At 39.2% G+C, this 72,089-nt stretch overlaps 1 protein-coding gene and 1 long non-coding RNA gene across 3 annotated transcripts; one reads left to right on the top strand and one right to left on the bottom strand.

Moving 5' to 3' along the window:
* Positions 1-28,568: 28,568 nt before the first annotated feature.
* LOC132644094 (uncharacterized) lies at positions 28,569-29,793 on the bottom strand. The gene is made up of 3 exons (XM_060360648.1): positions 29,248-29,793; positions 28,926-28,992; positions 28,569-28,696 (listed from the first exon to the last, which is right to left on the bottom strand). Exons 1-3 carry the CDS (start codon positions 29,791-29,793, stop codon positions 28,569-28,571), a joined length of 741 nt encoding a protein of 246 aa, XP_060216631.1.
* Positions 29,794-46,904: 17,111 nt separating this feature from the next.
* LOC132644233 (uncharacterized) lies at positions 46,905-52,057 on the top strand. 2 transcript variants are annotated; one of them, XR_009583830.1, is made up of 3 exons: positions 46,905-51,056; positions 51,664-51,725; positions 51,814-52,057. It is a non-coding gene; the product is annotated as an uncharacterized LOC132644233 (long non-coding RNA). The 2 variants fall into 2 exon arrangements; XR_009583831.1 differs by having other exon boundaries at positions 46,905-51,148.
* Positions 52,058-72,089: the final 20,032 nt, after the last annotated feature.

Here is a 72,089-nt window from a genome sequence, read left to right as displayed (position 1 = left end):
TGAGGTATCCACTCCTGTTGGTGACCCGGTAATAGCTAAACAAGTATATAGAAATTGTGTGATTGTTGTATGTGATCGGCAGACTAAAGCTGATTTTATTGAGATGGAAATGTAAGATTTCGATGTTATTATGGGCAAGGATTGGTTAGCTTCTTGTTATGCTAATGTGGACTATAGAACAAAGATGGTTCGATTCTAATTCCCAGGAGGACCAGTGCTTGAATGGAAAGTAACATAGCGTCTCTAAGATGTAGGTTTGTTTCCTATCTCAAGGCAGGAAAGATGATTGCTAAGGGCTACATTTATTATCTAGTCCGAGTTCATGACATTGAAGAAAAACTGTCGACTGTTCAATCCGTCCGGTAGTGAACGAGTTTTCGGATGTATCTACAAATGAACTTACAGGTCTTCCACCGGAACGAGAAATTTATTTCACCATCGATGTGTTGCCATACACCAAACCCATATCTATTCCTCCTTACAGAATGGCTCCTGCATAATTAAAAGAGCTAAAGGCACAACTGAAAGATTTGCTCGAGAAGGGATTCATTAGACCCAGTTCGTCGCCATAGAGAGAACCTATCTTATTTGTACGAAAGAAAGATGGTTCTATACGAATGTACATTGACTATAGGCAGCTGAACAAGGTGACGATAAAGAATAAATATCCGCTTCCAAGAATTGACGATTTGTTTGATCAATTGTAGAGTGCTAAGTGGTTTTCCAAGATTGAACTGAGATCGGGGTATCATCAAATGAGAGTTAGAGAAGAAGATATTCCGAAAACAGCTTGCAGAACTAGATATGGTCATTATGAATTTCGGGTTATGTTGTTTGGCTTGACTAGCGCTCCGACAGTATTCATGAATTTGATGAACAATGTGTTTAGGCCTTTCCTAGATCTATTTGTAATCATGTTCATCGATGACATTTTGGTATATTCTCGACCAGAAGCAGAACATGCAGATCATTTGTGTATTGTCCTTGGGATTCTTCGGACTCGTGAATTGTATGCTAAGTTTTAAAAAATACGAGTTCTGGTTGAACTCTGTGACTATTCTGGGCTATATAATCTCAGCTGACGGCATTCCGAATGTTATATCCCGTATTTTATACATTCGGATATTTCAAGGTGGTCGTGGTAGGTTAAGGGCAAGTTAGATTCTCGGGGATGGTGTATTTACAGGGGAGATGCTGCCGAAATTTCGGCAGATTATAAATGAATTCATTTGAAGGATTAAGACAAGTATATGATGATGAATCTAATGATTGCGTCAATCGTCTTGAATGTAGACTAGCGATAGCGGGCTTAGATGATTAAGCGTAGCTAATAGGACGCGGAACAGGTATGTTAAGGCTCGTCCCTTTCTTTCAAAGGCATGATTCCTACGTTACGAAATTTATAAATGTTTCCATATCTTCCTTGTCTTCAAAAGTTTGAAGTCTATGGTCCTAAGGCAATGATTTTGTTCCCGATAACCCGTCAATGTTTTCCAAAATGTCCGTATCTTTTCAAAACAAAGGTTTATGGCATTGTAAGCTTTTACGACAAAAACGATGGATATGTTTTACAATGACACTGATGATGTCGAGCATGAGAATATTTCTATGATGACTATGATAAGAATGATTTCATGTTCGAAAGGTACTTGATGCGATTATTGTTTTGATTTTCCAAATATCGCTTCCGAAACGTTCGTAGAAAGTTCTATACTTCAAATGCTCATAACTTTCTTATACTAAATCGGATTGACCCGAAACTTGTTTCTGAGCCTTCAGGTGTCGGTAAGTATACTTGACCATCGAGTTTTAACACTGCTATTCGTTGCTAGTCTCACCTTATAATAATCGTTCCTTCAAGGTGAGACAAAGCCATGACGATTAATCCATAATGTATTTGGAGGTTACCGACCTTACGTCTCTCCGACAGAGTTGTAGCTTTCACTTAGGCTCTCATGCATGCTTTATAATTATGTATGTATTTTAATAACACGGTGACTACATGGCCGGGCAGTATAACAACGCGCCGTCCAATAGGCGGCCGGGCAGACACACCACTGCAGTGGGCAGTTTATGATTACCCCGGACGCGGGCTAATGATGATCACACCGTGCCTAAATGGCCGGGTAGCATTACACCGTACCTATATGGTCGGGCAATTTTTTTGCAAATATTTATATGTTTTTTTTAAAAGAAAGCTAACATGCATGGCATCCGCCCTAAGAGGAACTCAGATCTACAGGTTACTCTCTTACCTCGTGATATGCGCTATATTTCCATTCTGTTATTATTCATATTTATATTCCTCACTATGTTACTATTCATGCCTTACATACCCAGTACATTGCTCGTACTGACCCCCTTTCTTCGAGGGCTGCGTTTCATGCCGCGCAGGTACACCCAGATGAGTAGAAGTCAATATAGAAGATGTTCCAGCGGCGTTGGCAAGCTCCACTTGCTCCTGGAGTGCTGCCGAGTCAGAGTATATGTGTTATGATTTCTGATAAATGTTAGAGACTTTGCAGACAGAGTCGTGGGTATTGGAAGTCAGTCTGTAAGCGGCTCCATCAGCCGGTGTGTCATTTTGTGTTATGTTATAAAGTCCATGTGGTTACAGATTTTATTTTATTAAAGAAAGATGAAAAGAATATTCTGAAAGCATTTACTATGAATTTCATTTGTATTTGATTTAAAACTCCAAAGAGATCATGTGTGTAATAAGAGTTTGCGGGTTCGCTCGGCCCTAACTAACGGTCGGGTGCCCATCGCACCCTGGTAAGGTTAGGGTGTGACAAAGTGGTATCAGAGCAGGTCGTCCTAGGGGTTGGCTGCAAAGTCGTGTCCTGTAGAGTCCTGTTTATGGGTGTGAAGCCGGCCACATTTATAAACAGGAGGCTGCGGGGCATCTAGGGATTGCTGACCTTCTTTCTGTCTTAGATCGTGCGATAGAGCCAAGTCATAGGAAAATGGAATTCCTAATACAAGCCTTACCTATAACGGAAGAAGGTGAGAAGCGATATGGAAAGTCACAGGGGTAAGTATTGATATTCTGTTCTGTTACCTGAAACCGGAGGCTCTGGATGGCTGAGATGTGTCGTATACATATGTAAGCCCTGTGAGGTATTGTAGATATTTGCTACGCATAGATCTTGAATAGTAGGAATGGTAAAGGAGATTCTGCCAGAATGAATACGCCTAACAGGAAGAAGCGTGGAAAGGAAATACTGTAAATAGGCAATAAGTGAGATGCGTTGTTTCAGAAGGTTATGGATTTTGCATGGCGATGAAGGTGCGGTCACTACCATCGGGAATCTGGAAGCCCATGACAGGAAGTAGTCATACACACAGGTGGGAGGTGAACATTGAGAATTGTAAAGGGTAAAATAGTAATTGTAAAGGGAAGGACGTGTTATGGGAATGTCTCGGAATCTATAAGACCTCGACATGCTCCAGATTATATGATGAAGGTCATGCGAAGAAGTGGACGCGATTATATCAGCAATAATGCATCGGATTCCATCAAAGTTTCGAGATTAAGCGTGCTAAGGTGGGAGAAATTTTAGGATGGGTGACCCCCTGGGAAGTATGCAAGAAATTCTATATATCCAGACATAAGAGACAAATGAGAAATTAGAGTAACCTAAGGAAAACTAGAGTATACGGAATGGCTGGAGGCCATGAGAGGTCGCGTAGGACGAGACAGACTAGATCGGTAAAGAGAAAGAAAGTGCAATACTAATTTGGAATCAGGATAGACTTGAATAGCGTTTGGAAGTATTTTGTGGGCTAGTTGATAGTAATTATATATCTATATATGAATGTGTATGATATCTCATAAGTGATGGTATAGACGAGCATGTGGTGTATGTCCCAGTAGCCGGTGCTACGACAAAGAAGGCATTGATCAAGTAAGGGTACCGAAGTTCGAGTGACAGCAAGAATAAATGGTATAGATGTTGCAGGGTAAGCTGCTATTATTTTTACTACAGGATAAGATTGGAAATTCTAGTATAACGATATTTGGAAAAGAAAGAGATTGAGTAGATGGAAAACAAAGAGATCAAAGTGTCGGAAGGAGGTGAAAGGTAAGAAACCTCAGTAAGTGAAGCTCCCGAGAGAAACTACCGGCAAAGCGCGAGACTATTTGGGTAAGAACTCAACGTAAGCATGTGAAAAGGGATAGAGTGTGATAAAAGGAAACAAGAGAGGAGTGTATGAGGTTGGAGAACCGATTTCGATAAGTGGGGCTAAAGGAATAATGACTAGGATAGGGAGAGTGAAAGTTGTAAGGATTCTGTGCTTAGAACAAAAGTAGCGGGACGCTTGAGAAATATGGACGCACAGCTACAACACAAACACGTAGTTAAAGAAGAATCACGAATAAGTGAGCTAAGCAAGTGAAAGGACGAATAGTGGATGGAAGGGTGTGGAAATGTGGACAAAATGATGACACAGACAGAAAGTAAAAGAAAAACTTAGGATAAGAAGTTTTTGATATGTTAGGCACAGAGTTGGAAGGATGATGAGGAATAAGGTATGAACGAAGACTTCATAAAAGGACTGTTGGCATATAAGGAGCCCCTAAAAGGGGGGGAGACCATATTATATTAGGACAAAAAGGGATCACAACATTTTCAAGTACCAGAGAAGGAAACAAAAGAGTTCATAGGACACTAGAAAATAGTTCATGGACCATTAATTGTACGGAGCATGAGAATGTACACTATGAAATTGTATGAATCATCGACATGAAGCAGTATTCAATCATGTTTGTAGGGGATCCACATTGAAGAGCCAGCAAGAAATAACGATGGACGAAACAAGCGCCAATACAAAGAAATCAAAGACAAGTATACTTGTGTCAAGAAATGACCTGGGAAGGACAAGGATAATGAGATGGCGCAGTGGATTAAGAAACCCATGACGTGGGATGAGGACTCGTGTAAGGACCCAGGAGCTCGAGTATAAGGAGAATAGGGTAAGGGATAAGGAATGGACATAAAGAGAAGAACGACTATAAAAGGGACCCTCCCGATGTATTATGACACCCCATAAGATCAGTTGAACATTCGAGGACGAATGTTCTAAAGGGGGGAGGATGTTGTATCCCGTATTTTATACATTCGGATATTTCAAGGTGGTCGTGGTAGGTTAAGGGCAAGACTATGTTCCAACATTATTTTAATGTACAAGTTGTTATGGATATTATTTATGAACATTGGTAGTATGGAAATATTGAGAAAGGCTAAGGGCAAAAAGGGAAATTCGCAAAGTGGCTTATGGTAATATAGTGGAAGGCTAGGGGAAAAATGGAAATTTCACAAAATGTTCAAGAAAAATTCTTGAAGAAGGCCACTTGGCCGTGTGGCATGTATGTATACATATACATATAATTGTGGAAAAGAGATGACAAAAATACAATAATTAGTCATCTTTTATTTTAATTTTTAAGAAACTTCAAGAAAAATAGAGAAGGGACATGTGTCCACTCTTCTATTTGTTGGGAGTAATTATATATATGGACAAGTCTTGCATAGCAAGACACAATTCTCTCCCACAAGCATTCAAGAAACTTCAAGAAAAATAAAATAGGGCACCATTCGGCCATGGCTAGCCAAGCCTAGGGCCATGAAGAATTGTTCAAGAAAAATATTCTTCTTCTAGTATTCCAACCAACTTGAAGGCCCTTATTAACATGGAGTAGTTGTTGGAACAAGCAAAGCATCCCTTTGGGCAACTCACAAGCCTAGCCGAATGAAGGAGTCCAACTATAAAGGTGAGGTTGACCTTCTCTTTCATGTGTTATGGATGATTTGTGCATGTTGTAATATGAAGAAATGGATGAAACTCATGAATTATGTGTGTCTTGGTTGTAGCCGAATAGAGGTGGTGTGGTGTAAGATGTGATGAATTGATTTTAGTTAGTAATTTGATTGTTGTAGAATGTGGAATTGGATGAAATTGATGAAATATGTGGGTGTGTGGTGGTGGCCGTATAGGGACAGCCCTAGTTGGGTATGTTGAGATGATTTTACGTAGTATTTTAGTTGTTGTTGTTATGGATTATGTGATGTAAAATGAAAGTTTAATGGCTTGAAATGAAGTTGTAATCATTGTGGTGTCGTTGTGGAAGCTAATGTGACACTAGCAGGAATTCTTATGTTTGTATAAATGAAGTTGTTAATGTAAAATGTTGGTGGAATTCATGAAATTGGAAGTGAGACATTTGTTTGGAAGATTGTAAGTTGGGTTGTTATTGTCCTTGTTGGAATTGGAAGGTTTCGGGTGAAGTAGTATGCTGATTGAGTCGTTTTGAATGTTAAGTGAATTGAATTGAATATAAATGAGTTGTCGTTAAATTGTATGACAAAGGTTGTTAATGTTAGAATGCGTCTTGAATTGATTATTGATGTTGTTGGTATGATTGATGGTATTGTTATTGATAGTTTGGCCGAGTTGAATTCTCGGATTATTGATTGATGATTTGGGCCGAGTTAGATTCTCGGGGATGGTGTATTTACAGGGGAGATGCTGCCGAAATTTCGGCAGATTATAAATGAATTCATTTGAAGGATTAAGACAAGTATACGGTGATGAATCTAATGATTGCGTCAATCTTCTTGAATGTAGACTAGCGATAGCGGGCTTGGATGATTAAGCGTAGCTAATAGGACGCGGAATAGGTATGTTAAGGCTCGTCCCTTTCTTTCAAAGGCATGATTCCTACGTTACGAAATTTATAAATGTTTCCATATCTTCCTTGTCTTCGAAAGTTTGAAGTCTATGGTCCTAAGGCAATGATTGTGTTCCCGATAACCCGTCAATGTTTTCCAAAACGTCCGTATCTTTTCAAAACAAAGGTTTATGGCATTGTAAGCTTTTATGACAAAAACGATGGATATGTTTTACAATGACACTGATGATGTCGAGCATGAGAATATTTCTATGATGACTATGATAAGAATGATTTCATGTTCGAAAGGTACTTGATGCGATTATTGTTTTGATTTTCCAAAAATAGCTTCCGAAACGTTCGTAGAAAGTTTTGTACTGCAAACGCTCATAACTTTCTTATACTAAATCGGATTGACATGAAACTTGTTTCTGAGCCTTCAGGTGTCGGTAAGTATACTTGACCATCGAGTTTTAACGCTGCTATTCGTTGCTAGTCTCACCTTATAATAATCGTTCCTTCAAGGTGAGACAAATCCATGATGATTAATCCATAATGTATTAGGAGGTTACCGACCTTACGTCACTCCGACAGAGTTGTAGCTTTCACTTGGGCTCTCATGCATGCTTTATAATTATGTATGTATTTTAATAACACGGTGAATACATGGCCGGGCAGTATAACAACGCACCATCCAATAGGCGGTCGGGCAGACACACCACTGCAGTGGGCAGTTTATGATTATCCCGGACGCGGGCTAATGATGATCACACCGTGCCTAAATGGCCGGGCAGCATTACACCGTACCTATATGGTCGGGCAGTTTATTTGCAAATATTTATATGTTTTTTTTTAAAAGAAAGCTAGCATGCATGGCATCCGCCCTAAGAGGCACTCAGATGTACAGGTTACTCTCTTACCTCGTGATATGCGCTATATTTCCATTCTGTTATTATTCGTATTTATATTCCTCACTATGTTACTATTCATGCCTTACATACCCAGTACATTGCTCGTACTGACCCCCTTTCTTCGGGGGCTGCGTTTCATGCCGCGCAGGTACACCCAAATGAGTAGAAGTCAATATAGAAGATGTTCCAGCGGCGTTGGCAAGCTCCACTTGCTCCCGGAGTGCTGCCGATCAGAGTATATGTGTTATGATTTCTGATAAATGTTAGAGACTTTGCAGACAGAGTCGTGGGTATTGGAAGTCAGTCTGTAAGCGGCTCCATCAGCCGGTGTGTCATTTTGTGTTATGTTATAAAGTCGACGTTGTTACAGATTTTATTTGATTAAAGAAAGATGAAAAGAATATTCTGAAAGAATTTACTATGAATTTCATTTGTATTTGATTTAAAAGTCCAAAGAGATCATGTGTGTAATAAGAGTCTGCGGGTTCGCTCGGCCCTAACTAAGGGTCGGGTGCCTATCGCACCCTGGTAAGGTTAGGGTGTGACACCGAAATACTCAGAAAATTGAGGCTGTGAAGACTTGGCCGAGGCCTACATCGCCTATAGAAGTTCGTAGCTTTCTAGGATTGGCAGGTTACTATAGAAGATTTGTGGAAGGGTTTTCTTCTATTTCAGCACCATTGAAGTAGTTAACTCATAAATTAGCAAAATTTTAATGGACCGATGCTTGTGAGCGCAGTCTCCAGGTATTGAAAGATAGATTGACTTCAGCCCCAGTCCTGATGCTTCCAGAAGGGACAGAAGGTTATGTTGTCTATTCTGATGCCTCCGGTTTCAGATTGGGCTGCGTGTTGATGCAGCACAGGAAAGTTATAGCCTATACCTCCAGACAGTTAAGGAAACATGAGAAGAACTACTCGACCCACGATCTTGAATTAGCTACGGTTATTCATGCTTTAAAGATATGGAGACATTATTTGTATGGTATTCATGTTGATATTTATACAGATCATAAGAGTCTCTAGTATATTTTCAAGCAAAAGAAGTTGAATTTATGACAGAGGCGGTGGTTAGAGCTATAGAAAGACTATGATGTGAGTATATTGTATCATCCGGGAAAAGCAAATGTGGTTGCTGATGCTCTTAGACGCAAATTCATGGGCATTTTATGTGACGTTCAACTGGAGAAGAAAGAATTAGTCCGTGAGCTCCATCAGTTAGCTAGCCTAGGAGATTGTCTAATCAACTCGGGCAGTGCAAGAGTTGTTGTTCAAAACTCAACTGTTTCATGCTTAGATACAGAAGTGAAAGGGCGCCAATATGAAGACCCCCAGTTGAGTCACTATAGAGATATACTTCCTCAGAAAGTGAAGTCGCCATTTTTTGGTTTCTGCAGATGGAGTTCTCAGGTACCGAGGTAGGCTATGCTTTCCAGATGTTGCAGGACTACGTTGTAAGATTCTGGAAGAAGCTCATTACTCCCATTATTCTATCCACCTAGGAGCGACAAAAATGTATTGGTGGGATGGAATGAAGAAAGATATAGCAGAATTTGTAGCTCAATACCCAAATTGCCAACAAGTAAAAATTGAGCATCAAAAGCCAGGAGGCTTGTTGCAAGCCATAGAAATTCCAACCTGGAAATGGGAAATGATCAATATGAATTTTATTGTAGGCTTACCTCGTTTTCGGCGTAAGTATGACTCCATATGGGTAATTGTTGATAGGCTCACGAAATCAGCCCATTTTCTTCCGATCAAAACCACATATTCAGTAAAAGATTATGCGAGGCTGTATCTTAAAGAAATATTGCGACTTCATGGTATCCCAGCATCTATTATAACAGATAGAGGATCACAATTTACTACTAAATTCTGGAAATCCTTTCAAGACGGTTTGGGAAGTCAAGTGAGACTTAGCACTGCATTTCATCCACAGACTGATGGACAAGATGAACGCACTATTCAGACCTTGGAAGATATGTTGCGAGCATGTGTACTGGACTTCGAAGGCGATTGGGATGATCATTTTCCACTCATTGAATATCCCTATAACAACAGTTATCATTCTAGCATCTAGATGGCTCTGTGTGAAGCTCTGTATGGGAGGAAATGTAGATCGCCAATTGGATGGTTTGAAGTCGGAGAGACCCAACTGATAGGTCCAGAATTAATCAGCAAGCGATGGAAAAGATTAAGCTTATCAGAGACCGATTGTTGACAGCCCAAAGTCACCAAAAGTCTTATGCAGACAACCGCCGATGAGACTTGGAATTCCAAATCACTGATTGAGTGTTCTTAAGAGTATCACCGATGAAAGGCGTAATGAGGTTCGGAAAAAAGGGCAAGCTCAGTCCCCGGTATATTGGGCCTTATAAGATTGTACACAAGGTGGGCCAGGTGGCTTATGAACTAGATTTACCTCCAGAGCGTGAATCAGTTCACCCAGTTTTTCATGTGTCGATGATCCGTAAATGTGTTGGAGACCCTTCTAGAATCGTGCCAGTGGATGATGTTCAAGCTACTGAAAAGTTGGCTTATGAAGAGGTACCCATTGCCATACTCGATAGGCAAGTGCGGAGACTTAGAAACAAAGAGGTAGCCTCAGTTCAGGTCTTGTGGAGGAAAAATAACCAAGAGGAAATGACTTGGGAAGCGGAAGAAGATATAAAGTCAAAATATCCGCATTTCTTTCCACCCCCAGAAGAGATTCAAGACGAGACGCAATTGACATAAGATATGTAATGTTTTTTTTAATGCTTTTGGTTGTGTGTGGCCATATTTTCTTGTTGTTATTGTTGTGGCCCTGTAAGGCGATGTTATGTTGGGTTGTTGTGACAGGATGGTAGTACCTTATTACAGGGAAAACTCTGGTGAAATTTCTGTAGAATCCCCGAGACTTTAACATTCATAGACGAATGTTCTTAAGGGGGGGGGGGGGGGGGGGGGGGGGGGGGGGGGAGAATGTTACACCTCGGACATTCCGTGTTGTCGTGCGGTGAATAGGCTAAAGCAATTCCAGGTGTACGTGATGTCCCTACAACTAAGAAGGGATACTTAATTATTGTAATTAATATTCCAAAGACATTTGGGGCAAGAGGAGAAAGTTCGTCGAAGAAAGTGAAGTATAAGCTGTGTCCGGTAGGGTTTTGTAACGATCAAGCTAATGTTGAGTTTGTAATGTCTTGAGGATAATCTATCAGGCTCCTTAGATGGTTAATCAAGTATTATACAAGTGCCAAGAAGGTTCCACGAGGATTAGAGATCAAACGAATCAACGAGCAAAATTCTGAAAAAAGTGAGTTATATGGCCACTTATACGGTCCGTATAAGGGACCGTATAACCAGTCCAGAGAAGTGTCCTCCACTGGAAGTATTATACGGTCACTTATACATACCATATAAGTTATACGGACCATATAAGTGTCTGTATAACACCTGACGGGCAGCTTTTAAATTTTATATAAGGAGGACCCAAAATTCATTTTTCTTATTTCTCACCTTCTCCACACTTCATGAGGCCTCTAGAAAATTACATGCACCATATTAGCTTATATCCTAGAGAAAGCAAAGATTAAACACCAAAAATTAGTAGAACCAAGTGTGTGGATGCTCACTGGGGTTTGTGGGAGTCAAAAATCTCTTTTGTGTTGAAGTTGGGCTTCTTCTCAAGTGGATTATCTTCATCCAAAGATCATTCCTACATAATCAAAGGTTAGTTTTACATTTATCTCATGTTATTAGAGGTATTGAGTGGTTGAAAGACTTGGATTAGAGAAGAATGTAGAATATGATCTCACATATGGAAATAATGGTATTTTGAGTAGTAAGTTCATTTGAGTCATGATTCTTAGAATGAAATGAGTATTATCTTGTTATGAATGATGCTAATGTTGTTGAGGGAGTATTATATGAAAAACAAATATGTTGTTGTATTGTAGTGATGGTTGTGGATGATTTGAAAGAGAATTGTGAGAATTGAATATCTAACTTGAAGAAGTTATTGATTATGATATTATGGGTGTTGCTATTGATGTTTGGGAGTTGTTATATTATATGGAGAAAGTTGTAGAAACAAAGGAAATGCTGCCCAATTTTCGTTAGATCTTAGTCGCCTTAGCTTAGCCTTAGGCATGTTTCTAATGATCTAACCTTGGTACGAATTCCCTTGAATGTAGAGTTGTGAGTTTGAAAGGAGAACACTTAGTCATTAAGGAGACGTAAAGGTATGTAAGTGTTACACCTCGGAAAATTTTTCATTGATGCACAAGCGAACTGATTAGTGAAGAGTACGAGCATACGGTATTTCAATAGGTAAGAAATGACATTCAATGACTCTAGTTAAGATTTCAAAGATGTTTGAGATAGGGGAAGAAAGTTGGCCAAGACAAGGCAAGGCATACGATATGTATCGGAAAGGTATTACGAGTAACGAGTTAATGAGGATTTAATTGTCACACCCTAATCTCCCTAGGGTGTGATGGGCACTCAACCCCATATCCGTAGCCGAGCGAACCCACAGACTCTTATTACATACATAATCTCTTCGGACTCTGAAATCAAATAAAAGTGAAATACATAGTAAGCTTTCAAAATCTTTCTTTTATCGCTTGATTCTGTTAATCAGTGAAAATGACAAACATAATAAATGCTTTTGCAAACTTCAAAAACAAATCAAATCTGTAATCACACGGAATTTGTAACATAACATAAAATGACACATCGGCTGATGGAGCCGCTTACAAAACTGACGTCCTATACCCACGACTTTGTCTGCAAAGTCTCTAACTTCGAACAAAACATCATAGCACATATACTCTGACTCAGCAACACTCCAGGAGCAAATGCAGTTGCCACTCCAACTGAAGTATCTTCTAGCAATGTCCTTTACTTATCTGGGTGTACCTGCGTGGCATGAAACGCAGCCCCCGAAGAAAAGGGGGTCAGTACGGAATATGTACTGAGTACGTAAAGCATGGAATATAGAAAACAGAATCATAATCGAAACAAACAATACAAAAGTAAGTACATTTTCAAAATACCAAATTACTTATTTTCAAGAATACAAATGGTGTATACCGATGTCATGTGTCAGAAGAAGTACAGAAAATAAGTAGATCACCCAGAGTGCCAAAATGCATACTTTCCAAACGCAGACCGTGCGTGCCAACATCGTATGTCATCATATACATACACACATAACTGATTCATATATAACATAATAGTGCCGAGGAACGTACGACCCGATCCATATATATAACATATTAGTGCCGAGGAACGTTCGGCCTGATCCACAAATGTATTTGCTGCGGAACGTGTAGCCCGATCCATATACACATATTATATTGTTGTGGCACGTGCAGAACATTAGTACAGACAATAAGCACGATATGTAGCATAATAAAAACAACTTACTTGAAACACGAATCATGCATGCCAAGAACGGTATCCGGCCCCTTACAGAACCCGGGGAACGTGGCGCCACCTTGCCTTTGGCGCCACACACATCATACTCCGGAAGGTTAGCTCCGTAATCTCCCTCACACATCATAAGATCAGAATATACATATACACATATATGGTTCGGTGAACCTGAACACATCATAACACCGTAACACATCATACTCCGGAATACATATATTGCACCCGGCCCTCAAGAAAGGGACCCGGCAAACCATGCACACGATCTATACCGCCCCAGGACTCGGCGAACGATATAATAGTAGTATGCACGAGCAGAGTAGTAAGAAACCATATGCACATAAATCAAGACTCGATGGATAAGTATACTTACCGACCCCTGAAGGCTCAGAAACAAGTTTCGCGTCAATCTGAATTAGTATAAGAAAGTTATGAACGTTTGAAGTACATAACATTCTACAAACGTTTCAGAAACCATTTTTGGAAAATCAAGGCCATAATCATGTCAAGTACCTTTCGGATATTGTTATGGAACAATTCAATTAGAGTTTTTGGGACCATATGCACATATCAAAACATATCAAAGACTCGATGGAGTAATCGAACGTGCTAGCATTTGAAAATCAAAACCTTATTAATATCAATTATTTTTCGAATGCCATTTGGAAACATATCAACAAACTTCGGACATCATAGATATACATCAAAACTATATGAGAAAACTTATGGAAATAAAAAATATTAGCCATCCTAGTGGCTCTAAGAACAGGAAATTTCTTTGAAATCATACATATACGTCATTTGCTCATTTCATAAAGATCATGCCAAAAGAAAGAAAGGGTAATCCTTACATACCTGTTCGACCGCTTATAAGCTACGCTTATTCGTCCAATCTTGTAAGTCTACATTTAAAAGGAATTTATGCTAATGTTAGCCTTTTCGTCGCACATTTGTACCATATTTCAAATCATACTATTTTATATTCTGCCGAAAATCGGGCAGCATCTCCCCTGTTTATATGCCTAGCCCGAATTCTCAATTCAGCAACCAACAACAACAACAACAATACCAACATTAATCATAATATTTTCAATACCAACGTATGCCATAAAACAGCCCACACATTATTTTCTAAATTCCTCAACCAACCAAATTTGCGATATAACTATTTAATAATTTTATTTCCGTTAGGGAGTCGAAATTAATACTAACAACATAAATAACTACATCCTCCACATTCTACAAGTTGAATACATTTATTTTCATTCAAAATTCTCTTCAAATCTCATTCCATAATTCACAACGCCAACAAACGAATTTATCACACTATTTTCTCCGTTCTAGTTCGGTAGAACTCTAAATAACCTTATTAGCAATGAAAAGTAACATTAATCTTACCTCAAGTGTGCAGCCACCACGTCCACCCCATTCTTTTTGGTTGAGTTTTAGCTCCAATTGGAGGCAACGCAACATAGAACACTTTTCTCTTCACGGGCTTCGGGATTCGGGGCTTAGATTTTGATCAAAATTGATCTTTTCTCTCTAAGCTTTCTTCTCTCTTTTTCTCCAGAATTTTCTGGGTGTTTTGTTCTGAAAAATGAGGAGAAAAGGCTGATATATCACTTAAATAAACATGGGTCATGGGCCTAACCCGGTTGGGCCCGGATTGGGCCTAGCCCACTGACCTTTCTGCCTTAAAACGTCCATATCTCCTTATCCCGACATCTCCTGTGGATCCACGACCTATGGTTGGAAATATAATTCAATTATCTACAACTTATATTTCTTGGTATGTTTCCAAATTCCAAACTTATAATACCGTTTTTGCCCCTCGAAGTCAGATCACCCGAAAACGTTACTTAAAAATATTTGTTTGGAGGACTTCCACTGTGATTTGGCTCAAGGGTCCTTCTTGGGTTGTGTTTTACTTCACGTATGTGATCCATATAACTTGTCACGTGATCCAAAAAAAACTCGATGTGTGGGCCCCACCTCCGCTTACGAATAAACCAACGTACAAAAAATACGAAATATAATACTATCAACGTGAGTTTAAATTATGTAGTAACAACTTGATTGTCAATGTTTGAGGAAGTACGTGTCACGCTCAGGCTCTGAAAATGCGGGGTATAACATTAATGATGTCTTGGAGAAGAGTGATAACGTCCCTTAGATTGGTATTGAGGTGTCAAGCAAGTGCTAAGAAGGTTCAATAAGGATTGGAGATCAAAAGAGTCGACAAAAACGGACATCGGAACACTGGGAATTATACGACCAAACATACTAGCCGTATAAATTATACGGTCCGTATGTTAGGACCGTATAATCAGCCCAGGATGGCACATTTCTCTGGACCAAATATACGGCCAAACATACAGCCCGTATTTAATGTACGGACCGTATGTTGGTCCGTATACCTGGTCGGGAACTGAATGGTTCATTAATAGAGGATTCAAGTCTTATTTTATTTCACTTCCATATCACACCCCTTCTCGCTAAAACATCTCTCTACATCTATTCCACAAGAATTCAAGAGGTATTAGTGATCAACAACATAAATTAAGTGCATCAAGTGTAAGAAAACCCATTAAAATTCATTCAAGTCAAGAAATCTCATTGGAGATGAACTAGGGTTTTTGCTCAAGTGGAGTATTACCTACCAAGGCTTGTTCCTACAACATCTAAGGTAAGATTTATGGTATTTCTATGTTGTTTAAGATATTTGAGAGTTGAAATACTTGGATTGTAGAAGGATATAGAAAAATGGGTCATGAATGTGGAATAGTGCCATTTTGAGTAATAGTTTGAATTGAGTCATGATTCTTAATATGTTACGATATAAATAGGTTATAAATGATGTAGAGAGCACGGGATAGGCAATGTATGTGAATGAACATAGTCATGTGTTATGACCATGGATATGGGTGATTGAAAGTGAATTCAGAAATGCGGATGAATAAGGACTATTGTTATGATATTGTGAATGTATTATTGACGTTTGGGAGTTGATATACGCTATGGAGGAATGTCGTATAAATATAGGAGATGTTGTTCGATTTCCTCTAGTTTTAGTCATGTATGCTAGCTATCGATTTCTAATGATAGTATGACTTTAATGAAGGTAGAAACGTGAGTGCGGGAGGAGAACGCGCAAGTGGTAAAATCGTTGAATGGAAAGGTATGTAAGGCTAACCCTTCTTTCATAAGGCATGGTTCTTTGGCCAATCATCTAAAGCTTCTACAAGTCTATGGTGTCCTTCAAATGATTCGATCTTCCAAGCTATTAAGCTCACGATTCCTGATATGCTACGATTGTACTAAGTTCCACCTATGACGAGTAAGCCTATAAAGATAGATGTAATGAATGACGATAATAGTGATAATGATATTGATGACGACTATAATGGTAATAGCGATGACGATAACGATGATGATGATGATAGTGATGATAATAGTAAAGATGCTTATAAGTTATTATGTATATGTATCTATGTATGACTATTATGGAACCCCGAGCTTATAAGGCCGGGTAGAATATGTATCTATGTTTATGTAACGCACGCGCACCGCTGCAGTTGGGTACGGACAACACTGAGTCTTGGTAGGGCCAGGTATGTGTAACATTGAGCCATGGTTGGCCAGGTATGTATGATCACCGAGCCTTGCTATGGTCGGGTACGTGAAACACCGAACCTTCGTGGTTGGGTATGCTATGTAAATGATATGTGTATGAAACAAATATGTATATGCTATGGGCAGGTATATGATATAGATATGAGTATGAATACGAATATGATACGATTACGAATAAGAATATGTACATGATATGAATGTGAATAAGGATATGTAAATGAGTACGGATATGAATATGGATATGGAAACAGATGTATGTACACAATCACGCACTCGAAATGGAAAGTTCCTATGTAAGGCGAGTAAGTGCTTATGACGATGATTCCAATATCTCCCATCTTATGCTATTTCTCATGTTGCTTATTATGCTTCTATATTGATATTGATCATGATTTACATACTCAGTACATTCTTCGTACTGACGTCCTTTTGTTTGTGGATGCTGCGTCATGCCCGCAGGTGCCCAGGGAGACAAACTAGATCCATAGGTACATTCTCAGGGACTACATAGCGGAGCTCCATTTCATTCGAAGCTATAGATTTGGGGTACTTATTCTTTTGTGTACATAATTATGGGCATAGCGGGGTCCTGTCCCACCTATATGTTATGACATACTCTCCTTAGAGGCTCGTAGACATGTGTATATGGTTAGATATGATTGGCCTTGTCCGCCTATATTTTGGATTTCATTTTGTTAGCCTCGTCGGCTTATGTACATTGATATGGGCATAGATGTCAATGACGATATAAAGGTATTGTTGTCCAATGGGACTAGTATGATTGATGAATAGAAATGTATGTTTAAAATATGTGGCTCGCCTAGATGTAAGTGTAAAGGTACGCTAAGGGGTGCCCGGGTGGGCTAGCACCGTGTGCCCGTCGCGGCTCTCCGGTTGGGTCGTGACAGTAAGGCTAGTCCCCTTCTTTCAAAGGCATGACTCCTATATTATGATTCCTTTTTATTCTTCCATGAACTTCTTACATCCCAAAAGACGAAAGTTAAAGATTCTTAAAAGCTTCTTATGAGATAGAGATGAGTTATGTTCCATGATAATTATGATGATAATGATGCTATAATGATCTTGATATTCTTACCCTTATGATTTCATTGATGTTACTTCTTGTTGTTATCTTACCTCATGGTATTATTTCCTTCAAGGTGAAACATATTGATGAGGATTTTTCCATAATGTAATCGGAGGCTCCTGACCTTATGTCACTCCGATAGTGTTACAGATTTTACTTGAGCTCTCATGCATGCTTTAGATTATGTATATGTAAGATTACACCGTGCCTAGCTAGCCGGGCAGTCACCACTACAACAGGCGTAGTGGGCAGCTATGATGATGATTACACCATGTCTATATGGCATGGGCAGACACCACTAGTGGGCGGCTTGAGATGTTTACCCCAGACGTGGGCCAATGATGCTCACACCGTACCTATGTGGACGGGCAGTTTATATATTTATATATACATGATATGATGTTGTTTATTAAGAAAGTTAGCATGCATGATTCCGCCTTAAGAGGCAATCAGATACAGGTTATCTCTTCATCTCATGTTCTCTTACTTCTTAATTATGTTGACATACATGCCTTACATACTCAGTACATTGTTCGTACTGACGTCCTTTTCTTTTATGGACGATGTGCTCATGCCCACAGGTAGACAGGGAGACAGACCAGATACCTAGGAGCCTTATCAGCAGTTGTACAGGAGCACCCTACTATTCTGGTGGTGCAGCCTATTGGTATATTCTTTTGTGTACATATTTGGGGTGTGGCGGGGTCCTGTCCTGTCCTTATGACTTCAGTACTTAAGTTTGAGGCTCGTAGATACTTATGTGTGGGTTGTAGATGTTATAAGACTTCTTCAATGCATATTTTGTACATCATTTTGTAGCCTCGTGAGCTTATGCATATATACATGTTTTGGGAGATTTGGAAATTGGTTTATGACAAGTTTTATGTTACAAATGATATATGACCATTGAGTCTTTGATTTATTTTGATACGTACATATGGTTCCAAAAGCTTTATTTGATTCGATCCATAACGATATTTAAAAAGTACCTAATATGATTGTTGCTTTGATTTTCAAAAAATAGCTTCTAGAACGTTCAAAAAGGTTTCTGTAGTAAAATGTCCCTAACTTTCGTAAAAGATCTCGGATTTGCTTTGAAATGTTCGTAAAAGTTCTGTGGTAAAAATGTCTGTAACTTTCATATACTAACTCCGATTGACTTGAAACGTGTTTATGATCCTTCGAACCTCGGTAAGTGTATGTATCTATCGAGTCTGGATTTGTGTGCATATGGTTTCGCACTACTCTATTCGTGCAAGTCTCAGTATATTATTCACTGCGTCCCGGGCCAGGTTCTGTTATCGTGCACCTTCTTCTGCATTGTTCACCGCGTCCCTCTCCCTTGCGGGTCAGGTTCTGTTATATGTATATCTGTATATGATTATATGGGGATGGCGGCCAGGATGGCACATGATGATTCTGTTCACCGCGTTTCGCAATAGAGGGCCGGGATCTGTTATCTACACATATGGTATATGATTCTGACATGCATTGATAATTTTGTTCACCGCGTCCCTCACTAAAGGGCCGGGATCTGTTACATGCATATATGATATATGATTTTGGCATATGATGATTCTATTCACCGCGTCCCTTACCAGAGGGCCGGGATCTGTTATATGATTCTGTTCACCGCGTCCCTCACGAGAGGACCGGGATCTGTTATATGCACACATACAATATAAGATTCTGATATACATAATCTGTGTCTGGAAAACAAACATTCTGACACTCTGGATCCGTACTTCTTCTGACATATGACTTCGGCATATATGATCTGTGCTTAGGAAACAATCATTCTGATATTCTGGATCTGTACTTTTTCTGACATATGATATCTGCATACACGATTTGTGATTGGAAAATAAGCGCTTTGGTAATCTGGATAATGTACTCACTATTGTACTATTCGTTTCGATTATGGTTCTATTTTCTGTATTTCATGCTTTACATGCTCAGTACATATTCCGTACTGACCACCTTTCTTCGGGGGCTGCGTTTCATACCGCGCAGGTACACCCAGATGAGTAGAAGTCAATATAGAAGATGTTCCATCGGCGTTGGCATGCTCCACTTGCTCCTGGAGTGCTGCCGAGTCAGAGTATATGTGTTATGATTTCTGATAAATGTTAGAGACTTTGCAGACAGAGTCGTGGGTATTGGAAGTCAGTCTGTAAGCGGCTCCATCAGCCGGTGTGTCATTTTGTGTTATGTTATAAAGTCCATGTGGTTACAGATTTTATTTGATTAAAGAAAGATGAAAAGAATATTCTGAAAGCATTTACTATGAATTTCATTTGTATTTGATTTAAAAGTCCAAAGAGATCATGTGTGTAATAAGAGTCTGCGGATTCGCTCGGCCCTAACTAAGGGTCGGGTGCCCATCGCACCCTGGTAAGGTTAGGGTGTGACATTTTCCTCGGGCGCACGCCTAATTTTATACTGCTCAAATGATGTTCAGTAAAATGGGCATAACTCCTAGTACAGAGCTCTGTTGGAGTTGCGCGACCTACTGTTGGAAAGGTATTTTGAAGACCTACAAATCGTATTGAGGAAGTTTTCCCAAATTCCCAACCTATTTGCACCAAACTGGATTAGAAGTTAGACCTACTGAAATTTAGACGAGTTTGAGAACACTTACGAACTTCACTATTTCGGTTGACTTCAAAACGGCTGCTTATCACCCAAATTTATCCCAAATGGATTAATATAGCTAAAATATCATCTTATTACCTGAATCTATGGGGTTTTACATTATCCCCTCCCCCCCCCCCCCCCCTATGATCATTCGTCCCCGAATGAAAGTCATGGCTTAAGATTTTCGCTAAACATCAAGTATTCAAAATTCTCCCTAGTGTTCCTTTATATTGCACGCTATCTCAAACAAAACTCATATAATACTATAACAATAACCATATGGCCCTCACTGAGACTCCCACAACTACACCAGACAAGCCTAAGCATGGAATAAGGGATTTACACTTGTAGTCTACCTCGAGATTTAATGATATTACTCTTCCATTCATAACGGGTTCTTCTAGAAATACAAGCCCAACTATTTTTAATCGGTAGCCTAGAACTGGATAACACTTGGAAAGCCAGTCTATTCTCATAATCATTTCTAAGTTCACCATTCCTATTTCTAATAATTCAGAGGTAGTCTCACGGCTCTTAACTACCGCTACACAATCTCTATAGATTCTAGAACCATTAACGAGAATACTAGTAGGGGTATTCACTGAAAAGGGTTCTAAAAATTACTCGGGTACTACACCAAAATCAAAGGCAAGGTACTTAGTCACATAAGAAAGATTCGAACCTGGAACGATCAACGAATACGCATCAAGAGAACAAATAGGGAGAATACTTACCTCGCAACATCAAGAATCAGACCCTACAATTACCACCAACACCTACTATAAAATTGCAAGTGACTCTGTACCATCCATCAAAGTGATCATCACAACCAGCGCGCACTTCCTAGCACCATCGTTCACTAGGTTAGGAACTTGTCACGATCCAACCAGAGGACCATGAAGGCACTCGGAGCTAACACACCGACCACCTCTAAACATGCATCTCATAATCATTTCTAGTTGGATCATAAAGATAGCTCACTGATATCATAATCTCTAAGGACATATATCACAACATAAAGACACATCTCTATATAATCTTCAAATTATGTCCATCATCACCAGCCGACAAGGCTACTAAAATATTATACAACAATATGAACCGGTAGGGTTATAAAACGTCTAACTGTACACACATGTCTACGAGCCTCTACATAGAATACAAGTGACCAAGAAGACCAATAACAATAGTTTTCAGCTCCGAAGTAAGTGGAGTGCTCCTGGGAATCCGTTGATGAAGCTACTATAGGTCAGATCCATCTACCTGTCTACCTAAAGGCATGAACGCAGCGTCCACAAGAAGGGATGTCAGTACAAGCAATCTACGGAGTATGTAAGGCATGAATAGTAATATGATAAAGTAGAAAGAATAGTGTAAGCTAAAAGAACCATTTATACCTCATGATACCTTTTAAGACATTCATCATGCCTACCGAACCTTTTTCTAGAAGAAACATTTCATGTATCAACATACGTACTCATACAATACAATACAATACAATACAATACAATACCGTACCGGGCTATATAGACTCGGTATTATTCATACCCGACCATAGTAAGGTTCAGTAATATCCGTACCCGGCCATAGTAAGGCTCGGTAATATCCATACCCCACCATATAGGCTAGGTAGTATCCTTACTTGGCCATATAGGCTCGGTAGTATCCGTACCCGGCCCTTTTGGGACTCTATCATATCCGTACCCGGCCCTTTTGGGACTCGATCATATCCGTACCCGACCCTTTCGTGATTCGATCATATCCGTACCAGGCCTTTTTGGGACTCGATCATATCTGTACCCGGCCCTTTCAGGACTCGGTGTCACCCATGACCATATATATACATATATAAGAGTACATAAATAAAAGCACATCATCATCATCATTATCATTATCACTATATCTTTCCTTAGAGGATTAACTATAGTAAGATGAGATCAATAGTGTTATGAGAGTATCAAAAACGCTGAACTTAGATAGCATTAGAAATGGAACTATCATTGTCCCTATATCTCACCTCGAAGGAAGAAGTATTTTGAGGTAAGATCAACAACAACGGATAAAATTAAGGAAATCGTGAAGTAAGCTCAATAATCTCATAATAACTTCCAATCCATAAGCTTTGGAATTCTCTAGAATGGGATCATCACCATCATCATTATCAACATAGAACACATCTATCTTTGGCATCATAAGGACATTTAGAATTATGAACTTCTAGCCTTTGGAGAATAAGGATGTTATGGAAAGCATGAATATGTTCACAAGAAAGGAATCATGCCTTTAGAAAGAAAGGGTTTAGCCTTAACATACCTTTGCAGTCTCCTACTACTTAACGCTTATCTTTCCAAGCTCGTAAATCTACATTAAAAAAAAATACTATTATTAGGCTTATCGTCATATGCTTGTCTTAAGCCTCAAATTAATTCCTTTTAAAATATGCCGAAATTCGGGTAGCATCTCCCCTGTTTATATCCCTAGCCCGAAATCACAATACCAACAAAACAACAACAATAGTAATACTAATATTAACAGCATCATCATCAACACCAATATACTCCATAAAACATACCAGACGTTGTTTTTCCCAATTTCTCAACCAACCATAACAATATCCACAATACCATAATCAAAGAATTATATTCAATTTAATCTCAAATTAATCCAAAGTCTCCTTTCAAATTCATTCCATACTCATCATATTCACTTTAATAATCTGCAACTTCTCTACTATGATTCTCTTCTTTTATAGGACCTGCTAAACCTTCAAATCAACTTAATCAAGAGAAATAGGATGGAGAACATACCTTACACTAGAAGAACTTCACCCCACTCAACTTCTTCCAAGACCAAATTCATCACAACATTAAGTAGAGACAAGAACAATCCCTCTCCATAAATTAGCTTGGGGTTTTGGAGTTTAATCCTCTTTTGTGATGGTATAGAATGTTTTGGAATGATGGATAACCTTCAAGAACACTCTTATAATGCAGAGAGATAGGTGTGGGAAATTCTAGAGGGGGTGTAGAGTGTTGTAGAACCTTCAAGAATTCTCAATAACTCTCTTATTGTGGAGAGATAAGTGTGGAGGGCTCTAGAGAAGGGTGGAGATAAGAAATGGTGAGAAATTTGGTGATTTGGATGACTTAAAGGGATATATATAGCAGCCCAATTTGGGTTGGGCTAGTGGGCCTAATTTAGTGGACCTTTTAAGAGGTTTCTAGAATTTCCGTATAGATTCGTAACTTCTGGCAGTCCGTTTTAAAATGCTCCTAACTCCCTACTCTGATGTAGTATTGATGAATGGTTTGTTGCGTTGGAAACTAGACTCGACGAACTTCATTTTAGGCTGTTGAAACGCCTCAAAACTCCAGATATACCCAGAGATATACCCCTCCAAAGTTGACCCAAAATTTCTGTCCAAAATCTTGCCAACTTTTTTCAAATTTTCATCACATATTTTCTTCGATTTGCTTGATCCTGGAACCTTTTAGACACTTGATTAATACTTGTTAAGAGTATTCCTTAACCTTATAAGGGTTCAATGGCCTCTCTGAGCTTACGTTAGTTTACTTCCAACGCAAACAACGCAATTTTTTTTCGAGGTGTAACAGAACTGCAGCACGAGTTAAAACTGTTACACCCCGTATTTTCGAAGAAGCACTTATCAAATTTGAAACATAAGTACGTTGAGTTAGGGTTAAGTAAAACCACTTTGGAATATAAAGAACAAGCATTTTTAAGTATATTTAATAAGTGAAGGATGTATATATAAGATATACCGGAAGGTTTTATAAGGAAATGAGTGGAAGAAATGAAGTAGTACGACCTCGGAGAAAGGATGGGTAATGTTTTGTGTGAAACTTTTGGACCAACTTGCGGGATGCATATCTCTTAGCATGTGAAGTTTTTTAAGGTGAAACAAAAGCCTAAAATGAAGTTCGTCGAGTCTCGTTTCCAACACAATAAACCGCTCATCAATAGGACATTGGAGTAGAAAATTATGGACGGTACAAGTTCGGCTGACAGAGCAGAAACGCGTGCTACAGTACCGACTTGCTACAGTAAACCCGACCCTGATTTGACCTGAATTTGACCCTTATAAAAAGGGTAATAACCCTTTTTATTCACCATATGTATCCCAGAAATTTCCAGATTTTTGAAGAGAGAGAGAGAGAGAGGGAAACAAAAAGTAAACAATTTTCAAGTGACGGAGTATTAATCGAAGTTCGGATAAACGCATAGATGTGATTCTAGTATGGTTTTGCGGTGGATTCAAGGTGGATATTAAAGATATCGTTGTTTTAACAAAAATAAGGTATGAATCTTTCTCTTTTGGTATTATTTAAGGCTTATTTACGGAGAAAAAGCCGTTAAATAATTGTGTAGTAAGTTGGTTAGTTATGAAAGTTGGAAAACAGCGTGTGGGCTGTTTTATGGTACATATTGGTGTTGGAAATGATGTTGTTGATGTTGGTATTGTTGTTGGTTGTTGGATTATGATTTCTGGCTAGGCATATAAATGGGGGAGATGCTGCCCGATTTTCGGCAGAATATAAAGTAGTTTAAATTGAAAGCTTAGTACACGTATGCAACGATGAGTCTAACGATAGTGTGAATTCTCTCAAATGTATATTTACGAGTACGGACGGATAAGTGTAGAAAATAGGAGGCTGAACAGGTATGTTAAGGCTCGTCCCTTTCTTTCAAAGGCATGATCCCTAGGTTATGATTTCATAAATGTTTCCATATTTTCCTTGCAATCAAAATTTAAAAGTCTAAGATTCCAAGGCATGATTCCCTTCCAAATAACCCGCAAATGTTTTCCAAAATGTCCGTATTTTTCCAAAACCAAGGTTTATGATTTTGTAAGCTTTTATGACTACAACGACGGACATGTCTTTTTAGTAATGACAACGATGATGTCAAGGATGAGAATATTTCTATGATGACTATGATGAGAACGATTTCATGTTTAAAGGTTCCAAGCTTATGGTTTCAATGACGAAATAAGAATGTTGAGCTATTTCTTGATTTCTCAATTTATTCATGGATGATAACTATTTTTAAAGATTCCAAAGTATATGAATTGACGCCCTATTAGATTTATGATCTTATTCTATGTTTTCTCTTAATGTTATTCTTCATTGATAGTCTCACCTTAAAATAATTGTTCCTTCAAGGTGAGACAAAGCGACCATGATTATTCCATAATATAATCGGAGGTTACCGACCTTACGTCACTCCGATAGAGACATAACTTTCCTTGGGCTCTCCTGCATGCTGCATATATGATATATGTATATGATACATGAACATGATATATGTACATGATACATGAACATGATACATGTATATGAATATGGGAAAGAGGGCCAGAGCGCTATAGACGCGTATCCACCTGATCAGTTGGTATTATATGACATGATATCATCCCAAACGCGGGATGCCCAGACGCGGGACATATGTGGCTAAATGGATCGGAGCCGACTCCTCGGCAACATGATATGTTCTATTTTCTATATACATGAACAAGAAATGTTTTTCAAAGAAAGCATTACTATATATATATATATATATATATATATGTGTGTGTGTGTGTGTGTGTGTGTGTGTGTGTGTGTGTGTGTATTTGGATCGGGCTGCTTGTTCCGCAGCACTAAGCATGCAGGGTACCCGCCTAAAAGGCACTCATATGTACAGGTTACTCTTTTATCTTACGATATGCTCTATAATTCCTTTGTATTATTATTCACGCTATGTATCCCTCATATGTTATTATTCATGCCTTACATACTCGGTACATTACTCGTACTGACGTCCCTTCTTGTGGACGCTGCGTTCATGCCCGCAGGATCAGGTAGCCAGTCGGACGATTCACAGCAATAGGACCTCCCCTCAGCGGCAGTTGGTACGCTCCATTGATCCAAAGCTTCAGTCTGTTTGGTATGCCATCTTGTTACGTACATATATGGGTACGGCAGGGCCTTGTCCTGTCATTTCTACAGTTTGCACTCCATAGAGGTCTGTAGACAGTGATATGTAGTCGTGATATTATGCAGCCTCATCAGCGTGTATTTTGTTGTACAGTATATATGTGTGGCGGCCAAATCGGCTCACGCTGTTATTCTCAGCGTTTATGTTTATGTGTATGTGGTTGCCGTGAGTTCCCGGCGCGGTGTCTTTTATGTTGAATGTTCGGGAGACAGTATAGCACAATTACAGATTGTTTATGGGCCAGGACGGTCAGTGAGAAGTAAATGCAAGCACAGGAGTGCTTGGCCAGTAGTGGTCATGAACAACATTGGAAGAACCTCAAAGATGTACAATGACACTTGAACCCGCTAGGTTCAATAATCACCTCTAACAGTTTATAAAATAAATTCAAACGAATCATGAGATATGAATTAAATTAGCGGAAGTCTTTAATAGTAGAAAAATAAATCAAACGAATTAGAAGTCAGACCAACTAAAATTTAGACGAGTTTGAGAACTCTTACGAACTTCACTATTTGGGTTGACTTCAAAACGACTGCTTATCACCCAAATTCATCCCGAATGGATTAATGTAGCTAAAATATCATATTATTACTAGTTTTATACTTTCACACATAACCTGAATTTACGGGGTGTTACAAAACCAGTACAATCAACACCGTCAAAGATCGGAATCACAATCACAAAATACCAAGTCTAAATGTCACCACAAGTTCATAATACCAAGTCCAACTCCCTCCACAAGTACAAATCAATATGTCCGAATATCACCACAAGTACAAGTAGCAAGTCTAAATCCTACAGTATGAATATATAAATATGAATGTAATGCAATGTAATGATACACACATGCTCCGGGCGGAATACCTCCATGCCTTGATAGTCTTGATCCATGGGGGACCTGCGAAGTCCATGTAATTATTGTGGCACATAACCAGATCCAATATCTATTGCGGAACGTACAACCCGATCCAATATATATTGTGAAACTCGCAACCCGATCAAATATATATGTTGCAGCGCACAAACTGATCCCTATATATAAGAATGAATGCATACATGCTATCAATGTCAACAAGAGTATATCAATGCCTAATCGTGCCACACATGGACACATATCACGATAACGATCTCCATATCAATTCCTTCCTCTTTACAAGACGATACTCAACAATGAGAAATACGATTTCACAATCATGATAAAATGACTAATCATCAAGTCTAGCATCACACACGTGGCAACAAGCCAACAGATTATGATAAGGAAACAAGCCACAATCAACAGTACCGACCTAAGTAATCCATCCCAACTTTATACCAGAAGGCATAACATGCTTTCTCCAACAATCACTAACTCTATATATGTTTTGCTAACTGACGTCTAACCATAAGGTAAATCATAACCTACCCAGTAACCGAGCAAGAGCCATGAACAATCACATCTTAGCTTTGCCCTTTCGTAGCGCCTTTAAATACTCAAAGTCTAATCATATTCAAATTCTATGTTAGAAATGAAGAACAACACCCATAATGCTATACTTATCTTTTGAATCAAATTCACTATGAAGAAAGGGGGAAATGGGCCCACAAGGGTAAAACAGTCATTTCGAAAGTGAAATATGCAATTCAATATTCTAGGAGTTCAATCCTACTAATCAATTGCAAAACTAACTCAAGAATGGGGTTTTTTTTTTTTTTGCATGAAAACCACCAAACCAAGTTTGGCATGTTTTATTAAAAATAGTAAGTTTTCTGTACAATAGAGGAAAGAAAGAAAACAAAAGAAAACAAATGAAAAAAGATCCTAAGAAACAGGAATGAAATGTAAACTACATCAAAAGACTATATAGAAGCTTGTCTACTGCAGATCCTCTGGCCTTGGCTTGATACCATCTCAAACACCTACAAGCCCTTACCAGGTGCTATGGTTCAAAGTCAAAATGAATACATATTCAGGCTTCCAGGATGGAGTAGAATTCCTCTATGTTCCTTTAGATGTAGCTGCTATCTCCTTGCCTTGATGTTGAGCTTTGTTTGACTTTGTCTCAAGTTTCCTGAATGAACCAATCTTTAGAAGTCTTACAAGAGAATGATTTTCAAGCTAATACCACTCTTGTACTCCTGCCAAAGATAGTTTCATACATGTACATGTTGCTATTCATGGCATGTTGAAATGTAGCCTTGTTGTTGCTGCTGTTCTCCAGTTGCTATTAATCTCCAGGAATATGATGGTCCTTAGCTGTCCTGATCCTCATGTATGGTATATGTGACTTTTCTGTGTTTAGAATTTTCCTTGCTTTCACAGGAAGTGAAGTAAAACTATGAAAATGGTGATCACCTGCAAAATCAAAAGCATAGTTAGTTAAAAAAATCAGCCAGACTATTTCCTTCTCTCAGAACATGCTCCACCCTCACTTCCTTATCCCTCCTCAACCTTGAAATATCATTTATGATCATTGATATACTCTATGGAGTCTCCCACTATCCAGTTAATATCATATTCATAGTCATTGAGTCTGTTTCCATTACAATTGGCAATAGACTGTGTGTAACACAATACTTAAGACCCTCATGTAGTGCCCTTGCTTCAGCCATCAAATTTGAGCCATCTGATATCCTTCTTGCTGCTGCAAACTAGAAATCACCTACTGCATTTCTAATACAAAAGGCCACAGATCTTGGTCCAGGATTTCCCCTAGAAGCTCCATCAGAATTACATTTAAACCACCCTGGCATAGGAAATTCCCATTTCACTATCTTGCTTACAATTCTTGGCCTGTATGCTTCAAAGACTTGTAGGATTTGAGGTATGCATCTTGGTAAGTTGTTCTACACTGGAAACCTTATTCTACACATTCGATATGTGATCATGTTTATCTCATAAATCACTTTGTTGATGGACATCTTCCCTCCATGTAGAACTGTATTCCTCCACTTCCATATCTGCCACATAGTGACCATTAGAATAGCTTTAAAGATAGTTCTGAACATTGAGGGGCAATCTGCATTCCACCAGACCTGAAGAATCTGCCTGACTTGTTGAAACTGTGTTGTGATGCCAACAGCAGCTTTAACATAAGTCCATACTTTTGTAGCAACATTTCCTGTAACAAACAAATGATCCACAGTTTCATATTGCCTATGATCATAGCAATAACATGTTGCCTTAGTATCTACCCCAATCCTTCTTACTACCTCTCCAACTGGTATTTTGTACTTCCACAACCTCCAGAAAAAAAAGGATATCTTAAAATGTACACATGATATCCACATGTTCTTAAAGACATCTGACTTGACTGCTTTGCTCCTTAGAAGTTCCCATGCAATGCCTATAGTGAATTTGCCTGAAGCTGTCATCATCCATCTTGTCCTATCCCACTCTTCTTTTGGTTCATGAAAGTGCAATTCTTCTAATATATGGTCCACAATATCCATGGGGAATAACTGCTGCAGTCTTCCTATGTTCTAACCATCCTGCAACATAAGTTCTTTTACATCTTGTACTCCCTCATCTATCACAAAATCATCAGGAATAATGTGATATAGAGCCCCTAGCTTTGTCTAGTTGTCAAACCATACATTTGCAGTTCCACTCCTTGGTACCCACCATATTTCTTGTTCTATACTATCTCTAGCCTCTATCATTGCCTTCCATACTTGAGAACCTCCCTTCCACTGCACATTCTGAGGACTGTGCCTTTTACAATATTTGATCCACATGTAGTTTTCCCATAGAGTATTTGGTGTCTTGAATTTCCACCAAAGTTTTGCACATAAGGCTTTAGATACATCAAACAAAGATCTAAATCCTAATCCTCCTTCCTCTTTTGGCTTACACAAGTTTAGCCATGATGACCAGTGTCTTCTTCGGCCTTCCTCAATATTATTCCAGAAGAATCTTGAAAATATTTTGTGCATATCATTGATAACACATTTTGGAGGTTTGACAGCTGACAACAAATGTATTGGCATACTCATTAGTACATTATTGATCAGAACAACTTTTCCTCCAAATGATAGCAATCTTCCTTTCCAAGTCTGAAGCCTATTCTTGACTTTCTTGATCAGATCATTGTAAATAGCTTTCCTCTTCCTTGAATGTGTGACAGGACAACCCAAATATGTAAAAGCAAAAGTGCCTCTTTTAAAACCAGTAATATTCTCCACCTGTTGTATCAGCACATTGGACACTTTACTGTATACATAGAATAAACTCTTGCCTTTATTGATAAGTTGGCCTGCTACCTGCTCATATTCTTGTAATACCTCCATAATTAGCTCCAAAGATCTAGCATCAGCAGATGAAAAAATTATTGTGTCATCTGCATATGCCAGATGATTCAGACTTGCACTCCATTGGGGCATTCCATAACTTCTAAAATCATTGTTTTCAAATAAAGAGTTCAATGCTCTAGATAAAACTTCAGCAGATAAGATGAACAAAGCAGGAGAGAGTGGATCCCCTTGTTTTACACCCCTGGTGGAATGGAAAAAACCATAAGCTTGACCATTAAGGAGTATGGAATACCAGTTATTTGCTATCAACCTCCAAACCATATCTATCAAAATTTCTGCAAATCTTATCTTCCTTAAAACTTTGATCAAGTAACTCCATGATACTCTATCATATGCTTTGGCCATGTCAAGCTTAAGTACAACATTAGCTGGTTTTCCTCTTAGTCTAATGTCAGTCATAACTTCTTAAGTTAGAATGACATTTTCAATGATACATCTGCCCTTAACAAAGCCAAACTGGTTGGGAGATATCAGAAAAGGTAGAATGCCTTCCATTTTATCCTGAACCACTCTAGAAATAACCTTGTTGATGAACTTGCTGAGACTGATTGGTCTCATATCAACAAAGGTCTCAATGTTATGCTTCTTTGGTAATAGTAACAAGTTGGTATGTGTGATTGACTTAGGAAGAGTCTGCCCATCAAAGAAAGCTTTCACAAGATTGTATATATCAACACCAACAATGTCCCAACACACCTGATAAAATATTCCAATCATACCATCTGGACCACCAGCACTATCTGTAGATAATTCAAACACAGCCTTCTTCACCTCCTCCAAAGTTGGCATGCTTACCAGCTGATTGTTAGTATCCTGATCAACCATACTAGGAACATGTTGTAGAAACTCAATGTTTAATGTATCAACCTCTTGAGAGAACTGCTGTTGATAAAATCTACAAGCTTCTTCTGCCAAAAGTGACTCCCCTTCTATCCATATTCCTTGCTGATTCTGAATTCTTTTGATCTGCAATCTCTTTCTCCTACCATTCACAATACTGTGAAAATACCTTGTATTCCTATCTCCTTCAGCAAAACTAGTCATATGTGACTTTTGTCTCCAAAATTCATCCTCAAAGTGAACATACTTCTTGAATTCTGCTTGTGCTTGCTGTAGCACCATCCTGTTCATAGGAGTAGGATCCTCTTCAAAAAATTATTCTTTAATTCTCACCACCTCTTCCCTTACTGTTAGTTGCTTGAAAATATCATCAAAAGTTGCCTTACTCCATGCAGATAATGCAGATTTCACATTCTTCACCTTTAGCTTAAATCTGATAAAGTCATCTCCTTCAAAATCTGTGATCCATGCCTGATTAACCACCTCTAAGAATGATTCATGTTCTGTCCAAAATTTTAGAAATCTGAAAGGATTCCTTATGTGATGTGAGATTTCACCACAAGTAAGTAATAAAGGGGCATGGTCTGAGCCAGTTCTGGATAAATGTTGCACTTCCATATGTGCAAACCAATATTGTAATTTGGAGTTTGCAATCATTCTATCCAATCTCTTGAAAATACAGTCACTACCTGCCCTCCCATTCCACCAAGTAAACAGACTTCCCTTATAATTTATATCAAACAGCTCACATGAATTAATACAAAATGCAAAATCTTCATATTCATCTGGAAATACAGGTAAACCACCAATCTTCTCATCTTCATTCATAATGACATTAAATTCACCCCTACCAACCAAGGCAATTCCATTTGATCAGCCAAACTATGCAGACTATCCCATAAACTGATTCATTCCAGATGATCACGCTTTCCATAGACCATTGTTACCAGAAGTGACTTATTCCACTCTTGGAATAGCAGCTTTATAGTTTTTTGTTGTTCTAGGTCCTGCAGAATCTCCACATCCACATTATCATTTACAAAGAACCATATTTTACCATTGTTGTTGTAATGGGCATATCTCATGCCTAACCTCCTTCTAAATCCCTGAATATGCCTAAAGTGTTGAAAAGGCTCCATTAAAGCTATAATGGAAAATTTATGATGTTTGTGCAACATTTGGACTCTGTGAAAAGCTTGTTGTGTGTTCACAGACCTAATATTCCAAAAGAGTGTTTTCATCATCATTTAAAAATAGGCTTACAACCTCTCCTTGGTACTACTCTTATAGGAATAGTATATGTGATTACTTGTTTCTTTCCTTTCTTAGAGCCTTTCTGTCTAGATCTTGGTGAGATGCCAGCTTCTTTTACCTTATTACTAAAAACCTGCTCCACTGAAGCCTCTTCTTCACTTTCTTTGAATTTGTTTTTGCCCTCATCATGTTCCACCTCAGCTCCCACATTAATATTATGAGAGATCACATCATGCAATTCCTTCAAAGGAGAATGTTTTCTTTGAATGACCAGTGGCTGTACATTGTCCTTTTCCACTTGTGTAGCTTCCAACTCCTTTATCACCTCCCTCTCAGGAGGAAACGAACTAATGCCATTGTCATTAATTAAGATGCTCAAATTTCCCTCATTCATGTTATTTTCAGGAGATACATCAGCTTCCTGGACCTGATACAAAAATGAAATACTTAATATCTGATCTGTTTGACTATCTGCAACCTCCAACTCCCCTTTGGCATTTGCAAACCTATCAGCACCCTCAGTCTGCATTTCTTCCTCACATGATTCTAGATTATGCAAATCATCAATGTTTTCCATCTGTTCATATGTACCATCACCATCTGGAGCCTTTTCTATCTACTCCATAATAAATTCTGAGGCATGTCCATACTTAGAATGGCATGTAATCTCACATGTTTTTTCTTTCATGAGATCCTGATACCTTCCAACACTGTCCTCTAAATTTTTGTCAGGATTATCTTCCTCAACAGCAATGACACCCTCATCAACCATGTCTCCCACACTTGCACCTCTGTCCTTTAAATTTTTGTCAGGATCATCTTCCTCAACAACAATGACACCCTCATCAACCATATCTCCCACTTTTATGCCCATCTTTTGTTGTCTGACCTGATTGTTCACCATTTAAATCCATTTTTCTGTCTATATCTTTGATGTTATCTTCTCCATCATTGACTGCCACACAGGAAACCAAACTTTGATCATTCTCCTTCATTCCTTTCTGATCAAAAGATTGAACAGCTTGTTCCTTACCATTTTCTACCTCCTTGACCAACACATAAGTGTCACATGTTCCCTTATTCTCTACATTATTATTGACTTCTTCTTCTTCTGTGATTTTCTCTAGCACATCAAAATTATTATGTGTCGAAACTGCACTTTCAGGTGCAAGAACACTCTTGTTCCCAGCATCAGCAGGAATCTTAGTTATCTTTTTTCCTTTGCCATTTATTCTAGGATAAGTAACAACCTTCCCACTTGATAGAACTTTAGGCACATATTTCTGGACAGGATATCTCCATCCCTGATGTCTCATCCTTCTTCCTATTGTAGAGGTTGTAGCCATATTTGACACATCCTCCTTCACATGCTCATTCTCCTCTTACTTTGCATCCTCTTTTGTGTCTGCCACCAGTTCAGGATGCAACACACGATAGTCCTCATTTGCATGACCTTGCAACATGCATTCTGTGCAATACTTTGGTAAATGATCATATTGTATTCTCACTTTTACCACCCTAATCTACTTAGTCTTCTCATCTTCAATTTCCATCATAACAAACTTAGGAAGATTAGATAACAAATCTACTTAAACCTTAACCCTTGCGCAGTTAGGTCTAGTTTTGTTTATGGTGGCTATGTCAAGTAATAAGGGTTTCCCAACTGCCGATGCCAAAGTAAACAATGATTCTTTGACAAAATACGTGGGAAGCAGATTTGGAAAAGCGATCCAAGCCATGGCTATTGACGTTTCTTCCACAACCTTAAAATTAGAATCATAAATTAATGGCCTTATTTGGTACGTAAAACCATCTTTGGATTTCAACCAAAAGGCACCCTTCGAGGACATAGTAATGAAATCCTCCATTAAAGAGCATCTTATCAATAAGTGTCTATCTCTCAAGAGACCAATATAACACTTTCCTTTCACACCACACTGTTGAGGGATAATAGTTCTTAATTCTTCTAACTCCGGCCATCCATAAGAAAACTTACCAACAATGGCATGTTGTAGGTTTTCAATCTGCTCCATTCTAGACACTTCAGCAGTTGTCCAATGCACAACAGGGATGGCTCCTTCATTGGTATGGGATCACAGTGGGCATTGGACGTGGGATTTGTTCCATGCATGAGTGTTTGAGCATAGTTTGGAGAAGAAGAAGTACACAGGAGAGTTGATTGAATATCATGGGATTGCGGGTGAGTGAGGGGTGGGTAGTGTATAATGTTGGTTGTTGGTGGAGGCTGACCAACCGTCGGTGACGGCTGGCCATAGCTAAATTGGGGTTTAGTAATTAGGGTTGCATAGGGACGTAGGAGAGAGAAGAGAGAGTCAGAATGGGTCAATTTCGAGATTCAAGTGAAAACCCCCAATTTGGGTATGAACCTAATTTTTCAACCTTCAAATTAATCAATACATATGGAAGATTTAAGCCTATTAGCTGTGAAATCATCAGATTCTATGATTAGATTAGTCAAACCCACCAATAATTTCCATTTAGAAAAGACTAGAACTCATTTCAAGAAGTTATCATCAAAACCCATTATCCCCCTTAGATTCTAATTGATTTCTGGCATGGATTAGAGCTTAGGAAGGTTAAAATAATTAATACTAGGTTAGGAGACTTACCACAAGGAAGAATCAGCCAAGAACTCTCCAATTTACCTCAAGAATGCTTAGAAAGGAATGAATGAAGTGATAGAGAGTTAAGGGTTTTATCCTAGCATTCAATGATTCTGGAAACCTGTCATCTTGCTGCAGCAGTATCGAGTCCGCTACAGCTGGCTTGTGGGAGTGGCTCCACCACCGCTACTGCGCATCCGCCACAGTGGATTCCCTTATGCTTGTACCGACCCATTTGGTCGTTACAGTGTTTTGACCTATTTACCCTTATTGATCCTTCCCCAATTCCTATTAGTATGATTTATGACTTAGTGAAGTCATTGATTTGGTTCCCGAAAGGTTTGGGTCCGATTTGAGTCATTGGTAGAGGAACTAGTTAAGTTAAAGAGTTAGAGTTAACCACGGTTAACATCAGGTTAAGATGACCCCGTGTCGATGTTTTGAAAGTTCCAACAAATTAGTATGATGATTTTGGACTTGTCGAAAAGTTTTGGTGAGGTTCCAAAAAGTTTCATATGGATTCAGGTTGTCTCGCCCTCGTATTCGATGTTTTTTCCATAGTCCTTTAGCAATTAAGGGCACCATATTGATCAAACGACCTTTTTTTATGTTTTGATTGAACCATTAGATTCGTATCATAATTATGAAGGTATAGCAAAAAGAAACATCACACTTCGCCTTCGGATGAGGGAGTTATGGTCATTTTAATGTGGTGCGTGCTTTGACCATTCCACCCTTGCTAGTACTTTCCTGAGGCTAGAAATGAGCGGACCTAAAAAGTTGATTGTGTTGTATGTTGTGTTTTGTGACTTATAAGTGACTCTATAATGGGTTTTTAACTTGGTTTGCTGTTGGCTTGTGTTCATAGGGCCTTAGACTAATTTTGAGAGACTAAGTATAAAAAGTGGTAAAATTTCCATGCTCACTGGTCAAAAATGCCTCGCTGCAATCATGATTCTTCGTTGCAGCGAAAAAACAAGGTTCGCTGCAACGAAGGGTGGGATTTTCCCAGGTTTTGTTGCATCGAAGCGCCTATTCGCTGCAACGAAGAATCTTCATTGCAGCGAGGCCTTTGTGTCACGACCCAACTAGGGGCCGTGACGGGTACCCGGGGCTAACCACCGAGCACCCCTCGTTCTACTACTTATCATGCTCATTAAATGTTCTTTCATCAAAATCATACTCAATTATAAGAAAATCATCTTTCATTCGGAAACATAAATACTTTTATATGCACAAGCCTTTTGGTCATTAGAATAATATATATATATATATATATATATATATATATATATATATATGTACAATGAGAAACTTGTGAGACCATACTACCCACACCGCGCATCTACGAGCCTCTACTAGAGTACTAGACATATGGATGGGACAGGACCCCGTCGTGCCCACAACATACATACACATATATACCAAGAGAATAATCAATGGCACCTCCGGAAAATGGAGTGCTCTTCAAATCAACTAACAACTACTACGAGACTGGATCAAGCTCACCTCCTTGTCTAACTGTGGGCATGAATACAGCGTCCAAAGGAAACGGACGTCAGTACGAACATTGTACTGAGTATAAGAGGCATAAACAATAATGATACGTCAATGAAATGAAGAAATCATCAATAAGGAACATCTGTATCTGACTGTCAAATATAAAGGAAATGATGCATGTTGGCTTACTCATAATCATTATGATATCATATATGCATAAATGTATAAGCTGCCCGTCCATGTCGGATCGGTGTGATAATCATTAGCCTGCGTCCAAGCCTCCCGCGTCCGGGGTTTCATCTCATGCCGCCCACTAGTGGTGTCTGCCCATGCCATCTGGCCATGGTGTATACGTTGCCCGCCTTAGCGGTGACTGCCCGGCCAAATAGGTGCGGTGTTATATCATCATCATAATATGCCCATCATAGTGCATGCATAAATACTCAAGGACAACTATGCCTTATCGGGGTGACGTAAGGTCGTGATCTCCTGATTTCATTATGGAGCACTCATTAACATTCTACCTCACCTTGAAGGGAATAGTATATGAGGTGAGTATAAGCAATAAATGACATCATTAACGTTTTAGGAACATCATATCATGAACATCTAGAATCTCTATACTTTAACTCTTACCTTGTGTAGCTATTTATGGACATAGGCTCATAGTTTTCCGGAATTTAAGAGATTCATGAAGAGGAAGGAAAGTCATACTATAGGATTCATGCCATAGAAGAAAGGACTAGCCTCACATACCTTTGTCGTTTAACTATTCTATCGCTTGATCGTCCTCCTTCAATGCTGGCGTTTCGTCCTTCAAGAGGATTCGCATTAACATTAGTTACTCGGCTATAAGAACATTTTACTATTTCTAGGGAAAATTGGGCAGCATTTCCTTTGTTTCTACTACTTTTCCCACATTCTATGTCAACTCCCAAACGTTCATAACAATATTCACAATATCGCAACAACAATCATCAATCATCTACATTTACCACAATTCACCATTTCCCTTTATTTTCTCTACAATTATACTTATAGCTCACTATCGCGTTTTCTCATATATAATACTTATTCTATGGTCTAAATGACCTTTATAACACATTTACAATCACAACATATCGATAATCATGACTCAATCCAAACCTTTACCCAACAATGTCACTATTCCTATATTTATGACCCATTTTCTACCTCCTTTTACAATCCAAGTGTTTCAACTTTCAACATCTTAAATAACATGTAAATACCATAAAACTCACCTTGGATGATGGATGAACAACCTTTGAGTGGAACTTCTCTTCTTGCTCAAAAACTCTAATCTGCTTCCCTTGGGTTTTCTTGGTGATGAGCTTTTACTAGGTCTCATACACTTGTTTTCATGGATTTGGTGTAGTTGATCTTGGTTTTCCCTTAGTTTCTTGTGGATGAATGATGGAGAAGGTTCTAGAGGTTTCTTGGTGTGTGGAGGAGTGAGATGAAAATGAAATAAAATGAAGGAGGGGTCCTTATATTAATTCATGAAATCAGTCCCGACCGAGATATGTGATACGATTGACGGAGCGTCGATCGATCGACGGAGTGTCGATCTAATCGTTGAAGTCGTTGAATTTCCAGTGAGCAATCTGTCGTTTCCTTTCATTCTACGGTGAGAAAGACGGTCCGTCGAACTGATCGGTAGAGCGTCGACCCGTTCGTCGAATGGTGTTCGGTCTAGCTCAATTCTACGGCACAATCGATGAAGCGTCGACTCGTCCGACGGTACAAAGAACGGCCGTCGAACCCCCCTTTTGCAGAACTGCGGTGGAGTTTCATTTAACTAACTTTTCTCCCTTGCTTCTAACTTCTTTGGAATCTTAATTAGAATCATTAAGTATCCCTTCTTACTTGTAGGGGCATCATGTACACCTTAACTTACGTTAGTCCCTTCACCGGTCAGCAACCCAAAGTTCCGAGGTGTAACATTCTTCCCCCCTTTTTGGAACATTCGTCCTCGAATGTTAAGTACTCGAGAATTCTACAAAAATTTCGCCAGAGTTTCCCCTGTAATATGGAGCTATCATCCTATCACAACAACCCATAATAATCCTGCCTCACAGGGCTACAACATAATAAAACTATAAATTGGCCACACACGACCAAAAGCACGAAAAGTAAGCATACATACTTTATATTGTTGGCGTTTCATCTTGAACCTCTCTTGGGGGTTGGAATAAATGCGGGTACTTGAACTTCATACTCTCTTCTGCTTCCCAAGTCATTTCTTCTCAGTTGTTGTTTCGCCACAAGACTTTGACTGAAGCTACTTCCTTGTTTTGAAGTCTTCGTACCTGCCTGTCTAAAATGACAATGGGTATTTCTTCATATGATAGCTTTTCTGTCACTTGCACATCAGCTATTGGGAAAATTTTCGTGGGATCTCCAATACACTTGCAGAGCATTGAGACATGGAAGACTGGATGAACTAACTCAGGCTCTGAAGGCATGTCCAATTTGTAAGCTACATGACCCACCTTGAGGATAATTTTATAAGGTCCAATGTATCGAGGACTTAACTTCCCTTTCTTGCCAAATCTCATCACCCCCTTCATTGGCGATACCTTCAAAAATACCCAATCAGCAACCTGAAATTCCAAGTTTCGCCGGCAGTTGTCCGCATAAGACTTTTGGCGACTTTGGGCTGTCAGCATTCGATCTCGGATCACTTTGACTTTTTCTACCGCTTGCTGAACCAATTCAGGGCCTAATAACTGTACTTCCACTATTTCGAACCATCCAATTGGGGACCTACACTTTCTTCCATATAAAGCTTCATACGGGGCCATTTGAATACTGGAAAGGTAGCTATTGTTATGCAAACTCAATAAGGGGTAGGTGATCATCCCACCAATATATCAATTTGAGATCGTGGTACATCTTTGTTGCACCTGGATGAATAGAATACCGAGAATAATGGGCTTCTTCCAGAATTCATCGGCGCAATTCTGCAACATTCGGAACACATAGCCTGCCTTGGTATCTAAGAATCTCATCCATCGAAGTTTTAAATAGAGATCTCTTTTTTTCATGAAGAGTGTCTCTATATTGGCTCAACTGGGATCTTCATACTGATGCTCTTTCACTTCCACATCCAGGGACGAAACTGTGGGATTGTTAACACTAACTCCTGCACTACCTGAATCGATTAGACATACTCCAAGGTTAGCTAGCTAATGGAGCTCATGAATCAACTATTTCTTCTCCGAAGGAACTTCGCATAAACTGCCCATTGACCGGCGGCTAAGCGCATCAGCTACTACATTTGCTTTTCCAGGGTGGTACAAAATATTCACATTGTAATCTTTCAGTAACTCTAACCATCGCCTCTGCCGCAGATTTAACTCCTTCTGCTTGAAAATGTATTGAAGGCTCTTGTGATCGGTACAGATATCAACATGCACACCATACATGTAATGTCTTCACATTTTTAACGCGTGAATAACTGCAGCCAGTTCAAGATCATGGGTTGGGTAGTTCTTTTCATGTTTCCGCGGCTGTCTCGAAGCATAAGCAATGACTCTACCATGCTGCATTAACACACATCCTAATACAACACCGGAAGCATCACAGTATACCACATAACCATCTGACCCTTCTAGAAATGTTAAGACTGGAGCTGAGGTTAATCTATCTCTCAATTCCTGGAAGCTGCGTTCACAAGCATCATTCCATTGAAATTTAGCGGACTTTTGGGTTAGCTTCGTTAATAGATCTGAAATAGAGGAAAACCCTTCTACAAACATTCTGTAGTATCCTGCCAATCCCATAAAACTGCGAACCTCTGTAGGCGTCTTAGGCCTTGGCCAAGTCTTCACGGCCTCAATTTTCTGAGTATCAACTCGAATATCGTCATCTGAAATAACATGGCCCAGAAATGTTACGGAATTCAGCCAAAACTCGCACTTTGAAAATTTTGCATATAATTCTCGAGCTCGAAGAATTCCAAGTACGATACATAAATGATCTGCATGCTCTGATTCTGTGCGAGAATACACCAGAATATCATCAATGAATACTATCACAAACAAGTCCAAGAGTGGCCTAAACATATTATTCATCAAATTCATAAACACGGCCGGAGCATTAGTCAACCCAAACGACATCACCCGAAACTCATAATGGCCATATCTCGTTCTGAAGGATGTTTTAGGAATATCTTCTTCTTTGACCCTCACTTGATGATAGCCTGACCTCAGGTCTATTTTAGAAAACCACTTGGCACCCTGTAGTTGATCAAATAAATCATCAATCCTTGGGAGAGGATATTTGTTCTTTATCGTCACCTTGTTCAACTGCCTATAATCGATGCACATTCGTAGGGAACCATCTTTCTTTCTCACGAACAAGACTGGTGCTCCCCATGGTGATGAACTGGGTCTAATAAACCCCTTTTCAAGCAAATCTTTCAACTGCGCCTTTAGATCTTTCAATTCTGCCGGATCCATTCGATAAGGAGGAATAGAAATAGGCTTGGTGTCCGGCAACACATCAATGGCGAAGTCAATTTCTATTTCTGGAGGAAGACCTGGAAGCTCATCAGGAAATACATCCGGAAATTCATTCACTACCGGAACGGATTGGAAAGTTGGCGACGTTGCTTCAGTTTCATGTACTCAAATTAGATGATAAATATAGCCTTTAGCTATCATCTTCCTTGCCTTAAGGTAGGAAATAAACCTGCCTTTTGGAGATGCTGTATTACCCTTCCATTCAAGCACGGGCTCTCCCGGAAATTGAAATCGAACTATTTTCATTCGGCAATCAACATTAGCATAGCATGAGGTCAACCAATCCATACCCAAAATCACATCGAAATCTAGCATTTCCAGCTCAATTAAATCAGCTTTGGTCTGGTGATTGCATATCACAAGTACACAGTTTTTATACAATTGTCTAGCTATCACGGGATCACCAACCAGAGTAGTTACCTCAAAAGGTATGATAGGCTCAGGTTTCACCCCAATACGACCAGCAACATACGGGGTAATATAGGAAAAAGTAGAACCCGGATCTATCAAGGCATATAAATCATAGGAAAATATGCATAATGTACTTGTAACCACATCTGGGGAGGACTCGAGATCTTGTCGTCTGGCTAAAGCATACACACGGGGCCGAGTGGCACCTGAAGTAGATGCTCCCCCTCTGCCTCTACCTCGACCTACTGATATCTGCGGAGTCTGCCCTATCCGACTCACTGAAAATGAACCAGCTGCTGATCCTGTGGGCTAAACCCCAACTCTACAGCTCGTCGACTGGAAATCTCGCATCATATGCCCAAACTGACCATAGGCATAGCAAGCATCTGAACCTTGGTGGCATTGTCCGGAATGTAGTCTACCGCACTGGCTGCATCGCGGTACTGAAGGTCTCCTCTGACTATAATCTTCCCTGAACTGAGAATCTGAGGCCCTCGAACTCTGACCATGTCCTGAACGAAAGGAGCGATCAAATCTCCTACCCATAAATCGAGGAGGTGCACTAGTCACCGACTGGCCTGAATGTCTAGAATATGTCTGCATTGATCCCCCTCTATAATCACTGCCTGCTCCCATAGATCTAGCCCTCTTGCTTTGCCTTCTATCAATGTCGCGATCACCTCTTTATGGTTGCTGTCGTCCCTCCAAGTTCTGGGCATGGGCTTGTATTCGGTAAATATCAATCCCTCCTTGCAACGAGGCCGTTAAACAATCCTTGAACAAATGTGGCCCCAAGCCACTCACAAACCTGTGCACCCTATCTCCTATATCGGCCACCATAGTCGGGGCATATCTAGCCAAGGAATTAACTTGCAGGCTATACTCCCGGGCACTCATATTTCCTTGCTTCAAATTTAGAAATCTATCCGATCTAGCTCGGCACACCTCGGGTGACAAATAATGGCGAATGAAAGCATCTACGAATTCTTGCCGAACGGGAGGAGACACATTCTTTTTTCTCGATGCTATCCAATTATTATACCACAATACCACCACATCTCGGAGTCTATAAGATGCCACCTCCACAGATTCAGTCTCGGAGGCATGAATAATTCTCAATGTTCTCAACATCTCATCGATGAAACCTTGCGGGTCTTCATCCGACTTTGACTCGAAAAACTCCGAAGGATTTAAGCTCATAAAATCACGGGCTCTAGTACTTGCTGACCGATCACTTGGGCCCGTATTCTGCCGCTGTGCCTGGGCGGCAACCAACTGTGTCAATAGATGAATTGCCTCGGTCACTTGTTGACCTGAAGCAACCGGTGGAGGAGCTGGAGCTGAAGCTCCTCCTTGTTCTTCTACATTGGGCGGGGTAGAGGAAGTATTGGATAGGGCCTCATTATGTGACTCGCTCTCTTCTAAATTCATTGGCGGCTCCCTTTCTACCCACCTTTTTGTCATAGTCTTGCCCTTCTGGGCAACTGTAGCTTTTCCCTTTGGCGGCATTTCTGAAATCATAACACACTATTAAGAGGGGAAAATCTTATAACAAAGCTCTATCGCACAGTCTCCTAAGAAGAAAGACGGTTATTTTTTCTAAATGCCCTGTAGCCTCCTATTTATTAATGTGGCGTGGAACACACCATAAACAAGACTCTACTAGATATGGTTCGTAGACACTTCCTAGGACTGAACTGCTCTGATACCACTTTTTGACACGACTCAACTAGGGGCCGTGACGGGTACCTGGGGCTAACCACCGATCACCCCTCGTTCTACTACTTATCATGGTCATTAAACGTTCTTTCATCAAAATCATACTCAATTATAAGAAAATCATCTTTCATTCGGAAACATAAATACTTTTATAGGCACAAGCCTTTTGGTCATTAGAATAATATATATATATACAATGAAAAACTTGTGGGACCATACTACCCACACTGCGCATCTACGAGCCTCTACTAGAGTACTAGACATATGAACGGAACAGGACCCCGTCGTGCCCACAACATACATACACATATATACAAAGATAATAATCAATGGCACCTCCGGAAAATTGAGTGCTCTTCAAATCAGCTAACAGCTACTACGAGTCTGGATCAAGCTCACCTCCCTGTCTACCTGTGGGCATGAACATAGCGTCCAAAGGAAACGAACGTCAGTATGAACATTGTACTGAGTATGAGGGGCATAAACAATAATGATACGTCAATGAAATAAGGAAAGCATCAATAAGGAACATCTGTATCTGACTTTCAAATATAAAGGAAATGATGCATGCTAGCGTACTCATAATCAGCATCATATCATATATGCATAAATGTATAAGCTGCCCATCCATATCGGATAGGTGTGATAATCATGAGCCTGCATCTAGGCCTCCCGCGTCCGGGGTATCATCTCATGCCGCCCACTAGTGGTGTCTGCCCATGCCATCTGGCCATGGTGTATACGCTGCCCACCTTAGCGGTGACTGCCCGGCCAAATAAGTGCGGTGTTATATCATCATCATAATATGATTATCATAGTGCATGCATAAAGTCTCAAGGACAACTATGCCTTATCGGGGTGACGTAAGGTCGTGATCCCCCGATTTCATTATGGAGCACTCATTAACATTCTGCCTCACCTTGAAGGGAATAGTATATGAGGTGAGTGTAGCAATAAATGACATCATTCACGTTTTAGGAACATCATATCATGAACATCTAGAATCTCTATACTTTAACTCTTACCTTGTGTAGCTATTTATGGACATAGGCTCATAGTTTTCCGTAATTTAAGAGATTCATGTAGAGGAAGGAAAGTCATACTATAGGATTCATTCCATATAAGAAAGGACTAGCCTCACATACCTTTGTTGTTTAACTATTCTATCACTTGATCGTCCTCCTTCGATACTCGCGTTTCTACCTTCAAGAGGATTCGCATTAACATTAGTTACTCGGCTATAAGAACATTTTACTATTTCTAGGGAAAATTGGGCAACATTTCCTTTGTTTCTACTACTTTTCCCAGATTCTATGTTAACTCCCAAATGTTCATAACAATATTCACAATATCGCAACAACAATCATCAATCATCTACATTTATCACAAGTCACCATTTCCCTTCAATTTCTCCATAATTATATTTATAGCTCACTATCGCGTTTTCTCATATATAATACTTATTCCATGGTCTAATTGACCTTTATAACACCATTACAATCACAACATATCGATAATCATGATTCAATCCAAACCTTTACCCAACAATGTCACTATTTCCATATTTATGACCCATTTTCTACCTCCTTCTACAATCCAAGTGTTTCAACTTTCAACACCTTAAATAACATGTAAATACCATAAAACTCACCTTGGATGATGGATGAACAACCTTTGAGTGGAACTTGTCTTCTTGCTCAAAAACCCTAATCTGCTTCCCTTGGGTTTTCATGGATTTGGTGTAGTTGATCTCGGTTTTCCCTTAGTTTCTTGTGGATGAATGATGGAGAAGGTTCTAGAGGTTTCTTGGTGTGTGGAGGAGTGAGATGGAAATGAAATAAAATGAAGGAGGGGTCTTTATATTAATTCATGAAATCAATCCCGACCGAGATACACGGTACGATCGACGGAGCGTCGATCTAATCATCGAAGTCGTTAAATTTCCAGTGAGCAATCTGTCGTTTCTTTTCATTCTACGGTGAGAAGGACGATCCGTCGAATTGATCGATGGAGCGTCGACCCATTCGTCGAATGGTCTTCGCTCTAGCTCAATTCTATGGCACAATCGATGAAGCGTCGACTCGTCCGACGGTACAAAGAACGGCCATAGAACCCCCGTTTCGCAGAAGTGCAGTGGAGTTTCATTTAACGAACTTTTCTCCCTTGCTTCTAAATTATTTAAAATCTTAATGAGAATTATTAAGTATCCCTTCTTACTTGTAGGGACATTATGTACACCTTAGCATACGTTAGTCCCTTCACCACTCAGCAACGCAAAGTTCCGAGGTGTAACACTTGGTCGCTACAACGAAGACTACTTAAGTTTAATGACGAGTTTAAGTAGTTATTTCATGCCCACACTTCTCATAATCCCCAAAACAGTTCCCAAGAGCATAGAGGCGAACTTCTTAGGCTAGGACACTATTCTCCATCAAAGGTAAGCCTTAATCACTAACTTTCTTCGCTTAATGTTCATATTAGATTCTTGTTTCAATCAAAAGACCCTTAATGAGAATTGAAGGGTAGAATACAAATGCTAAGAAAACCCTAGAATATTAATGGGTCATTATTTATTGTTGTTTATGTTTTTTAATCATTTAAGAGTAGAGATTATCACTTCCTAGCATGAGAACTAGTTATTCAATGATGGAAATTGCTTGTTGAGACCTAGGGTTCCAATAAAAATGAGAACTTTGGCTAAAATCAGAATTGTAGGGTTGAATTGATTATAGAACCCATAAATGGAGTTAATATGATTGTTGAGACTAGAAGTAGGATGAGCATGCCTTAAGGAAAGTGAACCTTTGATTAAGGGTAGAAGTGGAGGGGCTGTCTTCCCGTAATTGTTATTATTGAATTAATACTCCATTACTTACTTAGCATCATGATTTCTAGACTTTGAACATTCTGAGGCATTGCAAAAGGGAAAGGTTGTTGCGAAGTGATTCCATTGCTCGAATCTGCTTTGAGGTAGGTTATGGCTTACTTTAGTTAGACTTTGATTAGTGAAATGTATATATTGTGTGGAATTTATGAGAGAAAGCATGATTAGGTCTTCGGACAAGATGTATGGTTTGATATTACCTAAGTTGGTATGACTTCTGATTATATGGGCTTGTCGCCATTACTTTATGTACACTACAAGAAAAAGGCTTATCTGCGACCAACAATTAACGACGAGTTATAAATCCCGTCCTTAAAAATATATTTATAGGGACGAGAAATTTCCCTAGTCTCTAATTCCCCAATATTTAGCGAAGAGCCCACATCTAGTCCCTAAACATATGGATATCCGGTCCCTAATAATCATACTTTAGCGGGGACAACCAAAAAAAAAAGGCACCACTTATTTTTTATCTCTTATAATATCAGAAAATAATAAAATAAGACACCTAAAATTATTATTATAGAAATAAAAACTCACGCTCCAATATTTCCTTCATCACTTTGAGGAAATCCAAAACCTAATAGTTCATCTCCTGGTAATTTGCTCTTGCTATTGGTGATTTACTCTTCCTCAAAAATAATGGCTCAACCCTCTCACTTTCCTTCCTAGAAAAACCCTAGAATCCAAATTTCACTGTCAAATTCATACAAATTCCATATTGATTCTTAAATTCCATTTCAATTATATAAAAAATGGCATCGGATATTGAGGAGGTGGAATCAATAAATGTTGAATCATCATTGTCTTCGACGACAGTTAACGGTGGCGTCGAGGAGGAGAATTTAAAGAACTATGTGTATACTGCAGTTGGACGCCGTGTGCGATTTTGAGTGCTTCTTTAGCTATTTTCTCTTTGTTTTTTGGGCAGATGAATGCTTTACCTATTTCTTCTGATTTAGGGTATTTATTTTTGCAGCTTTCTTGGTTTCGTAGGTATGTATATGAATTCTTTCTTTCACTACATGAGCAAGTGTTAATGTTTTCTCTTCCATTTATTCTTCAAATTCTGAGATTACCTTCTGAAAAAACAAAAAAAACAAAATAAAAATAAAAATCTAAGATTATCCTTCCTTATGTGGTGACAAATTCAAGAATGAGAAGTTTGTGCTAAAACAATTTACCTTATATGGTTTGGGAAAGTTGAGAATTTGTCGGGTCTATTTTTTTTTTTTTTTTTGGAATGAGATCTTGTTTATACCCATCAATTGATGATACTAATTGTGCAATTTTACTTAAAAATCTTATTTTTGCTGAACTTTGTTGGGTATAAGAGATTATCTTTTGGATTGTAGTCTATTCAGGTGTTGGCTTATATACTTACAAAATGTCTCGCATAAGGTATCCATGTAGGTAGCATCCACCTATATCAGTTGACTCAAGTCAAACTAGGGACTGAAATATTATTCTGCAACAGATGGATTATAAAAAAATGGCTAAAATAAGAATGCCACATTTTCTTCCCAAAAAGTTAATTAAACACTTTCAGATAAACATCTAAATGAAATATAAATTGCAACAGTATTTCAATGATGTTAGGAGTTTCTCATGTGGTGTTTAACTTTCTATAAGATTGTCAGTGAAAAAATATTGGAGCTACACACATTACCCTTGTGCTTTTGACTTCATATATGTAATGCCTTATTTTTAAGCTCATATGTTATCAAGAATCATGCCTCTTGCATTAAGAAATACCCAATAAGTAGGTTTCTGAACATTGAGACCTTTTAATGTTTATGTCGTTTTATGTGTTAGATACTTGGCGTAGTTTGCTGAACTTTTGACTGATTTATTAAATAGCACAGAGCATGTAACAGAAAAATCACAAACAACCCAGTGCTTGTAATGACAAGATGATAGGATGAAATTAATGGCTTCAATTCGTAAAAGGATATTATATCTGTGATCATCGCCATCGTTTCTTACTATGGATATAGTTAGAACAACTCACATATATTTTCTTTGACACAAATTAAACAACAATTATATAGGTTGCCTCTATTTCATGTAGCTACCACAAGATTTAGTTGTATACTTGTATTACTCAAGCATTTATAGTTTAGAACATTTATTTCTTCTTAACTATTGTAAATTCTTAATTCTTTGTTTTTAACTTTTCTGTATAAATCCGTTACTATGAAGTCATCAACAAACATTTTTCCTCTTATTTCTTCCCAATAAGATGAAGTTATCATATCCTTATCAGGAGTAAGTGGAGCAGCTTAATTTTTTAAAATTTGCTAAGTCGATGGAAAAGGTAATTTATCCCGTGTTTACTGCACAAAATTACAATGTGAAATACTTTGAAGTTCAAGAGTCATTTTTTCTGGCTGTAACATAGATTTTGCCTAACATTGTCCAATTTGATAGATTTTCTATTATGATCCTGAGATGGATAGTGAACCAATGTACTTTCATGATGCCTTTCTTTGTAGTCAAGCTTTGGAGGGCATATTGATATGTATGGTCTGTAAATACATGTTAATGGTAATTCTCAGCTTTTATTGGATGCAATTTTAATGAAATTTTACTTTACCTAATCTAAAACAATAATAATGGTAAAGTGTTTTAACTCCTGCTTCTTATTGTTTATATGCATTATGTAATCCTTTGAGATAATGTCTTTGACATTGTGTTAGAATGACGAGTTGATGATTCATATTGCGGAAAATGATATTGAAAATTTGGTCGATAGTCTCCGAAGCTCGTTTTATTTTAGCAAATTTACTATTTGATTTAAGTGACAGTTTCATTAACTTTCTTTGGTTATACTGACCATTGTATCTCTTCTCAACAACTATGATAAAAATTATTAAAGAAATGTTGCCCCCACATGTTCGTGTTGCCCGAGATGCTCAGAATCTATTGATTAAATATTGTGTAGGTGAGTTGATTTTAATTTGGCCAATTTAATTTTTTAGTTCAGCTAAGTTATCATGACGATTATGACTATTCTGTTTAGTATTGTTTGTTGGTGCTGAGCTGTTGGTTCCATAGATGTTCTCACTAGTGTGTGTCTTTGTTATTTGAACATGGTTAATCTATCTTCCCGTTGCTGTTCTCCCACTATGGGTTACTAAATATCACTTTTCTAATTATACTAAGTGCATACAAAAATTATAGCTTGTAAAGCTTACTCAAAGCTTTACAAGTGCTTGACCTGACCCTCTAATTCTGCTTCTATGTGTATCTGATTGAAGTTAGTTCTGTTTTCCAATTCTCTGCTGGCACTTTTTACTGTAAGTTTTATCAGTTTACTCCAAGATGAGAAAGGTCAGTTCGAACCTGGTGTTTGTCTAAGCTAAAGTTAGGCCAATAAGGACAATGAACTACTTGCTTCTCTACGTTGGGGATAAATGTGGATTTTTTTATTCATTTAATTTATGGATGCGAGTGTGTGATTTTGATATTTCTTTAGCTAATTATTTCTTTTCATTTATCGACGAATGAACGCCTTGACCCGTTTCTTCTGATTTAGGGTGTTTATTATCACAAATTCTCTTGGTTTGCCAAGTGTGTGTATGAAATCTCTATCGTCTGTGATCTAGGTAATTCATTTATATTGCTTTTTTTGTAACTTCGTTGTTAATTGGGTTACAACTATAAGTGCTGCGAAATGTTTAACATTTGGATTCCATGACCTATTATGAGGTACTGTAACACTAAAAACCGAAAAATTTAATCTTTTTCAAGAATTACTATGTCCATGAGTAAGGTAATTTCGCTTGTGTTTATTGTATAAAATTGCAGTTTGAGATACTTTGAGTTTGAGGTAGGGGTGGGCATAAAAACTGAAAATCGAACTTTAAAAATAACTAGTTTTCACTTTTTCTAAACTGGATCGATGCATATTGTTTACTTCAAGAAACAGCTTCAAAGGATTAATGTTGAATCAATGATTAATCATTAAGTGGTATCCTTATTCGTCACAGGTAGTGCTAAATACCTATACATATCTCAGAAGTCAGAACCATCATCAAAGGATTAATCATTAAGCGGTATCCTTTTTCTTTTTCCGTTGAAGCTGGTTGTTCCCCGTTGAAACTGGTGGTATACTATGTCCTTTCATGGTGCTAAACTATTACTTTTCTTTTTAATTTTTCCCTTATGACATGAATTAAGATAAACACAGGGTAAGCAGTCATATGCTTTCATCTGATATTTCTTTTTAAGGTTTGATTTTAGATTTCTCCTTAAGCTAATGTAAGTACTATTTGGCTTATGTCAGCTAAATGAATTGTATAATACATGAGTTTGAACACAAAAATAATATTACATTTAAAGCTTGAAGTTTGGTGCAGAATTGAAAATTATTTAAAGTTGTTCAGAATGTTCTTTTAATGCCAACAAAATTCTTCCAATGCTGAAGAACATTTTGTCTTGCTAAAGAATTTTGTTTTAAGGTTATTACTGGTGTCTAAATGTATGAGCTGGTTACATTTGAAGGTAATGATTTATTTTTTTGGTTCTATTGTGGTCATGAGAACAAAGGGCTTATTTGTCTAATGCTTGAGCTGGTTACATTTGCAGGAGAACGACCAATACAGTGAAGAACATACTAAGGTAGTACCAACGTGTTCGTATTTTCGGTTTAGTGTCACGACCCGGCTAGGGGCCGCGATGGGTACCCGGCTTTTGTGAATTTGTCAATATAGGTAAATGAATGCATCCGTGCACCTGAATTGAAATGTGAAAGGGCCTTATCTTGTTATGTTGTTTGGTTTTTGAATTATAATTACCCTGAAAAGCCGAGATGTATCAAACTGAGCATACATTCATGAAATAGAAGTGATGACTTGGATGGTTAAATCATGTTACCATATATTTGTACAATTTGAAAGGATTATTATTTTTTACGGTTAAGCTTTTTGAATCCGAGGGTCTATCGGAAACGGCCTCTCTACCTCCAAAGGTAGAGGTAAGGTCCGCATACACTCTATTCTCCCCGGACCCCACTTGTGGGAATACCTTGGGTATGTTTTTGTTGTTGGTTAAACTTCTTTGAGGTCAAGTTTAATATATTAGTGTGGTTTGTTGAAAAAAGATAAATCTGGTTTTCAATTTATTCTCTATTTAGTTTGATAATTGATAAAGACAATTTTGATTTGCCAGAAGATAAATTCAAGTCGTTTATTTGACATCTAACTTTTTGTTGTTTATATTCTTGCAGCTCCTTCTATATTGATGTTTTGACTTTGAAGGGCATTAGTTACACTCGATAGAATGTGTTAGGTGAGTGCTTAAATAACTTCAGACGCAAATTTACAAATATTATTTAAACAATTTTCCACTGAAATAATATATCTTATATCTTTTGCAGGTATTGAAGTGTTTGGTTAATAAGTGAAGTTGCAGGAAAATAAGACTTTGATACAAGTTAACAAGATTCTTGTCATTTTCTTTTAGTGTTGTTAGGTGAATAATTATAACTCTTTTGTAACAGATGTTAGATTTCTTGAAGGATTGTGTGAACAGTACAATGACTTATATTATTGTTATATAATTTTGCTAATGGGGTTTATTTCTAAACCTTGTTATGTGAATTTCATTTTCTATGCTATAAATTTATGCTATTCTAGAATTTTGGTACACGAAAAATATAGGACCACAATTTATAGTCCCATAAATTAATTTCAGCGACCAAATTGTGTTGTCAACAACATACTTTGAGGACCGTAAACTTGGTCCCTAATGAATAACAGGGACCAGATATAATCTCTTCAATGCTATGGATCTTGGTAGGGTGACCGGAAATACGGTCGCTAAACGACCTTTAGGGACCAGAAATTTTCACGTCCCTAGTAGTCTTTAGTGACCAGTTGACAAATCTCGTCGTTGTTGACCTTTAGCGGCGAAGCCTATAAGGACGGGCGGCGACCAGGTTTTTTTGGTCGCTAATAAGTTTTAAGGACCATAAACAAACTTTTAGGGACCACATTTCCCTTCGCTAATAGCCATTTTTCTTGTAGTGGTACTGAATAGGTGGTATATTTGTTGTGATATGGGAAAGAAGGAGTTAATATGTATACTCGTGTTGTTGGTTGTGTCTTGTGGCCCTGTTATGGTGATTAGGTTTGTTACTTTAATTTTTGTGTTGTGATACGCATTGCACTCATCTCTCTCTGGTTATGACATTTATCATCGGAGAAAGGAAGGTAATGAGACTAGGCTTTAGTTCCGTTGTATAATTTTGATGATATTGTGCATGGTATACATTTTCATTTCTCATGTATATTGATATCAAATTATTACTTGGTGCTGATGATACATGAGAAAATGGAGCACTTGGTGTCACAAGACATAGTTGTGAGGTGTACTTGCTATACTTGGAAGTAAAGGGTGTTATAGACTCTTTATGACGGTTCAGATGGTTTGTATGATTCATTCCATTATTGAGTCGATCTAAATCTTGATATGACTTATGGCATTATGACTTCTTGTACCTCGATTGTTACTTTAGTACATTCATTTACTATGTTTGCACCCATTTCTGCATTCATACATTCATACATTATGGAAATGGTTTGAAATTGTTGAAAAGAACGCCTTCATATATACCCTTCACGGACTGATTGAGATAGTTACATACTTAGACTATCACTGAACAGATTATCTGTGAGTCTTGTTATGACTTGTGTTACTATGATTGTACTTCATTGTTTCTGGCTTTGATATGTGTTTTTGAGTATTCATTGTGATTCAATTGTGAGGCATTGTTGATGAGATTTGAGATAGAACATATACATCTATTAAGGCAGTTTGTACAGGGGGGGACAATGTGGCCTAGTTGTGAGTTGGTGGTTTGAGGTTCGTTCCGAAACGAGTGGTACATGGACACCATGGGTACCCTGCAGGTCATGACTATTGGGGAAAACAATACCATTTAGTATGTGTGTACAGGTTTGGAGTATTTGGCCAGCACATTGAACTGCATTGCACATCATTACATTTTATTCTGCATCATCGTGTGGATTTTTATTTCTGATTTGGTATGTTTTGTTGTACCCTTATTGTGGCATGGATCAGTTATGGGCTGGACCAGATTTTTGGATTAGTGACTGAACCTATTTTCAGGATTTAGATTTGTTATTAGAGATTTGAGATTATTGATACTTGTCAGACTTGTGGTTTAGAAGCTTCACTTTAGGTTGTAATTCAGTTATGTGATATGTTATGACCTTGATTTGGGTATTATGTGCCTATCTGCTTAGCTTGATTGATTTTATACTTATATGTGTGAACTAATATTACTCGGCCTATGATGCTTACTTAGTATGTGTTATTTGTACTGATGCTACTCTTGTTGTACTCTTCTTTTCAGTGCAAAGTCTGTTGCTAGTTCTAGTTCCTATCATTGAGAGTGATCTGAGTCTACTTGATCTAGATTCCAGGGTGAGCTTTGGCTAGGTCCTCAACCCGGAGACTCTTTCTATATTTAACTGTCTTCTTTGTATTCTTGAGACGGTATTGACATTTGAGATTTCTATTTCTTACTAGACTTGTACCTTCTTGATCTTGATAGTAGCTCTTGTACTAGTCCAGACCAGATTTTGGGGTTGTTGTTATTTCCGCACTTGTTATAAATATAATTTGAATTTGTTAATTAAATCATTCTTTACTTCTACATAATTTTTATAATTGATTAAAATGAGTTGGGAATGGTTCGCCTAACTGGGAGACAGTGTAGGTGCCATCACGATTCACGAATTGGGTCGTGACAAGTTTGTATAAGATCCTATGTTAATGGTCTTACAAGTACAAGAGCATGTCTAGTAGAGTCTTGGAGATTGGTACGATGAGCTCCGTATCTATTTGTGAGAGGCTATAGGACATTTAGGAAACTTTCAATTCTTTCATTCTTTCATGCTACTTCGTTGAAATTGCTATCTAGTCAATTCCAGTTGGTATTTGCTCATCCTTATCTTATTCTTTCTCAAATGGTGGGAACGCTTCTCCTAAACTCTTGTGCAAGCGGTTTGTGTTGTGACATGACTTGTATGGTGCTAGATATGTCTTCTTGATTTAGATGCATGACTAAGTTTAGTATCTAACTATGACTTGAAGTTTAGTTGTGTGGGTTGTAATCTAGACCTGGTTACTTTTGCCATAGTCTTATATAAAAGAGACTTTGGATAGATTAATCTCCACTATTAGGAAGGGAACGATTGGTATCTCACATGCTCGTCAAATTAAGGTTGCAAGTTTTACGAGAGTGGATTGTGTATTCGGTGTGAAAATGTTAAGTTGATTTTCGACATGACTATATGGTAGTGGTTTGTGGGTTCTTTCAGGAAGGTGGTTATCGATTTCAGATTAGACACCAATGTTACTTGTAATGAGTGGAGGCTTAAGATGTTGGGAAGCTGTGATACTAGTCCCTCAGTAAAGGGTATGCTCACCGACTTTTCGTGTTTGGAGGAATAATAAGGGTGTCATGGAATCGATAACTAGTTGATTCAAGGGTTATGTTAAGGTCATCCATGGTAGAATAGACATAAGGGTTCAATGTTGAGTTGTTATGTTTGGTTATACCGTGAGCCAGTGATTGATTAATTAATGATTTAGTGATGGTCAAGTATAAAGTTTTTAATACTCAAGGAACTCTCGGCTGAGAGTCGAATTTCGGGTTGAGACATGTCAAGACCACGGAACATTCTAGTGTCTTGTGCCCACTGCAGCGGAACTAGAACCGCAGTAGCCGACCCTTGGTAGTGGAGGTCCGATCGCTACAGCGGACCTGTGGTAGCGGAGGTCCAACCGCTGCAGCAGACGACGGGCAGTTTTCTTCGTACTTCCTAAGTTAAAACCCTTAAACTCTTATCATTTCCCTTCATCGTTCTTGTCACGACCCAACCCCGTGGGCCGCGACTAGTGTTCGTGCTGGACACCTGTACGTACCCAATAACCCAAACTAGCATATAAACAGAATATACAGATATAGAAGGCAATTGGCGTTACTAATTACCACAGATAAACAGATATAACGCGGGGAAGCCGATAAGGCTATCGCAGAACATATCAACCCAAAACATATACACAACCCACAAGTATGTCTACAGACCTCTACGGAACAATAACAGAATCATAAGACGGGACAGGGCCCCGTCATACCCCTGAATAACATATATATGTACAATAGAAAAAGTCTGTACCAAAATGTAGGCTCCGGACGAGAGAGCACTCCAAGACAGCAGGATAAAATCCTAAGCGGGCGGATCAGCAAATCAGTCGTCTGTACCTGCGCGGCATGAAACGCAGCCCCCGAAGAAAGTGGGTCAGTACGGAATATGTACTGAATATGTAAAGCCTAGAGTACAGTAATAAAATCATAATCGGAACAGAACGTACAGAAAATGAGTGTAATGTCCAGAATATCAAATGCATATTTACAAAACATAAATTGTGTATGCAAAATCATATGCCATATCCTACCCCCGTCAAGGGACTCAGTGAACAGAACGTGGTCGCCACCCCGACACTGGCGCCACAACACATCATACTCCAGAGTAGGGAATAACTCCGTAACATATCATATCATATCAGATGGCCATATCGTATCATATCATATCATATCAGAATAGGCGTACATGGCACAACATACTCCACAACCCATGTACATGTATACCTGCCCCCTCACATCGAGGCACGGCGAACAATGCAGTGGAATACGCTTGATAACATATCCTGGCCCGGGCTCAGTGAAGGAAACATTGAGGCATCCACGAGTGGAGTAGTGAGAAACTAAATGCAGTATAAAACATAATACATTTACAAGGACTCGATGGAATATCTCGATAACAACCTTAATAATGAAATCGCACGACAATCACAGTGCATGTATTTCGGATACCACAATAGGTTACGTAAAAATAATTTTTTCTGGAAACGTTTCCATGTTCCAAAATAGTTTATAAGACTCAATGGAATATTTAAAAAAATTGTCGTTTAGTAGTTATAAGGGTAGTTAAAACGTTCCCTTTTGAAATCGCTCAAAAATAAGTCAATACACAATAGGAGAGGAATCGGGAATAGTGGGCCCACCTCGGGTCAATTGAGGTGGTGGGCTCAAATTATGTACATTAAGCCTATGGAGTCATCTATGAAGGTGTTAGGGCAATCTCATATCCTCTTAGGTAATTTATAGGCGCTTACACCATTCTTTCAACAAAGCATAGAACATATGATTCAATTCTATTGAATGAAAAAGGGTTAAATTCAAACTTGGATTTCTAGGAATAGAATCGTCCCCGAGGCTCGTTTCTAAACCTATTAGGTCTAAGACATGCCAAGAGAAAGAAAGGTAAAGCTTTACATACCTTATACGCTCCTTACGCCTCTCCAAACTCAATTCCCGTTTCCTCCAAAATCTACAATTGGTCATAATTACCAAATATCAATTACAAGCCTTTAGGGATTCAATCTTAACTCATACTTGTCTACAGAAATTTGGGCAGCATCTCCCCTATACATACAGCATCCCCGAGAATTTAACTCGGCCAAAATGTCAACAACAACAACCACAACAATACCAACAACCTCAACAATCGAATTTAAAACACATTCTAGCATGAATAGTATTCCTTTCTAAATAGTGCGACAACTCATAATCTAACTTCGCACTTCCAATCCAATATCAATGTTTTCATAGTCATTTACTAATCAAGATCATTCCAATACAATTCGGAAGCATTTCATATCATTCTACAAAATATTTACAAAATATACAAAAATTCCACCAAAACCATAATTTATCCGAAACTTCTAATCTTCGACATAAATATTCATAACACATTTTCATCTTCCAATTTCATTAACAATAATCATAATTCGCACCTTAACAATTTCATTTTCATCATTACATAAATCTACCATAAAATCACAAAACTTCCAATAACAATTTAACAACCAATCTTTCATGTTAATATGGACTAGCATTCTTCCATTGACACCACAAGGCTACAACAACACAATTAACATCATAAATAAAATTGGTTCATCCTTCTACACACACATGCACACCCACGGCTCACCCCCCTCATTTCCAACTTCAACCAAAACCTTTAAACTTTCATTTCTAATGTAGAGTTCACAACAACCACAACTAGAATACTACATAAAATTAACTCATTTTTGCCTACACAACAACACATGCAAACGACTATATATATATATATGTATATTTATGATGCAACTTCCATATTTTCATGAATTCTTCTCCTTTCTACATTCCACAACATAAATAAAACCTTCATAACACATAAAAAGGAATTAATTCTTACCTTTTCTTCCTAGCTTCTTCACTTGACCCAAGTGCCAAATCTACGAAACAAGCGAATTATCTCCCGAAATAACTACACCACGTTGTAGAGGACCCTTGTATTAGTAGAAATACCACAAGAAAACAATTTTTGAAGCAAGATTTTAAGGGGAAAAATTTATGGGTCTTGGCCGAATGGCCCTTTTTTTGTGGTGTTCTTGCTCTTGTTTTTCTCCTTTCTCAACTTGTCTTGAAAGTTCTAATAGATGAAGCTAATTTAATAACATGGAAATTATTTAAGAGTCATGGGTTGGGCTAGCCATATGACCGGCCACCCATGCTCCATTTGGGCCTCATCTTTTTTTTTTGAATTTTTCTAGCCCAATTAATTGTGGCCCATTTTGTAGTTCCCGAAATTAATTTCCGAAATTCCCGATTTTTGCCCCTCGCCTTTCTCGCTATTTCCACATTAATGGTTCATGAACAACACACACGTATTAGATAAAATCAAACATGACCTTATTTCTTTCAAGCCCAAATTATTTCAAATTTTTCCAAGTAGACAAAAACACGGGTTATAACATCCTCCCCCCCCCCCCCCCCCCCCCTTTTGAACATTCGTCCTTGAATGTTAAATTAATCTTATAGGGTCTTGTAAGTATTTTTGGGGAAAGTTCCTTATATGGGCAGCACAAACAACTTATTCATTAATCGGTATAACCAGTTACGAAATTTAAATTACCTGTAGACATAGGAAACAGGTGAGGGTACTTCTTCTTCATTTCCTCTTCAGCTTCCCAGGTCATCTCCTCCCTGTTATTGTTCCGCCACAATACCTTAACGGAAGCTACATCTTTATTGCGCAATCTCCTCACCTGGCGATACAGAACGGCTATAGGTTGCTCTTCGTAAGACAGTTCCTCCGTCACTTGAATATCATCTACAGGAAATATTCTGGAAGGATCACCAACACATTTGCGGAGCATAGATACATGAAATACCAGATGTACTGCTTCCAGATCAGATGGTAGATCTAGCTCGTAGGCGACATTCCCAATCTTTCGAACAATCTGATAAGGCCCAATATATCGCGGACTGAGCTTTCCCTTTTTACCAAATCGCATTATGCCCTTCATAGGCGACACCTTCAGAAATACCCAATGTTATATCCCATAATTTCATACATTGGGACGTTTTAAACTAAACGCGACAAGTTAAAGACAAGACTATTTTAAGATACAAAGTAGAGACTTTAACTTCCAGTTTCATTTCAAGTCACAAGTTACCTACAAATTTCGTTTGGTATAGAAGCATTAATGGAAAATTGGGATTAAATTAACCATGGTTAGATTATTAAGTGGGATTGGGAAACAAAAATCCGTCCACTAAACAAGCCAAAGTGGCCGTGTAAGTATATTGGAATGGTCAAAGAATATTTGACCCAAATATTGAGTGGGCCACTTGTCCAACCCTTGCAACTCATATATAAAGCAAAATTCTGAATCATTATCAACTAACTAGCTCATTTCAACATTTACAAAGTGTAGAAAATATAGTGAAAGAGAGAGAGGCTCTCGGCTACAAGCTGGCCGAGAACACCCTCCTCAAAGATGATAAAAAAAAATCAGTTTCAAGCAATTCAACTCCCTTATAGGTGCATAATAACGTGTAGCATTCATTGGGGTAGCAAGAACAAGTGTTAAAATTCAAGAAGTGAAAGTGAAGGGCTAGCCGATTGAAGTGTTGAGTTACAAGGTAAGAATTGATCCCTTCTCATGTGTTTTGTGGTGAATTGAATGTTTATGATGTTGCATGTTGGTATTGGACTGTTTTTCTTGAAGTTGAAGTGGGCCGTGTGTTGTAGACTTAAATGGAATCATGCTTAATCTTCTTGTACATGTATTGGGAATGAATTGAATGTGTTGTAGTGTGGATAAATGGCTGAAAATCATGAAGTTTTTGTAGTTGTGTTGAAGCCGTGTAGGGGGCTGTTTTAGAGGAATTTATGGACTGTTTTGTGTCATGTTTTAATTGTTGTTGTTATGGACATTGTGGTGTATTGTATGCATTATGAATATGTGAATTGAGGTGTTAAAGAAATGAATCATGTTGAAGGGGGGAAACAGTCCAAACCGTGGACTGTTTTAATGTTAGGAGTGAATTAGTGTATGTTGAATGTTGATTATTGTTATGAACGTATAGTGAAAGCGAAGGTTAATGATTCAAGTTGAAATTGAAATGGTTTGTGGGTTGTTGTAAGAGTTAACATGATGCTAAAACAGTTCCAATAATCGTATAAGTAATGTTGTAAACGTGTTGTTGTCGTCGTAGTTGAAGTTGGAAAATTGCGAAGCGAAAATGGTGATGTTGTGTGTGCTGTTTGGCCGTGGATAAGGGCCTGTTTTAAAAGATGTACGGACTGTCCAAAGTTCCCTTAAGTCATGTTTAAACAAGTTCGGATTGATACATGAAAGAATGACTAACAATATTAGCTTGTAGTACTAGTTAGTTTGAATGCGAACGAAACGTCGTCTAAATGTTGGAAAGGGATTGTTAACGTTAAAATACATATTGAATTCCCTCGTAGACTAATTGTAGCTCTTGATATCGTGATATAGGATAAGTACTATTGGGCAGCAAGTACAAGTTATAATACGACTAAACGCTAAAGGTATGTAAAGCCTATTCCTTCTTTCTTTTGGCTTGTCCTAGACGTAAGTAAGAAATGATATGAACCTTGGGGTAAATTCTACTCTCTAGTTCCAAGCATGACTTATGATTCTATCCATTCCGTAATGTTATGGTCACGAGCCTACTATATGATTGACTAATGAATGATGTATAGAAGTTCCTACTCTTAAAGAATTGCATAATTAGAGGCATACTTGACTATCATAAGTTACACCATGTCAAATTGATACATGTACATGAAATCTGAAACGTTCCTTGCTATAACTTGTAATGAGATTTAAAAAGAACTGAATATGATTATTATCCTGACACTTTAGAGCTAGTTAGTTACTTATCTATTGAGTCTCAAAAGATGATTTGCATGTATGTGGTTGCTTATTATTCTGCTTGTTACGTCCCGTATTTTATACATTGGGACAATCCGGATTAACTATGATAAGTTAGGCCCAAGACCATTCCGGGACTTGAAGTCGAGACTTTTGACCTTCGATTTTATTTTGAGACATAAGTTGTTCATGAAATTGTTGGCATGGAACACTTAGGAAAAGTTGGGACCAAAATTCATATATTTCGAAGTTGAAAATCTTGCAAAAGAGGCCCTTTGGTCATGTGGCTTTGAAAGTGATCCCACACACTTTGTGGCCAATTTTAAATGGTCCAACACATGTGTGGACCATGGACACTTGGAGGGTTCATCTTGGGGCTTAAAAGATGACTTCTAAGTCATCTTCTAGCACTCCACACTTAGAAAATAAATCAAGAAGTTGAAGAACAACAACCAACACCATTCGGCCAAGAACCAAGAAAACCAAGTCCAATTTTAGCCACCCCAAAAATATTTCTTTGGTGCAAATCTACTAATTGGAGGTCCCTAAGTATCGTGGAAGTGTTGTTGGAGCGATCAAGCCATCCGTTTAGTAGATCGCAAACCCTAGGCATAGTGTGGATTTGAAAAGAAAGGTAAGATTTGATCTTGTTTTATGTGTTATAAATGTTGTATGCATGTTGTAGTATGCTAAAATGGACGAAAATCATGAGATAGGGTATGTTGGAAGTGGGTCGTGCGCTTGGTGTGTTAGCCGTGTGAGGTGTGTGTATGTTGTGTGGTTGAGGTGATGAATTGATCTTATGTAGCATGTTTAATTGTTGTAGTGTGTAGGATGGCTAAGAATCACTAATATATGCATGTGTGGTAATAGCCGAATGTGGGTCATACTATATGCCAAAGAACGCATTAATGTCGCTTAGTGTTTTAGTGGTTGTTGTGATGACTTTTATGTTGGAACTGAGAGTTTAATGTCGCAAGTTGATATGGTAAGTGTTGCGGACTGATTTGGAGAATTATGTGCAAGTAATGCAATTTTTATTTTTATGAGAATAGCATTGTTAGGATGTGGATTATTGGTGCAAATCATGATTCGAAAGTCGGAAGTGTGTATAGCGAGGTTCTCGGGTTTGGGACGGTTTTTGGGAAAATTGGAGCAATTGTTGGATTGTTGGAAATGTTGTGTAAGTTGTTTAAAATGTCCTTGAATATTGTTGGTATGGGTTCGGGTTGGAAATTGAATGTATGAGCGGTGATGTGGCTTGAATGTAAGCCGTCGAATTGAATATTATGAATGTTGTTGAATGTTGTAAAAGAGAGTTATTATTGTTATATTTCCTTTCGGATTGGTCATTGGGGTAGTTAGGTTGGTTATTGTTGTTGTGATTGTTGATTTGGCCTAGTTAAATTCTCGGGGTTGGCCTTTTTACAGGGGAAATGCTGCCCAAATTTCTGTAGACTTGAGTATTAGTTTGGAGTAAATTGCCTAAGTGCCTATGTCTAATGTTTGATATTCGTTGGCGTATTTGTAGACCTTGGGGAGCCCGAGGCGTAGGTTGGGATTAGCTTGAGTTGGGCTAGCTTGGAGTGCGTACGAGGTATGTAAAGCTCAAACCTTCCTTCTTTTGGCATGCCTTAGTTATACATAGGTTAGATCACGAGCCTCGAGGAAATTCGAAATTCGCAATCCGAGTACGTTATGACTCTTATATATTTCTTGGCACTCGTATGTTTGATGTGATGAAATATGAATCCTTATGTCTTCGAAATAACTGATTTCCAAATGTTTCACAAAAAGTTTTGTTTTAAAGAATTCCGTAATTATGGACGCCGTATCTTTCACATAAAGGCTCGGATTGCTTTGATATCTTCGTAGGAGTTTTTATGGCGTATGATGAGTATGTTCTCCATAGGCGGGACCGGCTCGGGTCGATACCCGTCCGTGGGTCCCGCGACTTTCCTTTATGTAATTCGGAAGACTTTTGAAAGAATTTGGTATGACTATTATTTCGATTTTCAAGTATGGTCATTTTACTTATATTTGAGTCCATGATAATGATTTTATGCATATGGTTACTCACGACTCTGCTCGTGCATTCTGTTATATCTTTCGCCGAGCCCCGGGCCGGTTCTGTTGTCGTGCGCACTTTGATATATTCCGGTGTTATGCTGTGTTGATGGTTCACCGAGCCACTCGCTAGAGGGCCGGGTTCCACTTATATTTTGCGTTATGCTGTGTATGGCGTTATGCTGTGTTATGATGTGTGACGGGGATACGGAGATTTGAACCTTCTGGTGTTATGCTATGTTATGGCGCCATCGACGGGCGGGCGACCATATTCTCTGTGCCCTATGCATGACTTATATTTTGAGAGTAAACATTTTGATATTTTGGGTTTGCACTTATGTTCTGTACTTCTATTTCGTTTATGCCTCAGATTTGTTTTCTGTATCTTCTGCTTTGCATACTCAGTACATATTTCGTACTGACCCCCTTTCTTCGGGGGGCTGCGTTTCATGCCCGCAGGTGCAGACGCACAGTTTGGTGATCCAACCGTTTAGGATACCCTCTTGTGTTGTTTGGAGTGCTCCTCTTATTCCGGAGCTTACATTTTGGTATATATCTTCGTTCGTTGCACATGTATGTATTTGTTCAGGGGTACGGCGGGGCCCTGTCCCGCCATATGATTCGGTCTGTCTGTTTAGAGGTCTGTAGACGTATATGTGGGTTTTGTGCCTACTTCTGTACGGGTGTGTTTGTATGATCCCACTTGCCATGGCAGCCTTGTCGGCGTGCGTTTGTATATGTTTTGGGCCGTTGCACCATTTGATAGCCTTGTCGGCTTCTGATATATATGTACATATATGGTTGTGTTTGAAATGTGTCTGAGACAGTTTAATATAATTTGAGGCAGCGTGTGATATTTGTGCCCGTATACGCTATTTGTATGTGATTCGGATTTGATGAGTGTGTTCGGGTGCCCAGTTCGGGCACTAGTCACGGCCTACGGGGTTGGGTCGTGACACTGCTCGTGCTTACCGCTATATCCTTCACTGAGTCCCGGGCCAGGACACGTTTTCGTGCGCATATTTACTATATTACTCACCGAGCCCCTCACTAGAGGGCCGGGACACGTTATATATATATGATGATATGATGATATGATGATGATATGATGATATGATGACATGATTATATGGAGATGGCGGCCTGGAGGGCATATATTCCTTATTACCGAGTCCCTCACTAGAGGGCCGGGACACGTATATGTTTATGTTATGATGCTATGATTATAATTACCGAGTCCCTCACTAAAGGGCCGGGACACGTTATATATGTTATATACAGAATGATTATTCAGCCTTGGTTACAAAACTCTATATTGATATTCATATGAGAACGATACATATGAAATATGTTCAAAGGCAAGTTTTATGAAATTCTGTTTGTTGCATTGGGTCCTACACACCTTGTCTCAGTATGAGTCTATTACTATATTTCATGCTTTACATGCTCAGTACATATTCCGTACTGACCCCCTTTTCTTCGGGGGGCTGCGTTCATGCCCGCAGGTACAGACGCTCGTTTCGGAGATCCGCCACCCTGGGATATCTATTCAGCTACTTTGGAGTGCTCATTTGTTCCGGGGCCTAGCTTGTGGTCTAACTCCCTTTTGTTGTATATATATGTGTTGATTCGGGGTACGGCGGGGCCCTGTCCCGTCATATGGTACTGTCATTACTCTTAGAGGTCTGTGGACACATGTGTGGGTCTGTATATAGTTGTTGTTTCGTTGTGTGGATATGACTTATGTTTGGGGCGTACCCATTCGTAGTGGCAGCCTTGTCGGCTTGCGTGTATATACATATGTTTGGGATGTTGTGTGTAGTGGCGGCCTTGTCGGCCTGTGTAGCTATATATAATTGTTGTGGGAGCTGTGTATAGTGATAGCCTTACCGGCTTATGTGCGATATAAACTGTGAAAGTTGTAACACCTCAGGAGACAGGTGACTTTGATATGCATATATGTGACAGCTTTAAAAATAACGTCTTGCCTTTGTATACGAATAGGACCTCGATATGGTAGTTGTGGATGATTATAGTTAACAGGTGATATAAGTGTCCAACTCGGGCACTAGTCACGGCCTACGGGGTAGGGTCGTGACAAAAGTGGTATCAGAGAGGTTCAATCCTCGGAGTGTTTACAGACCGTGTCGAGTAGAGTCTTGTTTATAGATGTGCTGTGCACCACATTTATAAACAGGAAGCTACAGGACATTTAGGGTGTCATCTTTCTTTCTCATCCTAGATCGTGCGATAGAGCTGTATTATCAGGATAATCTTTCCCTAACAGATTGTTATGTTTACAGCGATGCCTCCAAAGAAGGCGACAGCCGCCCAGAAGGGCAAGTCGGTAGTTGGAGAGACCAGTCAGACTCGGAGGGTTACTAGGGCTTATTCCCAATATGTGCCTGAGATTAGGCTTCAGTCTGCGAGCTCCGCTACACCACCATTATCAGAGGAGCCTAGGGCAGCAGCAGCTGCAGGTCAGGAGACAGATTTACCACCAGCTCCTGAGGTTCCAGCACCTGAGCCTCCAGCTCCCCAGCCAGGGGCGGAGGATAAGGCTATGCGTGACGCAGTACAGTTATTGACCAGGTTGGTATCGGGACAGGCTCGCAGACGCGGGTAGGAGGTGATTATGCGGACAGACACGATAGTTTGAGGGTCCGTGATTTCTTGACTTGTAACCCCCCAGAATTTTATGGGTCGAAGCCCGTGGAGGATCCACAGGAGTTTATTCGACAGATGCTGCGTACGTTGCGGGTGACTAAAGCTTCCGAGACTGAGTTGGTTGAATTGGCTTCATATCGGTTGCGTGATGTGGCAGTTAATTGGTATGAGTCCTGGGAGTTGTCCAGGGGTGAGGATGCTCCACCAGCAGTATGGGACGAGTTCGTGGAGGCCTTCCTGGGTCACTTTCTGCCTCGGAGATGAGGCGAGCCAGAGTTGACAGATTTCTACACCTGAGCCAGAATGGCAGAAGTGTTCGAGATTATAGTCTTGAATTTGATTCATTGGCTAGGTATGCGCCTGCTATTGTAGCTGACATGGCTGATAGGGTGCATCGTTACGTGATGGGGCTGGATAATTACTTGATTGATGGTTGTATGGCAATGGCTTCCCAGCCCGGTATAGACATCGCTCGAGTGCAGGCATATGCACAGGGGGTTGAGGATCGACATAGAGGGCGTCGATTTGATAGGGAGCAGGACAGGGGTCAGCATAAGAGAGTTAGATCAGCTGGGTACTTTTCTGGTGACTCTCAGGGCAGGCAGCCCCAACAGCAGTATAGTAGATATGCTTCCCAGCCGGCACGGAGTGCACCTCCACGATCTACTGGTAGGAGGTTTGATAGCACGGGGTATTCGGGGGCTGGTCAAAGCTCCATGACTTCAGGTTTCCAGATGCACAGGAATACAGGCCAGATGAGACCACCTATACCTCCGTGTCCTCGATGTGGCAGACACCATCCAGGGGAATGTCGTTTCATTACTGGTGCTTGTTTCTCTTGCGGCTGTCAGGGCCATACTATGAGGGAGTGTCGATTTGGGGGAGGTGCAGGTGGCGCAGCTCAGCCTACGGGATCAGTTGCTGGTTCTTCCTCTTCAGTGGCTTTGTGCCCTATGGGGAAAGGTATTCCGACACCAGCAGGACGCGGCAGAGGCCGTGGAGGGGCTTCCAGTTCTGGTGGTCCTTCAAACCGCATATATGCTTTAGCCAGCAGACAGGATCAGGAGGCGTCGCCAAATGTGGTCACAGGTATACTATCGATTTTCTCCCGAGACGTATATGCATTGATATACCCAGGCTCCGCATTATCATATATTTCCCCTTTTGTTGCTAGTAAAATTGGGATAAAATCTGAATCTATAGAACCATTCGAGGTAGCTACACCGGTAGGGGATTTTGTCTTAGCAAAACTAGTGTATAGAGATTGTTCGGTGGTTATATATAATTGTTGTACCAAGGCAGATTTGGTAGAGCAAGATATGATTGAGTTCGATGTTATTATGGGGATGGATTGGTTAGCTTCCTGTTATGCTAACGCCGATTGTAGAGGCAAAGTAGTTCGGTTTCAGTTCCCAGGGGAGCCAATTATAGAATGGAAGGGGGATACAGCATCGCTGAGGGGTAAGTTTATTTCATACCTCAAGGCAAGAAAGATGGTTAGAAAGGGATATATTTATCATCTGGTTCGTGTGCATGACTTGGAAGCAGAGGTACCGACTCTCCAGTCAGTCCCAGTGGTTAATGAATTTCCAGAGGAACTTCCAGGTCTTCCTCCTGAGCGTGAGATAGAGTTCACAATAGACGTATTGCCAGACACTCAGCCCATATCTATTCCTCCTTACAGGATGGCACCGGCAGAATTGAAAGAGTTGAAGGAGCAATTGAGAGATTTATTAGAGAAGGGCTTCATTAGGCCCAGTACATCACCTTGGGGCGCACCGGTATTATTTGTAAGAAAGAAGGATGGGTCGTTGCGGGTGTGTATTGATTATAGGCAGTTGAACAAAGTAACAATAAAGAACAGATATCCCCTCCCCAGGATTGATGATTTATTTGACCAGTTGCAGGGTGCTAAATGTTTTTCAAAGATAGACTTGCGGTCAGGTTATCACCAGGTGTGGGTAAAGGAAGCAGACATTCCGAAGACTGCATTCAGGACCCGATATGGACATTACGAGTTTAAAGTGATGTCTTTTGGGTGGACCAATGCTCCAGCCGTGTTTATGGACTTAATGAATATAGTGTTTAATCCATTTCTTGACTTGTTCGTGATTGTATTTATTGATGATATTCTGGTCTATTCCCGATCGGAAGAAGAGCATGCAGATCACTTGAGGACAGTACTCAGGATACTCCAGCACCAGAAGTTATATGCTAAGTTCTCTAAGTATGAATTTTGGTTGACTTCTGTAGCGTTTCTGGGGCATATTGTTGGAGCAGACGGTATTTGGGTAGACTCGCAGAAGATTGAGGCAGTGAAGACTTGGCCTAGACCTACGACGCCTACTGAGGTACGTAGTTTTCTGGGGCTGGCAGGGTATTACAGGAGATTTATAGAAAAGTTTGCTTCGATTTCACCGCCTTTAACAAGGCTAACACAGAAAGCAGCTAAAATTCAGTGGACCGATGCTTGTGAACGGAGTTTCCAATTATTGAAAGATAAGTTGACTACAGCTCCAGTTCTAACTCTTCCCGAGGGGCCAGATGGCTATGTTATTTATTGTGATGCTTCCGGTGTTGGGTTGGGTTGCGTGTTGATGCAGCACGGCAGAGTTATAGCCTATGCCTCCCGACAGCTCAGGGAGCACGAAAGAAATTATCCTACACATGACCTGGAGTTGGCGGCGGTGATAAATGCTTTGAAAATATGGAGACATTATCTATATGGCATGCATGTTGATATTTATACAGATCGTAAAAGTCTCCAGTATATCTTTAAGCAGAATGAGCTGAATTTGCGGCAAAGGAGATGGCTAGAGTTGCTAAAAGATTATGATGTTGATATTCTATATCACCCAGGAAAGGCTAACGTTCTGGCAGATGCACTCAGCCGTAAATCTATAGGCAGTGTGGCAGGCGTACAGCCAGGAAGGAAAGAAATAGTCCGTGAGATTCATCAGCTAGCTAGTCTTGGAATTCGTTTGGCTGATTCTGATAATGGTAGAATTTTTGTGCGAGGTGTTGCTGAGTCCTCTATTATAGAAGAGGTGAAGAGACGTCAGTATGATGATCCTATTCTTGTACATTACAGAGATACAACATTTCAGAAGGACGAGACCCCATTCAAGATTTCATCTGATGGAGTACTACGATACAGAGACAGATTATGTGTACCTGAGGTTGCAGGATTACGACAGCAGGTAATGGGGGAAGCACACTATGCTCGTTATTCTGTTCACACAGGCTCGACAAAAATGTATCATGACCTTAGGAGTTTGTATTGGTGGGATGGTATGAAAAAGGACATAGCAGAATTCGTGGCCCAATGTCCGAATTGCCAACAGGTCAAGATAGAGCACCAGAAGCCTGGAGGACTACTGCAGCAGATGGAGATTCCGACCTGGAAATGGGAGGTAATTAATATGGATTTCGTCACAGCTCTACCTCGCACTCCGCGGATATATGACTCTGTCTGGGTTATTGTTGATAGACTGACGAAATCAGCCCACTTTCTTCCAGTCAGGACTACGTATTCAGCTGAAGATTATGCCAGATTGAATCTTAAGGAGATAGTGAGACTTCATGGGGTTCCCACAGCTATTATCTCTAATAGAGGGGCCCATTTTACAGCTAATTTCTGGAGATCCTTCCACGAGGGATTGGGGACACAGGTGAGTCTCAGCACAGCATTTCACCCTCAGACTGACGGACAGGCCGAGCGTACCATTCAGATGCTACAAGAAATGTTATGGGCCTATGTCATTGATTTTAGGGGCAGCTGGGATGATCACTTGCCACTGATCGAGTTTGCCTATAATAATAGCTACCATTCTAGCATTCAGATGGCACCGTACGAAGCTCTATATGGCAGGAAGTGTAGATCCCCTATAGGCTGGTTTGACGTTGGTGAGACTAAGCTAATAGGCCCATATATGGTTCAACAGGCTGTCGATAAGGTGAAGCTTATTCAGGAAAGATTACTGGCAGCCCAGAGTCGGCAGAAGTCATATGCAGATAATCAACGTCGACACTTGGAATTTCAGGTTGGCAATTGGGTGTTCTTGAAGGTGTCACCCATGAAGGGTGTTATGAGATTCGGCAAGAAAGGGAAGTTGAGCCCGAGATACATTGGACCTTATCAGATTATCCGTAAGGTAGGCCAAGTTGCCTACGAGTTAGATCTACCAGCCGATTTAGAAGCAGTACATCCGGTCTTCCATGTGTCAATGCTTCGGAAGTACATAGGCGATCCTTCCAGGGTGTTTCCTGCAGATGATGTCCAGGTAACAGAGGAGCTATCATACGAAGAGCATCCTATAGCCATACTTGATCGACAAATCAGAAGGCTGCGAACTAAAGACGTGTCTTCGGTTAAAGTGTTGTGGCGGAACAATAATAGGGAGGAGATGACTTGGGAGGCTGAAGAGGAGATGAAAAAGAAATATCCTCACTAGTTTTTCACGCCTACAGGTAATCTAAACCCCCTTGCTTGATTGTGTTAATTGTCTGCTCAATCTATAAGATAGCGATAAGGAAAACCCTTCCCAAGACTCTTATAGAACCCGACGGGATAAAATCGACATTCGAGGACGAATGTTCTAAAGGGGGGGAGGATATTATATCCCGTAATTTCATACATTGGGACGTTTTAAACTAAACGCGACAAGTTAAAGACAAGACTATTTTAAGATACGAAGTAGAGACTTTAACTTCCGGTTTCGTTTCAAGTCACAAGTTACCTACAAATTTCGTTTGGTATAGAAGCATTAATGGAAAATTGGGATTAAATTAACCATGGTTAGATTATTAAGTGGGATTGGGAAACAAAAATCAGTCCACTAAACAAGCCAAAGTGGCCGTGTAAGTATAGTGGAATGGTCAAAGAATATTTGACCCAAATATCGAATGGGATACTTGTCCAACCCTTGCAACTCATATATAAGGCAAAATTCTGATTCATTATCAACTAACTAGCTCATTTCAACATTTACAAAGTGTAGAAAATATAGTGATAGAGAGAGAGGCTCTCGGCTACAAGCTGGCCGAGAACACCCTCCTCCATGTTGATAAAAAAAAAATCAGTTTCAAGCAATTCAACTCCCTTATAGGTGCATAATAACGTGTAGCATTCATTGGGGTAGCAAGAACAAGTGTTAAAATTCAAGAAGTGAAAGTGAAGGGCTAGCCGATTGAAGTGTTGAGTTACAAGGTAAGAATTGATCCCTTCTCATGTGTTTTGTGGTGAATTGAATGTTTATGATGTTGCATGTTGGTATTGGACTGTTTTTCTTGAAGTTGAAGTGGGCCGTGTGTTGTAGACTTAAATGGAATCATGCTTAATCTTCTTGTACATGTATTGGGAATGAATTGAATGTGTTGTAGTGTGGATAAATGGATGAAAATCATGAAGTTGTTGTAGTTGTGTTGAAGCCGTGTAGGGGGCTGTTTTAGAGGAATTTATGGACTATTTTGTGTCATATTTTAATTGTTGTTGTTATGGACATTGTGGTGTATTGTATGCATTATGAATATGTGAATTGAGGTGTTAAAGAAATGAATCATGTTGAAGGGGGAAAACAGTCCAAACCGTGGACTGTTTTAATGTTAGGAGTGAATTAGTGTATGTTGAATGTTGATTATTGTTATAAACGTATAGTGAAAGTGAAGTTTAATGATTCAAGTTGAAATTGAAATGGTTTGTGGGCTGTTGTAAGAGTTAATATGATGCTAAAACAGTTCCAATAATCGTATAAGTAATGTTGTAAACGTGTTGTTGTTGTCGTAGTTGAAGTTGGAAAATTGCGAAGCGAAAATGGTGATGTTGTGTGTGCTGTTTGGCCGTGGATAAGGGCCTGTTTTAAATGATGTACGGACTGTCCAATGTTCCCTTAAGTCATATTTAAACAAATTCGGATTGATACATGAAAGAATGACTAACAATATTAGCTTGTAGTACTAGTTGGTTTGAACGCGAACGAAACGTCGTCTAAATGTTGGAAAGGGATTGTTAACGTTAAAATACATATTGAATTCCCTCGTAGACTAATTGTAGCTCTTGATATCTTGATATAGGATAAGTACTATTGGGCAGCAAGTACAAGTTATAATACGACTAAACGCTAAAGGTATGTAAAGCCTATTCCTTCTTTCTTTTGGCATGTCCTAGACGTAAGTAAGAAATTGTCACGACCCGACTCGGGGCCACGACGAGCACCCGGTGCTTACCCACCCGAGCACCCTCTTAGCTTACTCTTATACGTACATCTAGGTGAGCCACATAATTATACATGCATTTCCATTGATTCGTCAACTAGTCCCATATGGACAACCGCACATTTATATCATCATAGGCATTTATGCTACATCAATATACCTGGGCCAACGTGACCGACAAAATGATATACAAAACATAGGCCGACAAGGCCAAACACATCTACCCACACACACACACGTCTACGAGCCTCTAAGAGTATAACATAACACATTAGCGGGACAGGACCCCGCTATGCCCATAATTATATACACAAAAGAATGAGTACCCAAAAGATATGGCTCCGAAGGAAATGGAGCTCTCTATGAAATCTCCGA

Source organism: Lycium barbarum, chromosome 6 (genome assembly GCF_019175385.1).
Source record: "Lycium barbarum isolate Lr01 chromosome 6, ASM1917538v2, whole genome shotgun sequence".
NCBI lineage: Eukaryota > Viridiplantae > Streptophyta > Magnoliopsida > Solanales > Solanaceae > Lycium > Lycium barbarum.
Note: the sequence above shows the minus strand (reverse complement) of the source record. Positions and strands in the feature narration are given on the sequence as shown.

Coding starts and splice junctions, on each gene's coding strand:
- LOC132644094 (XM_060360648.1), bottom strand. CDS start 29,793: ATGGATATTGTGGACCATATATTAGAAGAATTGCACTTTCATGAACCA. Junction 28,993..29,247: donor GGAAGATGTCCATCAACAAA/GTGATTTATGAG, acceptor GGTGATTTCTAG/TTTGCAGCAGCAAGAAGGAT. Junction 28,697..28,925: donor AGCAAGGGCACTACATGAGG/GTCTTAAGTATT, acceptor TTGATTTTGCAG/GTGATCACCATTTTCATAGT.